The sequence below is a fragment of the Xyrauchen texanus genome, chromosome 47 (assembly GCF_025860055.1).
Source record: "Xyrauchen texanus isolate HMW12.3.18 chromosome 47, RBS_HiC_50CHRs, whole genome shotgun sequence".
NCBI lineage: Eukaryota > Metazoa > Chordata > Actinopteri > Cypriniformes > Catostomidae > Xyrauchen > Xyrauchen texanus.
In genome coordinates this window covers 8,827,857-8,899,945 of record NC_068322.1, presented here as the reverse complement: position 1 = coordinate 8,899,945, position 72,089 = coordinate 8,827,857, and the positions used below count along the sequence as shown (strand labels likewise).

Below are 72,089 nucleotides of genomic sequence, written 5' to 3'. Positions count from 1 at the left end.
AATAATAATGACATTTAAGTTTTATTATGATATTTATATAACCGAGTTCTGAAAAATAATCAGTTGTTTTAATAAAAATCCCAACCCCTGGGATATGAACCTGGCTGTTGAAGAAACACCCTATTGTTGTACAGTATCTAGACAAGATGTATTCTCTTTAATGATAGTGATCGGCACCTGAGGGCCTGATTTTCAAGTCCAGACTGATACTAGATCTTTAAAACGATGTTATTCCATCTTACACTGTCGGAATAATAATTATGTGTTGTGTATTGTTTATAGCGAAAGGTACAAGTAAAATTGAATACTGGTAAGGTGTAAAAAAAAAATTTGTTTTGGTTTTTTGTCAAGGTTGTGTGTTTATCCACACCCAGGACACTTGATAAGAAACTGCCATCTTGCTGAACCAGTTTTGGAAAGTTAAAGCAGCAACGTTTTCTTGACATTGGATAAAAAAGCTATCTAATGTTAATGAACAGGACTGAATGTTCACATTAGTCATTTGAATGAAGTTTCACACGGTTCTCAGGAATTACTTAATGTGATCGAAGTAGCCATTTAGTGGAGACCTTCCAAAACATTTACAGGGACAATACCACTGGAGTTAACTGAAGTTAAGTGTCTTGCTCAGTGCTGTTAACTCATTGCTCGCTCCTTATGGGGCTTGAAACAACAACCTTACTGATCCAATTCCAAGCTTTATGTATTACTCCATATAGTGGGCAGAGTTGAAGTTCAACAACTTGAACTCCATGATCCTCAAGCCCCAGACCTAGACCAAGTCCTAACCACAAGAACGAAATCTGGACCAAGACCTGTTAGTCTAAGAACCAAGCAATCCAATTTAATTAACTGGCATATGCCAGCAGGATCATATGTTCCACAGGTCTCAAAATGGGGAAAAAATGAATCTGGCATTTAGACATAAACCATTGAATATCTGCTTCAAACAATATGCCCCTACACTTTATCTTCGATTATCAGTACCTGCAATAAAAAGTCTTGTAATGTGTTAGTAGTGTGGGGGCATTTCAAAGATTTGAATGAGTCATGATGGACATTCTCTCTCTATTGTTGGTTCGGTGTCCATGGTGACATGATGTTATTGTTTATATTCTACCAGTACAGGGTAAAGTGTTGCACCCATCAAGGACAGTGGGAGGCCCAGTATGGCACTGTTTAAGCTTGAGATTCCTGATACTCTGATAAGTTTGAACATACACAGACTGATGCATTGTTCTAGAGAGAGAGAGAGAGAGAGAGAGAGAGATTTGATCTGAACAATCTAAAGTTTTATCTAAAGTAATCTTTCACATGCTGTTTACAATTAGAGTCCCCAATACAAAATGGGTTAAGAGCCTTGCACAAAGGCACATTTCTAATAGCGCAGGATTGTGATTTCAGTAAATTGGTCTAAAACCTGCTACTATTGACTGATTTATTTGTACATGACATATAATGTTTATATTGTAAAGCATGTCTTGTGTAGGCTGGTATGTTGTGTGTTGCCCATAATATGTCCATAATGTATATTGTATACTAAGTGTGTAGTGTACATGGTAAGTAGAGTATATAATGTATTCATGACATTTTATGCATTTGGCATAAGCTTTTATCCAAAGTTATTTACAGTGCATTCAAGGAATACATTTAATCAGTTTGTGCTCCTCTGGCAATCAAACCCATCTTCTTATCATTGCTAGCGCTATGCTCTACAGAAACCCTATTCTGTAGACCTTGTTTATTTTCTTATATCTACATAACCGCAATGTTGGTGTACCATGCATCCAAGATTTTCACTCACTGCTGCACTTGTGTATATGATGTAGTGACAAAATAGTTTGATATGATCCTAGAACCCCTTTGGTTCACAGCCCAACCTAACTATTAATTTTCTTGTTTTTACAGACTGTAACATTCCTTCAGTGTTTTCATTTAGTTTTAAGAGAGCAAAGTACAGAAGCTAATCTGAACGTAGTCTAAATATCGATTCGCACACAGGAAAAGAGTGGTAGATCTGTTATCGGCACATGACTCAGGATGAAACATCTTTCAATATTTCAAACATTGTTGCTATTTTGGGTTTGTTGCTGCTCTAAAAGAAATGTCCAATTATAGAATAACCAAAAGGTTTATTTTCATTTCAGAGATAAGAATGTCTCCTTCAATGCAATGACTTTGTAACTAGTTATGTATTTGGCCTTGTGATATTTCTAAAATGGTGTTTGTGAAATCTTGCAGATGTTGCATTGTGAATACATGGAGGTCACTTCAGTTGAGCAATCATGCTTGAAATTGAGAGCAGAAAAACCAGGTCACAGCATCCCCTGCCTGTTCACTGCAGTAGGGAGAAAAACCCTCATAGCACGCAGAGCAAAAATCCCTTCAACTGAAATTACACCTGGCCACACTTACAGGTAGGAATATTTCCCTTAGGATGCACCATTGTGGTTACTGTTATGTTGAGAGTTTAGCTGCGTGTCCTGTTCATGCAACTTGCATTATATAACTAGCTATATATTCATAGCATTAGAACAGGTATTTCAACGTAAAATAAGGTAATCTGAGGGTGGAGCGAGACTGTTTGTGCATTTTACACACAGACAATAACAATTTGAGACTGGCCTCTGGTTATGGGTCATAAAATGGATGGAAAACTAGATTATACAAGTTTAGTTATACGATATTTAGGATAAATAGACTGGATAACTATATTAGAGACAGAAAATAGCAGTTAGCAGGCCCATAACTTGTGGAAGTTTGGTCAAAACTAAGTGACTCTACAGCTGTGCAATGTTGTTTAACTTGTAGGGGTGAAACTAGAAGCAAATATGTGACTCGCCTAAAATAAAAGTGTAACCAGATGCAATTGCCATATTTTTATGTAACTGGCCCAAGCAATAATAACGAACATTAAAAAGTATTTCTTTAAAGCAAATGCAGAAAATCTACCGAACTCACTGTGTGGTACATAGACTTCCAAATAAAAGGAATTTGTCTACCTAGTCAAATACTTAAGTTGCAAATCCAAAGAAACATGAGGCTTTGTATTGAAGTTTCAAAATCAGATTTATTATTAGAAATGATTATTAAAATGCACATGCGATTTAAATCAAAAGGTGTACATGACACAACAACAACCGCCATTCACCACTACGTGGTAGTGACGTCACCACGATGCTTGTGCCAGGCTATGTGCATGTTTAGGCCACGTGAAGTGTCGAATGCACGCTGGCAGGAGGTCAAGGGACAGATCCAACAGGTGACACGGGTCGACTGACTGAGATGACTGGCTGATGCACCACCTGTGCCCCCTACTGTGCCAACTTGCTGTGCTTTAGCCACCCGGCGCTCTGCTCGTTGTTGTGAGCGTCGCACCTCTGCCCTCCGTTGTTGTTGGTAGGTGACTGCCTCCAACTGGCCAGTAGCGTCCTTCACAAGCCTCCTCCAAATAGGCCGATCTTGACACCGCTGGTACCAGTCATTGGCAAGTCCACTCAGCTCCACATCCTCCTGTACCACATCACTCCATCTCTTCTCCAGCCCGTGCCGCGCCCACTTAACCCCCTCTATCTGGCCAAACAAAAGCTGTTTAGGCATGCGGTGGCCAGGCATATGGGCTACATGACCCAGCCAAGGCAACCTTGCCTGCCGGAGGAGCTCACCGATGGGACTTTGTCCACATCTTTCAAAGATTTGTGAGCTCCTCACACAATCCAGCCTGGTTAAACCCAGGATGGATCTTAGGCAGGCCAGCCTAAATGTTTCTAACCGGCGAAGATGTTCCATTGGGGGGGTCCAGGTTTCGCAAGCATAGAGAAGGGAGGGAACTGTTTAACTACTTGGTTGCAAGCTAGAATTACTACTCTGAAACCACTAGAGTCTTTGTATAAACAAGCACTAAAAACTCTTGATAAAAAATCAGTTCGGTTTCATCACTGCTCAATATTAAAAAAATACAACTTGCTAAGCTGGGATAACTTGATCAAATATGTACATATCTGTTTGCTGTTTAAGACTATACATAGCCTGTCTTCACCACTAAAACAGTTTGTGAACATTAGAACAACTGCTCACCGATCTACAAGGGGTGGGGAAAGAGGGGACTGTATTATAGCCAGTCTGTATTTTCAGTCAAAGCTGCAAGGGAATGGAACTCCGTCCCTTCAACAATTAGACGATTACATGCTTTTGGTTCTTTTCGGTCTCATCTTAAAAAATGGTTACTGACAATTCAGCACTGTAAACATTAGTATTGTATTCTTGACAATAGACTTCTTTGTACTAATTGTTCTTGGCTATGTTGCTGTCTTCTGTTGCCATCTTTCTCTCTCTCTTCCCTTTCTCTCATGTTTACTTTGTTTTAGATAATTCACATTTATTTTGTATTTTTATTTATTTATTTATTTATTTATTTTTTCATATGATGTGTATATGTGTGATGCTCTGTCAAGGGTCTACAGATGAAAAATAGCCTTTTGGGCTAATTCTGGCACGTTTACATTTATGTTTATTAATGTGCATTGCCCCTGTAAATGAAATGAAATGAAATGAAATGAAATTAAAATGAATGACCGTGGCCGAGAATACCTGAAGCTTCGTGCGGAGTGACAAACCGGGTAGCTTCCACACAGCGTTACGCAACCGATGAAAAGATAATGCAGCTCGACTGATTCTGAGTGAGACCTCTGCTGTCAAACCGGAGCTGGTCATAAGCACACTGCCCAGGTATGGAAAACACTCCACTCTCTCCACAACTGCCCCATCACCAATTGGGAGCTGTGGTGGGTGGAGTGTCCGATGGTACATAATACCCAGGCAGGTGCTTAGTTTTGGTTGGGCTGATGGTAAGGCCCCATCTCTTAGTGGCAAGCTCCAGGTTCATCAGCAGTGCCTCCAACTCCTGAGTGAGCAGCAATCACCAGATCATCAGCATTTTGTCTTTTTGGGTGCAGACCATTCATTTAACACAATTAAAAAAAATAAATAAATGGGTAAATAAACCAGTCAATTTTACAATAAGGTTTTATGCTTTAAAATGAGGTGTTGCATTAGGTATTATGATGAACAATTACTTTTACACCATTTGTTCATTGTCCTGTTCATTTATAATATAATTTCTATTGTTCATATCCAAAGTGTTACCATTAAATCCATCTTCCAAATGACCAAAAGTGATCATAAACGGATCCCCAGGTGACATGCCAATAACATGGTGGAAATGTCTTCACAAACATGTTTGTCTCCAGAACAGCACAGATGGAAAACAGTAGCTTTCCAGACTGTTTTGGCTGCTGGTTTAATTCTGAAGGTTGCTGAGAAGGTCTCTGTCTTATTATTGGCAAGCCAGACAACTGGGAGGACATTGTTTTTGTAGGAGCTCTGAGGAGCTGTTAGATAACCTGATCTGCTGCTAGTTTTCATTTCACATTTCACTACTGTGTGGACAGATGCTGAAGTGTTTAGGCGAATTGTTTGTATACACGGGCAATGTGTGCATGTAGGAGAAGTATTGAAGGTGTTATGCAATGCTATAAAATGGTTTTAAACAGACGTTTCAATCAAAAATGTTTCCAAATTCAGATGAGTTTTAAAAGGAGATATTGGGCAGAATGTTAGTCTCAGTCACCATTCACTTTCATTGTGTGGAGAGAAAAAAAAGATGCAATTGGATTGAATGGTGAATGAGCCTAAAATTCTACCTAAAAACTTATTGTGTTCCACGAAGAAAGATACAAACAGGTTTTGGAACAACATGTTGGGGAGTAAATTATGACATTATTTTCCTCATTGGGTGAACTACCCCCTTAAAACAGTTTTGCCGTGGTAATTGTACAACAGCACCCGTTCTTTCTGTGCTGTTTGTGAGGCCATATATCTCTTTTCACAATCACTCTTTCAGCTCTCTCACTGTTTTTGTGGTGGTTCGCTCACTCTCTCTTTGTCTCGGTCTCTATTTTTCTTTGTTTGTCTTTTGTCTGGTGTCAGTGTGAGGTGAAATTGGAGATTACGAGTGACTGGCTGACTCAACAGGTGAGTAAGGTAGAATTGTGCTCCGAGCCATGGCAATGGTCCAGAGAGGTGAACCTTTCACACGCAACCCTGAAAAGCCACACTGGGTGCCAAGCAATGTAATACACCCTGCATTTACCCAATTTAACGCAAAAAACATTCAGTAATAATGGCTTTGTGAACAATTTGCATAGATTTTGTTGGGGGAGAGTTGCACGTTCACATCCATTCTGAATTGGAGTCTGAACTATTTGTTTTATAAACCTATTTGTGAACATACAGTATATGATATTACTTAGAAAAGCTCATTTCCAATTTAATATCTGATCAATTAAATCCCTTTTTAATTCACTGATGCTTTTTACCTCTCTTAAATCACCTCTACCTATCCTACTTGAGTGTCTTTGTGATATTTCACCATCCTCACACAGCTCTGATATGTTCATTGATTCAGCAACAGAAATCATGGATCTAATTTGTTTTCCCAGCACTGAAGAGGCATAATGGGTGGTTTTCTGGGAATCACTGCTGTAGGCCGAAACTTTTCAGAGCATAGCAGATGAGTCTGCAGTTCAGCTCAATGACTGCTGACCACATAGACACAAACACTCATTTTCACACAAACACATGGACACAAACACAACAGTCCACACCTTATCACATTGACAGCTCAACATAACCTCTCGCTCTCGCTCTCTCGCTCTGTGTTTGTCTTTTTTCACACTCGCACCTATACAGCGGAAATAAGCTGGATGCACAATGTTCTGGCCAACTAGAACACAGATACATACTCGTTTTGTCATACAAAAGATCTTTAATTCTTAGCAAAATAGACAGCATAATATTACTGTCATTCTGAACAGGTAGCAAATATCTTACTAGATGACCTTGCTGTTACTTTATAATCACACTTCCAAATGCATGTACCTAGCGACCTAACAAGACCATGGACAGTTGGTCCTGTGAACGGTGAAGGGGTCATGGCACCATTTTTCTTGACTGATTTGGACAGTGGGATTAATGATTGAACAGAATACTAGAAAAAGGGAAAATATTAAGAAGAGAGAGAGAGAGAGACTTAATTATACAGATACACCAGAGCCAAAACATTTGAGAGATCTGAGTAACTGCTAAGACAGCTGAGAGTCGTTCAGTCTTGTTTTTGTTCGTACTGGAGTCACGTCAGGAACACATAATTTGAGCTTCAGGACTAAGTCTTCTTTCTTTTGATGTTTTCTGAGAGATAGGGATTGAGAGCATTGACCTGAAAGAGACTTACGACCACTTGTGTAACACACCTTTCATTCCTTAAGAGTACAGGGAGCTTTGAGCGGGATACCTTTGAGGTTCCTATCTGTCTTGTTGGAAAAAAGTCCCTGACAGTGTATAACGGTGTGTCTACAGGCTCATATATCCCGGGGGTTGATTTTTATTTATTTTTTTATTAACGTTTTTGTTATATTAAGGTCACATAAATGTCTTTTTATAAAAAAAAATTTTTTTTAAAACAAAAGTTTGTAGAAATGTAAACTTTGTTTCCAATTAATACAATAAAAAAATTCAATATTTATAGTATTTTCTAAAAATGTTTTAAATATTTTTCAATGTAAAATATGGATTTATTAAAATTGTATATTTTCTTAAACTTCACACACAGTTTTGAGAGTCTAAAGGGGCACCTTCTTTCTTTCGTGGACAAAAGATAATTTTTTTAAATAGTACAGTTTTTTTTTTTTTTAAACAAAGTTTTTTCACTGCTTATTTTTCAAGAACTAATAATATTATTCTGCATGCTCTACTCAGGCCAACATTGTTAAAAAAAAAGATTTTAATGAGACTTAAAGCCCAGAAAAAATATCAAAATGTGTTTGAGCTTTTTCATCAAAGAAGACGTGTATTTAAGTAATTGTTTTATGTGAATTTATTTTGTATTTAATGTAATGTAATGAAAACATGATGTATTTTCGATTAACTTAACAGATCCGGAATTTAAAATGAGCGTCACATTGTTGACCCATGAACCTTGTCCCAGACCCATACTTTCAATCTTAAAATATGAAAATCCATTATAAAGTATTAGTAACACTGAGATTTCTCTCCATTTTCCTGGATTTTGTAGGCCTTCTGGGAACTCAGGACAGACAGATTGGAGCCGGTAGATGCTGAGGTCACAGGAGAACAATAGACCAGGGTCTTCATCACTTTCTAAAGCTCTAAATCTGTTTCAACAGGAAGCTAGAATGATTCTTACTGGAGAAATAGAACCCCCAGTGTGGTGCATGTTTGATTTGGACCTGGTTCACTCAACCACTATCTCTAACTGTCCAACAACTCCACCTAGTCCCTTGATCCCTCACCTCTCCACCCACAGGGCGAATTGTCTAAACCGCCTACTTTTGGCATTTTAGAGCCGAGAGTGTTACCGTACAATCCCAGTAAAGAATTATTGCTTTATCCTCCAAAATTTAGCACTCAGAACTGGTCAGTAAAAATAAGGGATTATGGCATGAAAAAAATCTTTCAGTGCTACTTTTACCAGATTTGAATAATTCGTTGATTCGGGCGCTAAAAACGGCAGACAGTGCATGCAATAAACAACTTTATCAGCCAGTGCAATTCGTGCTTGGCGAATTCCCCCGACACTGACAATCTGAGGCACGCCATCTCTCCGTTCTAATTTTGACTCTTTATTTTTGTCTTTCAAGAAATCGCTTCCTTCCATGACAGTATTTTAAGAAGTGATAATTAAGGAATACTCTGGAATTTGGATGGGTGGTCTGGCAACTATCAGAGTAATCACATGCAAACTTTTCTAAAGTAAACATGATGTTGCTGGAAGCTTTTTGGCCAATCTAGGGTGTTTTAAGAGCCGTGTGTGTATATATATGTGTTTTTGTGCCAGCAGTGTAGTTAAGAGGAGCAAAATGACTACAGCTGTAAATGGGAGGCACATTGCTTTCTTGTTTATGAGGTGAGGCATTCAGTCCTGACCTTACATTTACACAGTCATGAAACTGACACAAACTGTTCACATAAAATACCCCATCATGCATACACGACTGTGAGTAGATGTTGTTTGCTGTCCAGTGCCCTATTGGTGCAAATAACTATGCAGGAGCAGGGCATTACTTGAATTTATAGGGCATGCAACAAACTTAGTGGGCCATGAGGTGTCCATCCCTTTCTCCATCAGTAAGTGTGTGTGCTTAAACTGTGTTTACCAAGTTCATCAATTGGTTTTCTCCAAAAAACCTTCGACTGATTTTCACTAGCACATGCCAACACTGTCTCATTTAGCGTCTTATTTGTTTAAATGTGCCTACCAAATTACATTTAGTTCTCAAATGCCAAAGTATATTTTTTTGTAACTCTGACCAAAATTACAACAGTAGATAAGGGCCTACACATACACAAAGCCAGTACACAGTGAAATAGCTAGCAAACATTCAGGGGCAGATAGTGTGCAAGACAGTGGGCTATGTGCACTTCCTGTCATTCTAGATAGAGACTGTTAGTCAGAGTGTAAGTGTATGGGCATAGTGATTTTAGCTGTGTAACTGATGGTAGATAAAACAAAACCTTGGTACAAGACCTGAGAACAACCTCTACTAGAGCTGTATCTTTACATTTTCTTGAGTCTTCAGGCCTTTGGGAAGAAAATGAAAGCACTGTATTCTCTGGTTGCTTTTGTAATAAAAAGCATAATTCACTCGACAGAAGACACGGAATATTGTGTTTTGCTCAATTGCGTGCACAGAGTGATGAATTACCAACTAAAAATGCTATCCTTTCTCATAATGGAGCCATACCAAGTGATGTCACACTACTAAATTTAGTTTGAACAGGCACAAGTTGATTTTTCCTAACTAAAGGAAAACAAAAGGCTAATACTATATTAATAAATTACATCAGAATTTTTCAATAAATCTTATCTGATGCAAAACGTATGCGTACTGGAGAGAATAGCAGCTAAGCCTACAGGCACTACGTGGTCTGTTAATGGAATTGTATTTTATGAGTGTCCATGTTCTGTTCTTACCTATCTGAAATGAATTATCCTGAAGGAGTGGAAATCTAGATTTATAAGTTGATTTTAAATTTTTTTTTTTCAATAGATAGATAGAACTTCTATGAAAAGTATTGCTTTCTTGTGTATGTTTACATATATCTCAGTAGGATTACATTTGCAAAGCACACTGTTAATGAGCCCTCATTTGTAGTTTCATTTGTAGTTTCAAATATTGCCACACTGTTGGAAACTTCTGGAGATCCTGTAGGCCTCTATGTAAAAAAAAGGACAGTTCTTTTATGAACTTATGCAAAAGTTCTTGCAAAAACTCTAAAGATTGTCAATGGTTCCTCCAGTTTTCCAATCGTATGGGAAGGGTTTTTGTCAATTGTGGATCCATTGGATTGATATAAAAATAACTGCATTGCTCTAATTTAAAGGAGCATAAATAGATTAGCAAGCACAACTCTGTCTTCAGCAGGTCAAGCAGCCCATAAATTGTTCGGTTCCACTCCTTTACCAATCAAGTACATATATTTTGGTCATTGTTTCAGGGAGCCATTGTGCAGGCTGTTTAACCGAGAGTAGCTAGCATCTTGGCAAGCTAATATACAGATTTAATGGTAGGTGAGGTGAATTATATAATATAATAACTGTTAATTACATAACAATGGCGTCATTCATTTATTTGTACAAGTTGCAAGTACATTTGGTGTAGTCTTGTTGTGTTGTAAGAATGTGTTGCATGGAACAGCATTGCATGTTAGCTCACAGTAAAAAAACAAAAAAAAACATCTCTATGAATAAATGTAATAATCTAAAAGGCTTTAACATGGAAATGAAACCAATTTATACTGATGCCATTTGTCATATGTTGCAATCACTTTGATGAAAGGGAGAACTGAAAAATGGGAGATTCCCTGGAATTGTGACAACAGCGTCGGCCTCGCTGACAGCATTGACTCACACTTTGGCCGTAACATATCCTGTCAGGAATGAATCCTCTTACATAACCTGAAAAATTCACGAATGTTAGAACTTCCAATCTCTTTTACGGTCACCATGGTCTTTAAACAAATTTCAAATTTCTGCAATAAGTGAAAGTTAGGAACAAATGATCTCAAATACAATCCAGATGGTAGAAATCTCTAACTTTAACATCTCTCAGTCTTAGGGAACCTTCGTTGTATAATTAAGCATGGCATATTTTTCAAGTTTAGATTATGTAAGGGTGAGGCAGGTCAGTGCCCTACTGACACCAAAAATGTTATGAAATCCTTTCATTGCTGCTTGGCCTGAATGACAGAAGAGACTATCTAAAGTGTCCAGACATTTAAGGAGAAATTTAACAAGAGATCAAGTGTTATACTTTGCATGTTTGAGTAAAACTGTGCCTTATTAGCCATTTAATCTTCCTGTTTTAAATTTCAATTATTATTAATAATAGTGTTAAATTTAGCCATTTTATGTGCTTACAATAAATTACATTTGCTTACATTAAATTACAATTGGCCCTTCTCTAAGCTCCGCCAACCCTTAGTTGGGGGTGTTCACTCTGATAAGCGCTGCAGAACTCCCCTTTGTAATGAATGGGAGATTGCCATAAACGATGCAGTTTTTGGCCAAATATTCTCATAAACAGAATGGATAATATTTTTACGTGAGCTGGTATGAAAAGTGACATTGTAATTGTATATTTGTCTGAAGCATTTTGTCAAATAAATTGTTAAATTACACAGTAATTTGATTATTACAGTCACTTGAAAAGAGAAAAATATCTAATAACTTCTAATAACATTAGCGTACGAGAACAGCTGTTTTTCAACTCATTTTGATGCTGTGAACTGTTTATTTACTATCCAATTTACTATGACCTTAATCAATACATAAATGAATTAATGTTCAGTTATTAGCTTTAATTTACCTTTGAGCAAGTGTAGGTGTTATTGCAGATGTAAGGCACCCTTACTTCATAACTTTTTAACAAAATAAAGTAATCTTTAAAGAAAACCAAACAAATATGAATTTATGACTATGCTTTTTCTCAGTAGAAATTTAATCACGATGAACAAACTGAACAAATTGACTGGAATGAATGTAGTTGACTTAATAGATGTTACACAAACATTGAATTTGGACTTGCCTTAATGGCTTCCTACCTGAGGACACTGCCTGCCATGTTCAGTTAATTGATTAATCAGGCATTGTCCTTGTACTGTGACTTTTGGTTGACAACAAGATTCTCTTATGCACTTTTAGCACTTTTATCTAATGATCCAGTGCTGATTCTTCTCAAAATTGTAACTTGTTTGGAAAGAGCATCATTTCGTCATCTTTCATAAATGTCATCATGTTTTTCATGAAAATCACACCCTTCCTAGATCTTGAATGCATGATGTACACCAAAGATCTATTTCGTTAAAGGTTCGTGTCACTGTCACTACCTACAACAATTTGGGATGCTCTCTGACCTAATGGCTCTAAATTGCAAGAGTATGTCTTGTAAAATTTGTCAAACGTTACATAACCCCAGTTGTTTAAGAAATAAGCAGTGAAGGTACATTCCCTTATGTAATCACAATGATTTAGTAGTTTTTATAGTTTGGAGCCAAGAGTGCTTACACTTGTTTACAGATGCAGGGGGTACAGTGCTAAATTCAGTAAATGTTTGAATAGTTATTTCGAGAACGTATAGCTCTCTGCAGGGTAGGGCTCAACAAAAAGGATTTTTAATGTTGGCCCAATATACTGGTCGGGCCACTATTTCAGATTTCCTCCTGCCCCGCAAAAAATAATAGCAAAAGGTTTTTGCACGTGTGTGTGTGTGTGTGTGTGTGTGTGTGTGTGTGTGTGTGTGTGTGTGTGTGTGTGTCTAAACTTTTATTGCGCAGGTATCTTCTCCTGCCAAAGTCTCACCCTTAAGTCTGGTGTTGATGGAGAGTCTGGTGACGGGAGCAGGTCTGAATGTGCTGGAAGCTCCTAGTCTGCATGTCAGCGGCTCAAAGCAATTGTCGTTGGCAGCTGGAATTGAGTGATAGCTGCCCTCGGCAGACCTCTGCGTGACTGAGCAGCCCTATTTAGTGACCGAACTGCTCACCCCATCTAGGGGGAGGCCTAGAAAAGGTGGTCCAAAAACTGTCCACTCAACAATAGCTCCTGTTATGGTTCGACTCTACTCGCTTTACTTTTCTGAGCTTGCATTTCCATTGCAGTTTAGTGCCATCTCAACGTGGGTGGGATTATAGGCTGATCGTCATAGTTCCGCTGCCTCTACTGCCATGACATCATCACAAACTGACCAAAACAACAACACGACCGCTAGCTGTTAGCTACTAGCTCATTGTGCTGCATAAAGCAGTTGTTGCATGGTGATTTTACACAAGCGTAACAGTTAAATTGGCCTGGCTGTTTTAGAAGCAAGCTTCCAGTAGCTGGTCAACTAAATAAAGTGAAGCTTTCAAGCAGAGTATAGATTTAACATAACAAAACATACCATCCTCCATTGTGTATCAACGCCAGTCCAGGGCACTCTCCCTCCCATTGATCCCTGGTTTAGATGGCGTCCATTTGGTCGAACCACTTCCACTTTTCCTTGATGTTTTTTTTTTTTTTTTACTTTTCCCTACTTTTACACTGTAAAAAAAAGTTTTTCCCCACTTTCTCAATACAAGACCAACAACTAGCCACAGCTGCATAATTTCCAACAACTGGACACTAGATGAGGAAATACAAATTTGCCTCAAACAAGCATCTGCATCCTTTGGTAAGTTCAGAAAAAGAGTTTTGAAAACCTCAACCTCCATACCAAGGAGCTTATATATCATGCAGTCAGCATTTCTACCCTCCTGTATGGAGTGGTGGTGTAGTGGTCTAAGCACATAACTGGTAATCTGATAATCAGAAGGATGCTGGTTCAAGCCCCACAGCCATCACCATTGTGTCCTTGAGCAAGGCACTTAACTCCAGGTTGCTCCAGGGGGATTGTCCCTGTAAGAAGGGCTCTGTAAGTCGCTTTGGATAAAAGCATCTGCCAAATGCATAAATGTAAATGTAAATGTATGGGTGCGAAACATGGACCACATACAGTTGCCATAAGCCTTGGAGGCTTTTAACATCCAGTGCTTCCAGAAGATACTTTCAGTCACATGGAATGACAGAATTCTACATACAGAAATCGTTTAGTTTTTTTGTAATTGTCACACTAACAGCACCAGTATCGAATACATACTACACCAGCTTATATGGCTTAGACACATATGCATGCCTGATAGCTGTTTTCCCCATAGAATCCTGTATGGCCAGTTACACCATGGTCAGCACTTGCCTGGGGGGCAGAAAAAGAGATTTAAAGACCAACTCAAGGCCACACTGAAGCGGTGCAACATCAAACCATCTGCAGTAGAAGACCTGTCTGTCTGTCGTTTGCTCTGGCGATCTGAGTGCATAAAGTGGATTGAAAAAATGGAGGAAAATCGTAATCAACGCCTCCAAGAGAGATGGGAAAAGAGGCACAAATATTTCTTTACTTAAAAACCACTAAAAACAATGATAATGTAGCTATATAGCTGACAGCTATAAGTATATTCATAAACTTTGATGGACAACAATATCATACAGTCAAAAGCATTACTTTTTTTCTGACTGAAATGGGCAGCTAAATAATACTACCTGATATTAATATTATGATATTGTTAATTATGCTGATTTAAAACGTAACAATGTTCGATACATAACAGAAATCCAAATGTTTTCATTTGCAAGCCACAAAAAAACTTGCAAGTGTTCATTGGAAGTAGGATAGTAATGATAACACCGCAACTGGCCTGAAACACTCTCACACTGCCTATACTAATTATTGAGCCCTGCATGATCCTTGTTGCTGTAATGTGTACTGTTTTTAGAAACAAAATGAGATCTGAAAATATATTGTTATATTGGAGAAACTTCTATGAAAACTTCTACTCTCCCAAGCCTCATAAAATACAATCAGTGGTAAATATTAAGACCGTTTTGCACTTGTAAAATGACCATCAACATTGTTTGACTTCCTCCCAGTCAACTCTTGTACAGCAAAGAACAATTCCTAGAGTGTTGCCTCACAATACAAACCCCCTTTATGATGACCCAACTCGCTTGTAAATGCTTGTGTCCATTGATTGACCCTGGAGGGGGTTTGCTTGTCAACATTACCTCTTTATTACAGTTTATTAAGGTAAATCGGCAACAGCAGCCAGGCTCCCTGGGCAAAATGAGCGAATGTCCGGAGAATTCAGTTATCCCTAAAAGGTAGACATGAGGCAATTTCTCCATAAAACCTGAACCCCCTAAAAAGTTGCCTTGCCAAGCACAGAAAGGCCAATTTGGCTTACAGGGAGCCAGAACTATTAAAACAATGGCTCGTTGCATGCAAAATCAGTCCAGCTTATGAAGCTCTAAAAAGAACTGATCACATTCTTTGGAATAATCGTCAGTTTTTAAACAAAACGTCTGATTGATTGTGAGATGCAAACAAAGCAATCGTGTGTCATATGAATGCAGACTCTAAAGTTCGCCAGTTATCGTGCTAAGTGACTCTTGACAGGCCATTCGTTTCGAGGCCTCCCACTAAAGAGATTACCTGAGGTAAATACCATCAGCGAGGGGGTTTGCGGAGATAAATGAAGGTATTTGTTTAATAGACTTTGGTTCTTTATACAGCTGCCAAGTTCTAGAAGAAATGGAGAGGGGCTTAGGGAAGTACATGTGGATAAGACAGATTTAGAGTAAAATCAGCCAAATACAAAAAATGGGAGATGTTTTGGGCACGTCGCCCACGTGGAGATTTGTTACAAGCGTGCTTGAATGATTCATTGTTAACGAACAAAACACCAAAGCACTTCATGTAAAGTAGAACTAAGTGACTTGGTTGAATTTGTGCGTCCATCTTTTTGAGCATCTGTCTACCTGGAATTTATGGAATCAGAATTGAGGCTTCAGCTTTCTGATAATTATGTATATGTTATACATTTAGATTTTGTTACTGTTTTAGATGCAATACTGCAGCCAAATACTGTTTTCACTACTTATTCTGTGTGCTTAATCCTGTTTTGTAACAGGAGTGACAACCACTATCTATAACGATTTTAACTCCTGAAAATTTCAGGAAGTGAAAACTGCATTTACAGCACACCGTTTAAAAGCATCAGCATAAACAAAACATGTCGCCGCTTGTTGATGAAAATGTATTAAAAGATGCAGTTTCTCTGGCCACTTTCATTAATAATAGCTAATGAGTCTGAATGTATCTAGTTTACAATTTTGAGATGCTGAAACGTTGTTATGCATGACACTCTGTCATCTCAATTGAAGTAGAGAATCTAAGGATTCACTCCCAAAACTTTGTAGTGATGTTTTTAGTTTTTTTTTACTGGTGTATTTGTACTGTTTAGAACAGGAATTCAAATCCAAAAGAAAGAAAAGAAGCCTGTTTGTCAGATGCAAATCTTACACAGACCTTTATTGTTCATTTAATAGTTTTTTGCACCACATACATACAGGCAACCGCAGTACTTCTCAATAATGTACAATCCCTTCTGCCTCCTTTACAAACTTATTTTTTTACAAACTTACACATTATGAAGTGACATTCTTTAACCATCAACAATTTCTCCTCTTCAACATACTTTACATCTTTCTTTTTCAAAAACATTCACACTGGCTTTATATCAGTGTGTCAAACCTTCCCACTTCATGAAGACACCACAAAAATGAAATGACAGCAAACCAATATCTATGAATGGTTGCTCATTTCTAGTAGTGCCAATCATCAAGTCCATCTAGTCTTATCCAACTCAACTCCAAAGTTTCTTTCTTGTTTCACATCAACATTTCTCAAGCCCTCATTCAACATACGACTATTCTTCTACATGATGGTCCTTTCTACGTGAACTTCTGGTTTGACAAGCATGCACATGCACTGGGCCCACATGATAATGCAGAAAGGACTCAACAAGTAAAGCTCCATGCAAGATGCAACATTTGAATATTCATCCATTTTCATTTTTGGTAGGGTTAAAAAAAACAAAAAAACATGGCTCATGTTTCAATTTTGTATGAGTAAGAATTTTCCATTTGGACATTTGAAATCATATTGCTACTGAACGTTGCTAGTTTTCCTATTTTCTTTAGAGAAAAATAATGCCATCTGATTTAAATATAAAACGGAGCTGATAAAATGGGAATGTACTTGTAAGACTTGCCTTCCAGTAAAGCAATGAATCAGACTTTTTACAAAGTATTCAGTGCCTTGGATATTTAATTGGTTTTTTTCTCAGTGGGTGTTTGTCCCTTCTGTCATATTTCTTCAGCTACCACAGTGCTTTTAATAAAAACAAAAAAGAGCTACAGTAAATGCCTTGATGCTTTAAAAAAAGTAAAACTTTTAATTACATAAAAAATTTATATTTATAATAAAATAACAAAATATTACCAAACTAACAGTAAACAAGACTATATGTGCGATCAAAATGTATTCACACAAATCAACATTGATTGTGATGTAAAGTGTTTCTTCCATCTTTGATCCCTTGAGATCCACACATTCGCCTCACAAATACTGTCTTTCTGGTACTGGTTTAGCCCATGTGGACCAGGGAGGGATTTGGGTTGGGCCATGGTAAAGATAGCTGCCATTGTGGACAGTAACACAAAAACACTGCTGTAGAAGCACACAGTCCATACACACACATAAATACAAGTCCTCCATATGATACAACTCCATCTACACCACTGCACCCTGGGATAGCACAGTCCTCTTATGAGTCTGCCTTTTACACCATAGTCTCCTTCCTCTTGCCCAATGAGCAGAGTGAGTGCTTGTCCTTTTTGGATTTGCGGGGCAGGAAGGGGGCGGAAGATGAGGATGATGAAGAGGAAGACGAGAGGGTGGAGGTTGTTGAAGGTGTGGGGCTGGGGGGCGATTCAGAGCTGGGGGACGAGGGGGCAGACACTGCACCCTGTAGGCAGTTCTCATCTGATTCTTCCATATGCATGATGGTGGAGGCTGTGGATGAGCGGCGTTTGGTGCACACGTCTGCGGTGGTGGGGGTGGACGGGGAGTCATTCTCTGGGATTGCGGAGTCTTTCTGGGTGGACATGGCAGTGCGGAGACAGTTGAGCCACTGCTGCTTGTGGAAGATGTCACTGACCTGGAGTGTGTGGGACTGACCCTGTGCTGGGTCCTGGAAGCGCACCCGAAAGATGTTTTTGGCTATAGAAGGGAAATGAGAATGTTAAAATTGGCAAATGACTGAAAGAAACCGAAGATAAAAAATAAATAATAATTAACTCCTGCTACATTTCAAAACATAGGCCCTGTCTCAAGTGGCGATTCTGATGTGGACTTGTGGTCTCTGGGCCTTCACTTGCAAAACTAAGTGAAAATAATTTTGCAAATTGAAATTATAAAATAAAATAATGGAAAATAATGATAATCATAAAAAAATGCTTCCGAATCATCTAAAAAAACGACCACAAATGTTATACCGTATACAAACCGTATAAAATTTTAATCCTTTACAATTCGCTATCCGTTAACGCATAAAATGTAGTTAGTATACTTAAAGTACTGAAACTAAACACTAAATGTACTTTAAAAATACATAGAAAAAATAAGAATAAACAGTCATAGAGTGAAACCTAACAAAAACATAACTTAATTAAAGTGCATATTGAATGAATAAATAAATAAAACGCTGCAAAGTGGGGAGATATGTTTGCCATTTGGGACAGGACCAAAGAAGGGTGCCAGTCTTACCTTTATCTGCATTAATAAAGGCCCCTCTAAATGAACCGCCCATGCGCACATCTCCATCCTGCAGGTCTTCCATTACAAGATCCTGCACCGGAATTGGCTGGCGGTACACCTGGTAGCAATGACGATCATTCCGCATTACAGGCCGCGTCAAGACTAGAACCTCTGTGAAGAGGAACACATGCAGCTTCTGCAAGAAAAATGGAGGAAGGGGAAAAACATCTGGTTATTGACATGTTATTTGAATGTTGGCTGATTTCAGTTTTCTCCCTTAGAGCTGTGATTATTTTCACAAACATTCTCATGTCATTGTGTCATGTGTATGAGGCACAAAGGCTGCCAATTCCTTTCCTCTAATGACCAAATTTGGATATTGGGGTTTTTTGTGTTTATATTCCAGACAAAAAGACCCAAGTGACTTGCCTCTGGCGGTTTTGCCTACCATGAGGGTGTGCGCGTTAATTTTGGAGACAAACTTACCGTGCCGCTTTTATTGCGGAGTTCCCCATGGCATAACAGACTCTTGCAATGCTCTATGCATGGGTCTTTCTGTCTATCTTCCAGATATTCCAGCTTATCGACATAGTATTGGCACTCAGACTCTCCTTTCTTCATGTTTATGTCAGCCAACACAGCTTGAATGATGCTTATCTGGAGATGAACAAAAATGCCATTAGCACCAAATGCCTTCTCTAAATGGCTAACACCAAACAAACTCCTTGCTTTGAAATCCTAGACGTGAGTTCTTCTTACCGCTTGCTCAAGGCTGGCTGTGTCTGGGTGATCTGATGGTGTATGTCTGAGAATCTCTTTCAGAAGAAGTGGGTATTTGAACAGTCGTGAGCGAGGGATGTCCAGGAAGCTCCACAGGTCCAGTTTCCTGCTAAAAGGCGACTCTAGACAGCGTTGTAGGAAGTCCTGCACCCTTGGGTCTTGTTTCTTTTGGTCTAGCAAGGCTTTGGCAGCCAACTGGTTACTGCAATATCCCCTGTACGCATTTAACCTTGGCAGCTGTGGATGAGAAAGAGTCTTAAAAGAACTGTAGAACTATCTTTTATAATAGCAAGACTAAAGTGAAAGTTTATGATGCTCACCCAGTCCACAACAATCTTGCCGATCTGTCCCACTGTACCATCCTGGCCTGTAGCTTTGGCCAGCTGAGCGAGAAGATCTGATTGGATAGAGCACAAGTTAGCACTACTGGTAATCAAATACACCAGATTAAAGATGTGTGCATGCTATATTCACCTTCATGAAGAGGAATATAAGCATCTAAGTCTCCAAAGATGGCTGTCAACTCCTCCTCAGACATGATCGAAAGTTTCAACATTGGGTCATGGTACGCCTGGACACACAAAATGAGAAGATGGGTAAATAATAAGAAATAGGTACAGCTATTAATATTAAAGAGGGAGGAAGCAGGTAAGCCAATGCGTTCGAACTGAAAACATAGCCAAGAACTATCCGGCCATTAAGGTTGTACAAACATTTTTTTATTTAAATGGACAAACCTTTCGAGCAAGCTTCAGGTCTTCAATCAGGTCCTGTTCTCCTCGAGACAGCTCAAAAATTGCCTTGAGAGAAAAAATATTTAAAGGTCACATCGGAACTATTTGTAACTGTTGCTAATAAGCAAAGGAAATCATTGAGAAAATTTTAGTCCCCATTATTCTGCATTCTCTCTTTGGTGGGAAATATTTGAGGGGTTCATAGTTAGCTGTCTGATTACGAGGGCCGGTTGTGAATGAGAGTGAGAGGCTTGTGCGTCAGACTGGCCAGTCTGTGTTAGCACTGTGTGTCTGACTCTGAGACTCCAAAATGTAGTCAAATTCTCTACACTCCATCCCACTACGTGCCAAGAAACTATGCCAAATAAACCCAGCCAGACCCAGAGAGGCAGAGCGAGGGAAAATAATAACAGAGTGAGAGGAGGAACAGGGCGCTTTCTAAGCCTCAGGCCTGTTGGGTTTAATAAGTCACACAGGCCTGATTCAGTAGCGTCTGGCAGGGGGACTGGGAGAGGATTTAATAGTCTAGCTTTTTCAATTCTGTCTGGATTCCAAAGCTCCAGCTGTACTCACTTCCTGTCTCTTAATCTCCTTGGAGGAAAAGGTTCCTTTCTGGTGGACATCCAGGGTCTCGGACCAGAGTGTGCTGTTGCGGCGTTTTGGTGGTGTAGGGGCCGCTGCCTTGCTGCAGGGCTTCTGCTGGGGCACGCCCGGAGACCGTCCGTCACCCCGGAAAGAGGCCTGGAGAGTCTGGCCGAAGCGTCGGACGGCCCCATTCTTCACAGGAGAGATCAGGTTCGCCAGCGAGGTCACTCGGCCCAGCGGCCGCACACGCTTAGTACAGGGTTCCTATGAAACACATGGAAATAAACATAAAAATTTAACCACCCAACAAACCCCCTACTGACCACAATGGATTCCTTTTGAGCTTCATTAACTGCATAACTACCAAGAAAATTAAGTTAAATTTCAGAATAGACAACTCAAGTTGCCGTCTAGCACAAACGGAGGCTATTGCACAAGACATAGACTCTCCAGTATATGATTGGAGCGGGTGTGAAGGGGTCAACCGGAGGTCAGGTTGATTGGTGTTTCTTGGGCAACAGACATCCAGGCGGTAGCTCCAGCCTCTGGAGTCACCAGCTGTTATGTCCATCACACAAGAGTGACAATCTCAGAAAAAGTACATACACATGCACACACACATACACTGAAGACCCCTCTCTGAATGCGACCCTAGAGTCCAAGGGGTTCAAAAGGCATGACTGGAATGTAGGAGACTCCTCTGTCAGCTGTCTCACGCTGATGACCAACACACAAATACACACACTTGGCATAATAGCCCAACAATAGCAAACAGGCTCCGTAATCAGAGGCTGTTCAGTCTCTTAGCTGAGATAAATTCACTCTCTCAAGGGGATGTTTGAAAGTATTTGGTCGTGTGTATTTATGTGTCAAATGGACCACCACAGCGAGTTACAGATTTGACCCAGGACTTGTAAACAAGGAGACCTCTACTCCTCTCTACCCTTCTCCTCTCCCTCCTTTACTCCATTAAGAGCTGTTTATGGCTTCATGTTGAGGCAGGCCCTGTAGCCTTCGCGTGAGAGACCAGTACACCTGAACCCCCTAGAAGAGGGGGAGGCAAACACTCAAACCCTACATCCATAATGACTGGGCCTGTAGCCAAAAATATCAAAGCCAAGCAGATCTGAGAGGTTGATCCTACACTCTTGCGATCAGACTGAAAAACTTTTCTAACCAAGCAAAGAACAATGTGATCTTTGTCGTCAGCAAAAGCGATTGTATATTTCAAGTGGTCCGAACGAAAACCACTGTGTGCTTACACTTTTTAAAATGCATATTACAATTGGTTTTCCAGCACAGGATGATTTTCCAGCTGCCGAGAGTATGTAAAAAGAGATGAGGTGTTCTCATCTTGGGAGAATGAAATGGAGGAACTGTTCCACCATTGCGGACAGCTGCCTAACAGATCTGCAACTTCAGTTTAAGCAGGAACAGCAACTGGGGCTCAACTGGACATTGCCACCCAGATCTGCCAAACGGTCTTGCCCTTCCTCTGCTGTACCATATCATGCAAGTAAACACCAAGACCACATTTGAACCTTCTCCAATGGTGGCCAAAAACACAAGATGTGTCTGAAGAATGACCACAGGGGAAGCGGTCTGTTTGAAAAGCTCCAGTGTGTAGCTTAACGGAATTCAAATGACCATATTAATACAGCAGAACCTGTGAAAGCCTTTGCTGGCTTTAAGCAAATAATCACAGTTACTGCTGCCCATTGTGTTCTCCCTGCAATTTAGGAAAGCCCTGCAATAACACATACCTTATAGTTTTTTTTAATTGTAGCTATCTAGTGGAAAGAGCAACATGAAAGCAGACAGATAGGCTGATGGAGCAACTATTTCTGGCTGTGTTGATTTCACAGAACCCCCTGGGAGAATAGCATTGGGAGAACTTAGCAAGGGGAAGCCTCCCCCACAGGAACTAGAGTTTTGACTACTACTGTGTAACTTGGCTATAATTTGAGCACAAGTTTGTCCCCAGACGATCTGACAAAACCTCCCTTTAGGGGCATCATCAAAATGAAATGTTATTCTGTTTTTATTTTAAGAATGCAAAAAAATCATTTTAGGGGTAGTGTGTAGATTGGTGATAGTCTGTTGTAATTAAAAAGTAAATTGGTTTTATATACAAATAATATAAGTCAATGGCATTTCTTCATTTAGACCTTTCAGTTATTATTCATTTTCTCAAAATCCCTCTGATGGAGCCCTAACTCTGAGATCTTACCAACAGAAATAACAAGATTACCTGGCTGTCAAATAATTAAGTGGTATTAAATTCATAAATATGTATTGGGGAAGCATATTAACAATTGTTGTGGCTAAGGTATTACCCAGCAGCCTTTAGCAACAGGTTCCTTAAATATCCTGATTCATTCATAATTTGCTACTTCTGCATTAACCTTCCCGACATCTAAACCAATTCTCTGGCCACTTCCGAATCAAAGCAGAAACCACAAAGAGGAATAGCAGCCAGTTTAAGAGAAGTAAGATTAAAGCCTATTCCTGTAGCTTCATCCATTCTAAATGCTCTCAACAGGACCCAAAGAGCACACCTGGGCTATGGGCTGTGATTGCTTGAAGACTGCAGGAATGCTCTTCATCTCTACATGTTCTCACACCTCAAAACAGCCCAGAGGGGCTGCTCAGACCATTAATCTACCTCTAAAACTCTTGCTCAGGTGTGCAGCCAAACAGACAAGCTTTAAACTTCTAGACAGAATGTCAAAACACTGGAAAACGGTTAAAATGTTATCCAGTAACTCAATGAATACTTAAGACCTTTACCCTGTTTGACTTGCTGAGCGTTCACACACTAATTTCTCATCCCCACTCACACACCCTTGAAAAACACACATGTTGCTCTGATTCCTTTAAAGAGCACTGAGCATACAAGATAACAAAAAGGCAAGGTTCTGACATGGCTGACAAAGAATTCAAACAAGTTTTATCACTCAAAACAGAGAGGCAAAGAAACAACAGTGCAGAACAGTGTGATTATTTGCTTTGGAGTCTCACCTCTAGTTCTTTGCAAGTCTGATTCAAGTAGTCTATCTTCTGTAAAGTCCGTTTGATAGGTACCACACAAGGTTCATCGTAAGCCACCATTTCTTTCAATAAAATCCACTGGTTGGCTTCTGTTATTTCCAAGGGTCAGCAATAATCCACAAATGATTCTTAAATAAATGTGTGTCGTAACATAGTCTAACATAACATCTTCTGTAAACTCTTGAATGTCCGCCTGAGCGGAGCTTTCAAATATTTAACACACACTCTTGTTGTGCACTCTAACAAGCTCTAACTTTGTTCTAGGTATGCAGGGAGTACTCATATACAGAGTTTTGAAAAGGTGGAGTCAAAGTGTAAACCCACCAATGGCATGAAGCTGGAGGAGGGGATATGCAAATGACTCAAGCATACAGTCAGAGAAAACTTAGTGCCCTTATGTCTGTTGCCACAAGATCAACACAGTAAAATTTAGTCTACAAGATATCACTGAATTGTACATATGGTCAAAACAAGGCATTTTAATGCCCACAAGCATGAGAACCATTCAAAATATATATATATATATATATATATATATATATATATATATATAAAAAAGCAAGTCTGTTTCTATTTGCAATGCGGATTGGTTTATGTACTTTTTGAGTTGAATGAAGGGTGCAAAGTGCAGGCATATTTGCTTTCAGATCTGCCTAATGAAGAACTGGGTCTTTATCACCCTCTGATCAGCAGGGGAGGGGTATGATCAATCACAATAACAATCAGGGCTGAGGGGGTCACACACACACATACAAGGCTGGTGGGAATGGGAGTGTATTGGGAGGTATGGGGTCTGATGAGTCACAAAAGGTTTCACCGTTCAGAACCAGAAACTGACCAAGACCACGCCGTAAACAAATGCTACTGCTTAACAAAAGCTACTCTCTCTTTGTCTATTTTTCTCAGTGTACACAAAACTGCACAGGCAGTTTAACTTTACGTTAGCAAAATGGGCACTATGGACCCTAATTTTTTAAACTGCAACATTCCTAAGCTGTTAGCAGCACTATTACTAACTTGGGCTGTGCAAATGGAACAGCACATTGCCAGTGTGTTTAAGAGGTTAGTGTTTTTAAAAAAGGGTGAAAAGGGGTCTGGGTGCATGCTAAGCAAATGGAGACGCACAATGTGTAGGTTGTAAACTCACTTACCCTGTGTCAATACAACAGTTTAAAACAGGCCATATGCATTAGTGTGTTTGGATCAGTGTTCAGTTTAATTATTTTAGCATTCAGTTCACTTATTTTACTCTAAAATTGTATTATCCAGTACATTACAGGATTTATTTGTAATTTTTCTAAGCATATGATTCTATCTGTATTTGACATGTTGAAACAGTTTAGGAAAAATGCTCTCATTAATGTAAAATATGTCCATGAATTTCAATCCCAGGGGGCAAATAATCTCTGATCATTTTATTAGAAATTTGTTTTTTTGCCTTTGTGCATGGGCATTGATTTTTGGGCCCCCTGACAACTTTGCACTCTGGGCCCTATATTATCACTACACGTACAACATTATTATATCATAAAAAGTTATCATTAATTTAATGCTTAGAAAGTGCTTTTGGGATAAACTACTGAATGTCTCAAGGGGGATCCCACACACTTGACCATCTTTTATCATCAAGTAAGAGCGGTCATCATTTTAGCTAACCAATGAGAAGTGGCCATTTATCACGAAATCATTCAGGAAAAGATTTGAGGGTTCAGCAGGATGCCGTGTCAGTCCAGGGTCCTTGGAATCGTCCATACCCCCCCTCCACACGTTATGGCATCCGTGCCAATGTGTCATGATGCTTCAGCATGAATGATCTTAACTTGTGAATTCTGATTATCATCCATCCAGCCATTTATCATTAGCCTTTAGTCTAATTTGTTTTCTATTTTGGTGCCATCTTTGACAGAAATATGTAAAGTAGTGGTAATATGGAATTTAATCATTTATTTCCCTAATTAGCATTCATCAAAAGGGAGAATGACTGGCTGAAAATGTATTTCCGTTTGTGCAAAGGTGTGTTCAATCAATAACATGGCTTTCGTTCATTACTCATGCCATGGGGAGACACTATCTTACTGTTCTCGTGCCGTTTTTGACAAGAGGTGTGGCAGCCATATTGCATGAGAGCCTGAACCCCCTGCGGGCTAACACCTCGACACACATGACAGCTGGACAGCTGGGTGTGAAGCACAAACACAGCACTCCTACATTAGAGCTAAACACCATCACACAATAGTTACTCACTTCATGTTGGCCTTGTGTGAGCTTGCCTGACAGGGAAAATGTGAGCAAACTTGCTTTCTGATTTGATAAGCCTCTGTTGAAAATGCTTTGAGAGGAATGGTGTGGAACGGTGCAGTGTGGAACATAGTGCTGCCCCCTGGTGTATGTTGCGTTGATCCTGCAGTCAAGGTAGCTGTCATACAATGGCATAAATTAACCAGGGCTCGCAGGAAAAATGCCACAGAATGTGACAAATGGCCTAAATATTAAAGATATGAGGCCAAAACATGCCCCTGTAGTGAATTCCTCTATTAGATATTTGATATTTCTACTCAATATCACCCTCCCAAACTTTTTTTAATGCTTAGGATAAAAAATTTCTCTCATACAGGTAATAAATATCCTGAAAATCAATTCCAGGGGAAAAAAAAAAGTATATTTCTCACACTCGTATTTCATACTCTTATTTGAAATTGTATGCATTTGTGGCCGAATGCTTCAGGCTGTATCAGCTTTACTTGTAAATTTGGATTAGCAGCATAAAGAATGTCTTCTATTAGTAAGGAGTAATGCTCAAACCTCCGAAAACAAAAAAACGCAACTGGCAAGACAAAACCGTCTAGTAACCAACTTCCGCTCAAGTGCACCAGTTTACTACAATGGTGGATGAATTTGTAAATGTGCCAAGTGTTCATCCCCTGTAACAAAAATGAGATTACAAGACAAGTCTGTACAGGGTACAGTGTGTGTGGGTGTGCATCCTCACAGGAAGACAAACTTATAGTGTTTTTCTTAGGAGTCACTTTGTGTCATAGCTATCTCCATTTCATGGCCCATATCTCCATTTTCTGTCTCTATCTTCCATCATATATTATCCAGTGATATCCGTTCTATGCTAACAAACTGTTACGTACAGTATATGCAAAATAACATACAAATGGAGTTTACAGGACAAAAATAAATAAGTAATTTATAACTTAATGGGTTTCTAAAATGTTTTTGCTCTTCTTGGAAGTCATGGAAATTCAATAGTCAAAATGTAGCCACAGAAATATTTTAGACAAATTTATGTTCACAAAATACATTTCCATGATTTCTTAAGATTTTGTTAATTTCCATGATTTTTCCAGGCCTGGAAATCACCATTTCTAAAATTCCCTGACATTTTCAGGTTTTTCATGACTGTGGTTAACATGATAACAAATTTGATATGACTTAAGGCCTTAAAAGTCATGATACTATTGAGGTGGGAATGTGTATTTACTAACATTCAATTCTTTGAAAAGGCTTTTCAATTCCCTAGAAATCGCATTCGCAACACCCTCTTAACAATTATGAAACTGAAAACAGCTGCAAAAAGTAAACTTACAGGCCAATTAGCTATAACTTGTGTCTGTAAGACAATATTACTTTTTGTGAACATTACTTGTGGCACACTTAACTAGTAGAATTCTAAACCAAAAAGGAAACATGCTTGAAGTGTTTCATTGTTTCTCTCTCTGTTGTGGTACCAAAACTACAGATACCACCAACAACTGCAGGAAAAAGATAAAATCCCACACATCCCACAAGTATATTCAACACGCTGTCAACAGAGATGGTTGCCACATAACAGACCAGGTAACTAATAACACACCCCTCCAATCAGACACATTTCAGATTGTACGCTTCCCACAAATATATAGTCACTCTTTCTCACACATTTTCCCGATATATTGTAATCAAATCTAAAGTGTTTGGTCAGTCTTCCAGCTACGTAGTTTAAATTAGTCATTCCATTAGGAGGACCTCAACTGTGACCGTTTAGGAAAATATTACATCCGTACCAAGCCTGATTGAGCAACCTTTCTAAAACGTATGCAGAATCTGCTCAGAAACGGTTTCCTCCTATGTGTTTTTCTGATCACAGAGTTTAAAACTGCGGTATCTTTTTGACTAGTGAAGACCAGGTCATTTCATCAGAACAAGGCCCTAGGGGAAGTGAAGGGGGTACTTGCAAGACAGGTGATTTTACAAAGTTACCCTACCCCCAGTATGCATTCTAAGAGATGTGCTGTGAGAAAGAGGGTTAACCAACCCAGCCTTCAATATTTTAATTATAAGTTGGTTATTTATTTATTTAGTTAGTTAGATCCATCCATCCCCTTTTAAAGTTTTCAAATTAGAAGCTACACCAAGCGCAGTTAAGTAGTCTACACTAAATGTTTATGCATTCAAACAATATAGTATAAACTATTTTTTTTATTATTTGTTGCTGCTAAAGATAGACAGGAATAGACAACTTGAACCTAAGGATGGGCATTATGGAATATTGTTTAGACGAGTCCTCAAAGCCACAAAAATATAGTAATCGATTACTCGTAAATTAAAATATCACTTAAAATATCAGGTACGTTTGTGTAGAAACGTACCAAGAGCACTTCAAAATAAGTTAACTTCAGTACATTTTGCATGTGTGTTTTTTGGGAAAAAAAATAAACTAACAATATGCTTTGTTCACATTAAGCTGCATTACAATTCCCAGTGCAGTTATTTATCTCAATTTCAACTGTGAGCTTCAGAAGGAAAGTACAGTATAATTCACCATTGCGTACAGAAGGCTAATGCGCAAAGGAAAATTTATTTGCAAAATTATTCTATGTGTATATTTTAAAAGTCAATTAGTTAGTGCTGAACGAGTACTCGATTAGTCGATAACTTGTGCACATCACTATTTAAAAGCACAACATTTAAAAAAATGCAGTACAGGGATGATCATTTGTGGGTGTGTGTGTGTGTGTGTGTGTGTTGGGTGTGACAAATTGACCAGTTTTTTCCATTCCTTAAGGCATTTGTAGTGAGTCTCATCTCTTAAGCGCAAGACTGATAAAAGTCATTCTGCTGTTGTAATGTTAGCCTGTCTATCTAAGTAATGAAGAACTTGGCGTGCCCAGTGCGATCTTAACTGTAATAACATGTTGGTTACCATGGAAGTGTATTAATAATTCAAAAGTTCTCTGTAAGACGGAGAAAAATACCAAAATAAACAAGAGGAGTCGAGGTCAGTGTGGCATAAAATGACAACTACGCCACTTCTGTTAGTTTACAAAGTCACATGTCTCAATTAAGTCCATTTTTAAAGTAACTGTCCGAGGATAATTACTAGGGGTAATTACATAGAGTATACGATTTCGGAGAGATGACCTTCTGGATTATCAGTGGAAAGTTTTTGATTAAATTCCACAAGTTCATGTTTATAATGATTGGCTTCGATTTCTGCCACTAAGATTCTTGTGCAAAAATTGTTTTATGGCGGATTATTTTGAATTAGCTGACAAACAGCGGGGGCAGTTTGTTTTTTGTTCTTTCTTGAGGTTATAACGAGGCTTCAATGTTGTTTTGAAGCATGATGCGGATAGATTTACCTCCGGGAGTAGTCTGAAAGCAAGATCTCTTGATTTGTACATTGATAAGTCTGTTGTGCCAAGTCTCCTGTAGTGAAACCATTTGTTTTGCTTGTTTCCTTACCTTAAAGTCAAAGCTGCACAGGCTGACAGCATCTGCATCATCCTTCTCTCTGCGCTTGCGTTTCTGCAAAAGCAAAACAATCTTTTAGAATCTAAAGCATGAATATACATCGAATCTAAATGGGACAATTTTTTAAATAGGGCAGTACAACAAATAATACGATGATGTGTAAATTAAAAAATGTAGCAATGCAAAAATTAGTTTTAACGTTCCAAAAAAGGGTTTGTTATCTTTAATGATGTGTTCTTGACAGGAGGATTCACCCACACAGTGCACTTATCTACTCCACACTTCATACTAGTTCTTTCAGACCAGTTCTGGCTTTGAGAGGGGAACCATGGGAGACCGTGCAAATCTTCTTTTGTTGGCATTTCTACACATTTCCTTTGCATACTCTCTGCTCTTCAGGAAACCAAAGTACTGCCCCAAAAGTTGGTATTATTGCAGGTTACAATGGCCCGTAATGAGGCCCTGTCAGAATCAGGAAGGACATCATTATCCCCAAGGCCTTTTAGCACGTGTGTGTGTGTGTGTGTGTGTGTGTGTGTGTGTGTGAGAGAGAGAGAGAGAGAATCAGGGGCTGGTGGAGCATCTGCTAATGAACGTTTTTATCTGTGGAGTGTGAAGGGGTCATAAACATTTTTGCAGCACTGCGGCGGCCACAAAGAGCCCTCAGGGTCTCTATTATTGGGGTGTGTGTTCTGTACTTGGGTTTTTTCACAAGAAACCACTCCACGAATGCGGTCTCGATTTAGGTCGTTAAAGAAAGTTTAGGTGGTGGTTGAATTATAGCTTTGTGAACCTCAAAGTAGACATCTGTTCCATCATAGAACTAGGCCCTCAGTTATTTTTTTTTCCTCACATTTTTTTACAATTTCAATTAGTAAACTAGATTTATAAATTTATTTGAAAGAAATGCAAGTTATTATGGGCTAAACAATGGTCGTTGCCAGCACACTGCAATTCGGTTGCTAAGGTGTTTTGAGTGATTTTTAGTATGGTTGCTTACAGGCTCAAATCAAAAGAGCCTACCCTGTAGTCTCAATGATATTCTCTATAAATGTCAAAATTGACATTTATAAATAAAATATACCCATATGAATCAATATCAAATCAGAATTGAATCGAGAGTTTGTGAATCTAAATCAAATCGGGAAATCTGTATCAATACCCAGCCCTAGATGTATATGACATTGGATATGAGGGTGAGTAAATGATGTGAATTCTTTGGGTAAACGATCCCTTTAAGAAATTAGATTCTAACTGAAATCACAATGGTTACTAAACGGATAAGACAGGATTCGTGAATAATACAGCCCCTTTTCCCTGGCTCAGGACACTCCCTTTAAAGTTCATCTAGCTTTTTTGCCTGCCTGGTTAAATTTGTATGTCTGTTTTGAGGGTTCATACTAAAGTTGAATTCTTAGGATTAGGGTTTTGTTAATATCCCTGACTCCAAGTATGAGTAATAGACTAAATATTTCAAAAATGAACACACAAGTCCAGGGTGGCCTATAGAAGTTTGTTAATGAGGGGCATTCAAATTGTTAATGTAATTAAAAACAGTCAGCACACATTGAGTCTGATTGAAGCAATGAGTAGATTAGGCTAAATTAACAACACAGCCATTCACAGCGAACAAGTAGGCAAACAGAGTACAGCAATAACTGACGAGATATAATTTCGCAAATCCCCATTCACAGACAACTGGAGAAAAAAAATCAAGACACTGATTGGAGGGTTTAAGCTAACTGTAGTGGAAGACAGCCAGTCAACTGTCAAGCTACTGAGTAAATCACAGGTCACTCATGGTGTTAGGTTTTGAATGTTTTAATGGATAACGCAGACAAGAGCTGCTCGTGTTATCTGAGAGTGGGGAAAAGCACATCATGGTGGTTTTACAAATGGCACTGAGGTTTGCCGGTAGATTCTGATAAAATGTAAAAACAATGGGGAAATCTAGTTGTTTATTTATGTGCTGTCTGCATTGATTTAGCACCCGATTTACTAAAGGAATTATGCAAATATGAAACTGTCCTAGTTTGTGGGGGATGCAAGTTAATTAAAGATTTGGATCTGACAGTTATAGAACATACAGCACCTAAAACACAATATATTTATGAGAATAAGACTGAAGAACAGAGCAGAACCAGGAGAAGAGTGGGTCAAAGTGATCGATACAGGCTGTGTGTGTTTTGGCTGAAGATTAGCAAAATGAATGCTCTTTTGGTGGATAAACCATAAATGGAATTTACTGCAAATTTATGTCAACCATTATGGCCAGGACTGTGTTTTGCATATTTAGTTGACAGATCTGGACAAAAATCAAGTTGCATAAAGTCCTTTTTTAGACAAAGAACACTGATAAATGATCCGATTAGTGATTAGTCCCAAAAATTTTACAAAAACGTACAAAGTTAGTTTTCTATTGAATTGTTTAATTTCTGTGCCAGTAGTGGAACAAAACAAAATGCAAGTGAAACTCGAAAAATTAGAATATCGTGCAAAAGTTCATTAACTTCAGTAATTCAACTTAAAAGGTGAAACTAATATATTATATAGACTCATTACAAGCAAAGTAAGATATTTCAAGCCTTTATTTGATATAATTTTGATGATTATGGCTTACAGCTTATGAAAACCCCAAATTCAGAATCTCAGAAAATTAGAATATTGTGAAAAGGTTCAGTATTGTAGGCTCAAAGTGTCACACTCTAATCAGCTAAACACCTGCAAAGCGTTCTTGAGCCTTTAAATGGTCTCTCAGTCTGGTTCAGTTGAATTCTCAATCATGGGGAAGACTGCTGACCTGACAGTTGTGCAGAAAACCATCATTATATTACAAACATAATGATTGTTTCCAAACACTCCCCCACAAACTATGGGGATATGCTCAAGTACAAAGAAGGGACACCTATGATCGATCATGAAAACTTAAATTGTTTCCTGACTTAAAACATTTTTACACTGCTCATAGTTCAGTAACAGCTACTGTATATGCAAATGTCCCAAAATGGGGCCCTTATTTAATTTCTTTTGTTTCTTTTTTTAATATGGTAGTATTCTATAGTATATATACATATATAGGTAGTATACAGCATATAGGTATTCTGCAGTCTGATTGGTTAGAGGAATGGAAAAATATGTCAAAACCCTATACTTGTGTTCAAAAACAGCTGAATGGAGCGCAACAGAATGCAGGGGACTCGAGATGCATTTTTTAAGTTGAAATATTTTTTTTTATAAAATTATAATTTACTGCCGCAAGATGCAAAAAAATAAAATAAAATACTTGTTTTGAAAGCAGAACCACTTTGTATGCACTCAATAGGAAGTAAACCTACAATGGAAAATGTATTAACCATTACATTAAACTAGGCAAGCAGAAAGTATTTTAACTAGGGATGTCGATTTAACGTGTTAATTCAGTGTGATTAATTGTATTAAAAATAACGCGTTAAAAAAAATTTACGCAATGCCCCCAGATTGTAATAAGGAAGATTCCAGAGAAATGCAAGCTTGTAGTACCACCTGTTTAATCCAGAGGGCAGTAAGTGAAACTTCAGCTGTATGGGCAACGCACATATTATACAGTGAAGAAAACAACCCTTCAGCAGCAGCACAACACAAACATGCGTTACGTTCTTGCGTTCAAAACACTTGGAGCGCAGATTCGAACTAGGGGATCTCAAGATGTGTTCTAAGTATTAAACTATATTTAACTTGACACAGTGACCTAAAAATTTATGTTTATGATGCAACGCACCCGAGACGCTACACAAGCACAAGTCTGACACAGGTGTACATTGACGGGTCCTTAAACAAGCCCTCATAATAAATCTCGAACTGATTGACAAATTCACTTGTGAAATGGATTGCTGTGAACTGTGTGCCAATGATTGGCTTATGTTCAATAATATGGTAGTAAACAACACATTGTATTCTAAAGCCGCTTTTTGTATTGTCTTATCAATGATTAACTCTTCTGCATTTTAATTAACTGAAATATATATATAATTTTGACATTTATAGATAACTATGTATAATTATTTCATCATTATATATTGAATTATTGTTAAATGAGGGGCTTTCTCAGAAAATATATGTATATGCGATTAATTAATTAGGTGTTAAATAATTAAAACCTAATTTTAACATAAAAATAAATTAAAATTAAACCAAGATTAAGATTTAAATCTTAAAAATTTAAATATATATAAAATAATAATAATAATAATAATAATAAATTAAAGTACACAGTCCAGCAGTCTAAAGATTTTCCTGTCTCCTCTGCAACCCCAGTTTAACTCACATTGTGCTGCCAATTACAGGCGCTACACTGGAAAGCACACTGTGGTTTGAGATGTGAACACCAAACCTGGAACATAGGAACAGCTAATGGCACATTACATACTGTGCTTATACAGGCAATTTGTCATACTATCTTAATACTTTTCAAATTGAACAGGATATTGATGTGAAACCTCAGGATTCCATGCAAAATTATGTAACAAATAATTTTGTTTGGAATTCACATACTAGAAGACAATGGAACAGAAGTTTGAACATGCCAGAGATGGGCCTATTCAAGTCATCCTCGCATGTTGATGCCAAATCTGCCAAAATCAAATCTGGCAGTAACTCTAAGGTCTGCATGCAATTTCCTGCGCAACACAACTACTGTTCTGCTAGTATGTGCACCACAATCACCCTGCGACCATGCAGATGGCTTAAACTTGGGCAGAGGATATATGTCTAGTTTGAAAACAAAAGGTGGAATTCACTAAGAATAATTTTATTCATTATTTACACTAGCTTTTCGCATGATTTTAGCACCAGCTCACTAGAGGAATTATACAAATCAGTTAACGGTGCAAACAAACCAAAACTTTTCTGTTAAAAGCAATTTGCATGGCACAACTCTCGGTCTTGCCAGCCGGTTTTTAGTTATAAATTGTGGCAATGCGACAGACTATGATAATCTTGCATGATAATCTTACTTGGACTGCAATCCAGGGACCAGAATCGGCTCTCTATTATGCAGAATGTGCAACTCACCTGGCTCGTCTGGATATATGGATGTTTACAATGCTCTTCTCCATCACTAACTGCCATGATCAATAGAAAATAAACACAATAGCTCTGGACGAGATATATATATATATCTTGGTATCCATTAAGGCTGCACGCTTCATTGAATTAAGATTGAAATCACAACACTGCCTTGCTTGATTACTAAACCACAAACGGCTGCGTTTTAAGCCCAAAGTATACCCCTGTTGTTACGCTAGCATATGTGTACTGGGTGCATGACTTAAATTTCGTCATCAGTTCTTATTGTGCGTACTCTACACGGAGAAATAATCGGGTACGGAAACAGTCTGGTAAAGAAACAAATTTAGTATGGCGGTAAACAAAAATCAGTGTGTCGCGAAAACTATAGCACTCAAAAGTAGCGCAACTAACTGTTTAGTGAATTTTCCTGAAAGATTCCTATTCTTCATGTTCCATGACATTAAGGGATAAGAAGAGGGAGTAATACTCTTTCACCTCAGTGGGGCTTTTAAAGGTGAGATAATGGAGCATGAGCTAGAAGCTTAATGAGCCCCATGTGCCTGCTCGATGAGCTAATGTGTGTGTATTCATGAAAAATATTACATATCAAAGGAACTCTTTGGCACGGGATAAAGCGGCCGTCTTCTTTCACGTCTTTGCATCCCCCACCCCCATTTTCCTTAGATGAGTGATGGATTGAGTTTCGCTTGGCCTTCATAAACTGTGGAATGCTCTGGGCCTTTCTAATCAGGCTTTCTGTTTTCAATCACAATCAAGTTTACATTGATTGCAAACAACACTTAAGTAATCCACTGGGAATGGGCACTATGTTGGGTCCAGTATCATGGAATTTTAGGGGGAGAGTGGCAATCTTGGTATTTTTAGGGTGGCGGTTTTCGCATAAGCTGGAACAGAGGCACACAATGTCATGAGAGCACATATGAGAGGATTAAGATGACCTGTTTATGCCATCAGATTGCGACAGCATGATGGTCAGGTGGAAAACAAATGTCAATTGTTTCGTAAAGGACAAGGGGAAATTTAACTTACGGAGAGAGGGATCAAGGGCTTAACAAAGCTGACCTTATGGCTATAGTATTAAAGTTTTTGAAGCATGAAAAGTCATGAACCGTAACAAAGCACAGCTAATGAGGTAGCATTTACGTCATAAAAAAAGGTCAGTTATATTACCGATAGGACGATTTCTTTTTGTGACTTAATGCCCTGAGAGTGCAACAGAACACTAGAAAATGCCTTATGAGAACAGCCCCTTAGAATGTGGCTGCCAATGTAGACAGTGAAGCAGCTCGCTTTAGTGACAAAGCCATTGTGTATTTCTGTATGACTGAGAGAGTTACACATATTGACGTCATAATCTACTCACCAAAGTGAAGTCCCACTGGGGTCCAGGTGTCAAAATGGTGAAAGAACTTCCTCTTCTCAAAGATGGCCTATAGAGAGAAAGAGATAACAAAGACATATATGATTCCCAGTTCTATTTTAAAAGACTGAACTTATCTAGTAAGAAACACTTTGAAACCACTAATTAAGTCATAATTTTTATTTGTATAGCACCTTTCACAACACACATAGTTTCAAAGCAGCTTAAATACTAAGCATCCAACCAGACTCTGAGCTCTGGTTGTGCAGTAAGGATGTAGAAAGTGCAGCCAAACCCTGTATTTTCATGCTTATTCTACCAAACCAAACAGAATACATCTGTTAGATTTACATATCTATACTGGCAGCTGCTTTTATCCAAAGTGACCTACCTTCAGTGCATGCATTTTGTCAGTTTTGGAATGGAACCCATGACCTTGGGATTGCCAGCATCATTATTTACCAGTTGGGCTACAAGAACAACCCAGCCACAAGAAAACAACATTAAATGTAGAGTCCTCCTTATACACACACACCCTTTACATACCACACACAAAGCCTGGTGTAGCTCTGACTCCTTTGACGATGCATCTTCCTCTGCAAAACCAATCCAGAGAGAGAGAGATATATAGACAGAGCGTCACTTAGCCCCGATCGCTCTAACTCACACCAAGGCACTGGTTTCTGCTTTGTCTTTCACCCATGTGCCTCTCCTTCAGTCTCTATCCATCATGTCCTCTTTAACTCACATGCTTACAAATGTACTGCCCCTATTTGTTGGCTGGATCCTTATTTGGGAACTGGTAACAACTGTCTTTTCCAGATGGTGTTTGCAGAGATACCTAGGATCCTTTTGAAGAGCGGATTCTTTTTTCAGCCATGCTCTTACGTCGGCTCCGCCAAATCTTGTTTAGAAAGCCTTTGAAAATTTCTCACATTAATTTATCTTTTAATCTATCTGTGATTGCATCATCATTAGAAACCACATACAAATCTAAATTGATCCCATTTCCTTAATAGTGCCTTTTACTGAGGAGTGGCTTCCGTCTGGCCACTCTACCATACAGGCCTGAGTAATGGAGTGCTGCAGAGATGGTTGTTCTTCTGGAAGGTTCTCCTCTCTCCACAGAGAGGCTGTGAATACTTATTTACATGTGATTTTTTTTTTTTCTTCATTTTTTATTTGTAATAAATTTGCAAAGATTTCAAACAAACATTTTTCATGTTGTCATTATGGGCTATTGTTTGTAGAATTTTTAGGAAAATAATGAATTTTAATCAATTTTGGAATAAGGCTGTACCATAACAAAATATGGAAAAAGTGAAGCGCTGTGAATACTTTCTGGATGCAATGTATGTATGTATGTATGTGTGTGTGTGTGTGTGTGTCTGTATGTATGTATGTCTGTATGTATGTATGTATGTATGTATGTATGTGTGTGTGTGTGTGTGTGTGTGTGTGTGTGTATATATATATATATATATATATATATATATATATATATATATATATATATATATATATATATACACACACAGGTGAAACTCGAAAAATTAGAATATCGTGCAAAAGTTCATTAATTTCAGTAATTCAACTTAAAAGGTGAAACTAATATATTATATAGACTCATTACAAGCAAAGTAAGATATTTCAAGCCTTTATTTGATATAATTTTGATGATTATGGCTTACAGCTTATGAAAACCCCAAATTCAGAATCTCAGAAAATTAGAATATTACATGAAATCAATAAAAAAAAAGGATTTTAAATACAGAAATGTCGGCCCTCTGAAAAGTATAATCATGCATATGTACTCAGTACTTGGTTTTGGCCCCTTTGCATTAATTACTGCCTCAATGCGGCGTGGCATGGATGCTATCAGTCTGTGGCACTGCTGAGGTGTTATGGAAGACCAAGATGCTTCAATAGCTGCCTTCAGCTCTTCTGCATTGTTTGGTCTCATGTCTCTCATCTTTCTCTAGTAATGCCCCATAGATTCTCTATGGGGTTCAGGTCAGGCGAGTTTGCTGGCCAATCAAGCACAGTAATACCATGGTCATTGAACCAGGTTTTGGTACTTTTGGCAGTGTGGGCAGGTACCAAGTCCTGCTGGAAAATGAAGTCAGCATCTCCATAAAGCTTGTCTGCTGAAGGAAGCATGAAGTGCTCTAAAATGTCCCGGTAGACGGCTGCGTTGACTCTGGACTTAATAAAGCACAGTGGACCAACACCAGCCGATGACATGGCTCCCCAAACCAACACAGACTGTGGAAACTTCACACTGGACTTCAAGCATCTTGGATTGTGTGCCTCTCCATTCTTCTTCCAGACTCTGGGACCTTGGTTTCCAAATGAGATGCAAAATTTGCTCTCATCAGAAAAGAGGACTTTGGACCACTGAGCAACAGACCAGTTCTTTTTTTCTTTAGCCCAGGTAAGACGCTTGACATTTGAAGCCCATGTCCAGGACCCGTCTCTGTGTGGTGGCTCTTGATGCAGTAACTTCAGCCTCAGTCCACTCCTTGTGAAGCTCCCCACACATTTGAATGGCCTTTTCCTGACAATCCTCTCCAGGCTACGGTCATCCCTGCTGCTTGTGCACCTTTTTCTTCCACACTTTTCCCTTCCACTTAACTTTCTATTAATGTGCTTTGATACAGCACTTTGAGAACATCCAACTTCTTTTGCAATTACCTTTTGAGGCTTTCCCTCCTTGTGGAGGGTGTCAATGATGGTTTTCTGCACAACTGTCAGGTCAGCAGTCTTCCCCATGATTGTGAATTCAACTGAACCAGACTGAGAGACCATTTAAAGACTCAGGAACCCTTTGCAGGTGTTTAGCTGATTAGAGTGTGACACTTTGAGCCTACAATACTGAACCTTTTCACAATATTCTAATTTTCTGAGATTCTGAATTTGGGGTTTTCGTAAGCTGTAAGCCATAATCATCAAAATTATATCAAATAAAGGCTTGAAATATCTTACTTTGCTTGTAATGAGTCTATATAATATATTAGTTTCACCTTTTAAGTTGAATTACTGAAATTAATGAACTTTTGCACGATATTCTAATTTTTCGAGTTTCACCTGTGTATATATATATATATATATATATATATATATATATATATATATATATATATATATATACACACACACACACACACACAGATCTGCCACAACTGTCATGACTGCTATGTTGCTCGGACCTGCACACAAGAATTTCACCTACTGTTGCACTTGTGTACATGGTAGTGTGACAATAAAGTGATTTGATTTGATTAAAACCACTGGCAGGTGAAGTGAATAACATTTTATCATCTCATTACAATGGCACCTGTCAAGGGGTGGGATATATTAGGCAGCAAGTGAACATTTAGTTCTTGAACTTTAAGTGTTTGAAGCAAGAAAAATGGGCAAGCGTAAGGATCTGAGCAACTTTGTCAAGGGCCAAATTGTGATGGCTAGACGACTGGGTCAGAGCATCTCCAAAACGGCAGGTCCAGGCCCGTACCACCTACCTAAAGATTATTGCAGACCACATACACCCCTTCATGGCAACAGAATTCCCTGATGGCAGTGGCTTTTTTTCAGCAGGATAATGCACCCTACCACACTACAACAATAGTTTAGGAATGGTTTGACGAACATGACAGAGTTCAAGGTGTTGACTTGGCATCCAAATTCCCCAGATCTCAGTCCGATTGAGCATCTATGGGATGTGCTGGACTGACAAGTCCGATCCATGGAGGCCGCACCTCGCAACTTACAGGACTTAAAGAATCTGCTGCTAACGTCTTGGTGCCAGATACCACAGTACATCTTCAGAGGTTGTGTGGAGTCCATGCTTCGATGGGTCAGAGCTGTTTTGGTGGCACAAGTGGGACCTACACTATATTAGCCAGGTGGCTTTAATGTTGTGGTTGAACGGTGTGTATATATATACAGCTCTGGAAAGAATTTAGGCTATTCATTTTCCTCTTGATCACCTTTCAGAGATTTTCAATGGGGTTCAGGTCTGGAGATTGGGCTGGCCATGACAGGGTCTTGATCCGGTGGTCCTCCATCCACACTTTGATTGATCTGGCTGTGTGGCATGGAGCATTGTCCTGCTGGAAAAACCAATCCTCAGAGTTGGGGAACATTGACAGAAAAAGTTTATCCTGGAAGTAAACTTGCTTCCTTCTGTTCTGACAATGTTCCCCAACTCTGAGGATTGTTTTTTCAAGCATGCCATGGTTCAAATTACTGAGATCAATATTCATGTGAACATTAACTGAAGCTCCTGACCTGTATCTGCATGATTTTATGCACTGCTGCCACACGATTGGCTAATTAGATAATCGCATGGATGATGGTTGGTGCTAGACGGGCTGGTTTGAGTATTTCTGTAACAGCTGGGATTTTCACACACAGTCTCCAGAATTTACTCTGAATGGTGCCAAAAACAAAAAAACATCCAGTGAGCAGCAGTTCTGTGGACCGAAATGCCCTGTTGATGAGAGAGGTCAACAGAGAATAGCCAGACTGGTTCGAACTGACAAAGTCTACTGTAACTCAGATAATCAATCTGTACAACTGTGGTAAGAAGAATAGCTTGAGGGTTGACAAAATAAATAAATTATTGAATATTCCCCAATATATTGTCGTTGCTATTAATTTAATTTACATTTAAGAGTTTATTTGTGTGGGTCAACACAAATGGTTTTCTGCAGAGGTCTTTTCGTCACTGTGACTTCTCTCTCTTTCACACTCATCCGTTTATTATTCCGTCACTTGGGAATGAGTGCAGGTGGTATGTAGTGGAGGGCACGAAAGAAGGAATGCACACAGTGGTATGTGTGTGTTCGTATGTGGTCCGAGACTGACTGTGGGTCAAATAATGGGTAATTAGAGTTAAATAAATATACAGAGAAAGAATGTACGTGGGAAGTGAAAGAAGGTAAGTGGGAGGATTCTCAAAGTCTATTTCAAATGTGAGTCATTTAAAAAAATTGTGTGCAAGAATGCTGCAGGCAAATTATAGGCCTACAGATCTAAAGAACAATACAATGTAATGAAATGCGGTGAAATTGTGGGAAGAACACTTAAGACGCTAGGCTGCCATTGTTGGTGTGACCTTATACCAGCATGTGCAAAGTATAGAATGTATATCAGTTTCAACTGGAAAACAAAAATAAAAGGCCATACTGTGGGTGGTCTCAACAGCTAAAGACAACAATGGCCTAAATATCTAGGTTTAATGACACTGCCAATACCATTATGGTCTCATCCCACCCTGATGGGAAATGGACCTCACTCAGAGTAGATGGCAGATTTAATTTAATACGGATGAAAACAAGCCTGGCTGTTCCCCAATTGCATACTTTCAACTTTGCCCTAAAAGTATGTACTTCGCTGTTGATGTGGAAAGTGAATACTTTTGGGGGTAAAAAATAGTGCACTTATGTCCTTTTGAAAATCTAATTTCCAATGTTTGTAGAACAGCATTCTTCCACCTGAGAATTATTGCTAAATTACAACACATGCTCTCTGTTGCTGATGCCGAAAAATTAATTCATGCGTTCATGACCTCAAGACTAGATTATTGTAATGCATTACTGGGAGGATGTCCAGCAAGTTCAATAAATATACTTCAATTGGTTAAAAATGCAGCTGCCAGAGTGCTGACGAGAACCAAGAAATATGATCATATTAGCCCAATTTTATCATCTTTACATTGGCTACCTGTTAAATTTTGTATTAATTAAATTATTTTAACTACATACAAAGCTTTAAATAGTCTAGCTCCACCGAACCTTGGATTTAGGATGGACCTTACCAAACCTGAAGGTTGAACTGTGACGCACCTCATTGATCTCTGCCTGCATCACCTTTGTCTATTGATGGATACTCTTGAAATGGAATACATAGACTATCAATGAATTGCCAACAAAAGCCTTCATCAGCCAACTAACAAAGGACAAAGCATCTATGTGAATTTCTGCAGTTAATCCAGGATGAACTTCAAAGACATTAGTCATTAATCTTACAGTTCATACAAAACATTTTTTTCAAAAAACTTTTTTATATTCTATGTATTCCATTTCAAGAGTGTAATCCATTAATAGACAAAGGTGATGCAGGCAGAGATCAATAAGGTGCATCGCAGTTCAACCTGCAGGTCATTTCGGTGAGGTTCATGGGGTCCATCCTAAATCCAAGGTTCAGGCAGTGGCATATGAAGTATCCCATGTCTTACAGTTGTAGTCGGCATCAGTTCATCCTCTGAAGTCAAAAGACTGAACTGCCACTTAATGCTTACTTAATTTACACATTTTAAACCATAACTTGCACTGCACACAAATAACTAATATTGGCATTATATTCATGTTATTACCCAGAAGGGAACTGACCCCCACAGTGAGTCTGGTTTCTCCCAATGTTATTTTTCTCCATTAATCATCATCTTATGGAGTTTTGTGTTCCTTGCCACAGTCACCATCGGCTTGCTCACCAGGGTTATAAATAAGATTATTATTTCATAATTTAATTTCTATATACATTTTACAATAATATTTAATCAAACTACACAATGATCACTGTAAGACATTATAGATATTACATTTTAATTTATCTCAACTTTAGCTGGCTTACAACTGTTGAGTGAGTTTAAAATTAAACTAGTTGTTGTCAACTAAATCCACAAGGATTATTGTCCAAAACCTGTTTGGCTGCACTGAACAAAAACAAGACGTTAAAAAAGGATTTCACCTCTTTCTTTTTTTTTTTTACTTTTCCATAACACATCACTATGTCAATTTATGGCGGGCTATATTTGGGTTGAGTTTTCCCTGCCTTTCTTTTAGGCTGGTTTTCTTTATAAAACCGGAGATGAATGGGGACACATAGTCCTGCAGCTCCAATCTGGCAACAGAGGGCACAAGGCTTGTTGCTAAAAAAAGTAAATGGGCCATTTTTGCCAAAGTAAACATGGTTGTTGTTGTTTTAGTCTGTGATAAAAGCACATTTTGATGATCACCATCTGCCTGGCTTCTTTCTCAGGGCTTATTTTGAGATATTTGTTGGATAGATTTGGCATATAGATGAGGTACTTTTGATACAAATTATCAAATGTCCTCAACACATCAAGGAATGTTATTAGTGCAATGTTTATGTACCAGGATTTCACAGAAAATTGTAATCATTCCATCAAAAAGAACTGATTATAAAAGGAATCATATTCAAATCTTACACGTGATAGATCATATAGGATACAAGCAGTGCAGATGTGAGTCTTTATGATAAATTGGGTAATCTGTGCTGTTTGTAGGGACATGTTCCATTTGAAACAATCAACTTCTTTAACACAGCATGCCCTCTGCTACACAAGATAAGACAGCGCTTGAGGTCACTAATGTCTTGGGACAGGCAGCATAGAAACTCCACAGGTGCCATCCAGTCATCTACCCTCCTGCCGAATTTACTTTCAAAACAAACACATTACTTGCTAATCAAGATGTTTGCGCCAACTAAAGGCAGGCATGTTAGAGCACACTTTATATACATTCAGGGCTAGGTCCCAGGGCCAGAGTGACAATTTCAGGCCAGTGCGGAGTTGTCACTACATCTTGCATTCACTGATCATGTATATGTGTTTTAATGTTTTGCATATTTAAACATTTTGATTTTTTTGGATGTATTACACTTTGTTGTTGCAAACTGATCTGTTTTAAATCGTTTTATCTAGTCAAATCAGTGCACTGTATGCCATTATTTCACAGTAAAAGCATATGAATTTCTAACTGTCATGATTATAGATAAAAATATTATTTATTTTATCTAGCTAAAAATAGCTATTCAATTTATACGTGGCTAGTGAAAATATTGTCAAGGAGGGACAAGAAAAAATCTTCTACTCTCAAAAAATATATATAATTTTATATATATGTATGTGTAAGTGTGTTTTATAAAAATTTATATTTCTGAGCCCCAACATTACTCGTGGCGTGGTGTTCATGCTGTTCTTGTTTTGTACGGCAGTAGCGCCACCGTGTGGTATGATAAAGTATTGCATATGTGCTCTCCTGCTGTCATAGAGACAGAGCGTATTTAGGCCATGCCCACACCGGGGAAACAATCCAACCGTCTCCATTGACTTTGCATTGCGAGAGGCTGCCTCCTTGTCATTTATGACTTATAACAAAAAGCAAAACAATGTCTAAAAGCTGCTGTGTGACTAGGTGTACAGCAAACAAGCTAAATAACCCAGAAATAAATTTGCAATGCAAAGTCAATGGAGACGGTTGGATTGCCCCCGTGGGCGTGGTCTTCAGATTATGACGCGTTGCGCTCTGTCTCTTGCCTTTGTTTTCATGCGTAGACATACTGCGGAAGTTTGTGTTGAGTTTGTAAAGAGCTTCTTACATTACAAACGAAGTCCTTAATTGTAACCATAGTGATATGGTAAACCCCCCACATATAGAACAATTTAATGCATAAAATACCCTTCTATTACCAGGGTTAAATTCATAATTTTAAACCCAACGGGAAGGATATTCTGCAAAGAGTTATGCAGACCACAACTGTAATTTTTTTTAAACGAACAACAATAACAATACCAGAAAGCGTTTATGACACAATCTTCCTCACCGTTTGAAATTGCGATCCGGGGACGCGTCCAAATCCGCCAACGACGACTTTCTTTTATTTCTCTTCGGTCTTTCATTCGTCGTCTCTGGCATCTGGACTTGACATTCTTCGTTTTCCTCCATTGAAAACAGTGGACTTTTGCAAAATGTACAAACAAAACGTAATTTTTTTTAAGCTTGTTATTATCGGGGGGAATAGAAATGGGGGAAGTGAGCGGGACGGAGTTTGAATATGGCGGAAATCTGGAATCCCGGCCAATCAGGAGTGAGCAGGGGGCACGGTTGCTAGGATATGGGAGGGATTTTGGTGACGAAACACTGACAGCGTCACTGCCCACTCTGTCTAATAATTCATCTTACTGTATGGCAGTTTTGACCATAGACATATAATGGTTTTGACTATCAGAAAAGTAACATATTATATTACATCACATAATACAATAATGCAAAGCAAACTTGTGTAGTTATTTTTTTAAACATATTTTTAGTAAAGACAAAATGCAAATCATACATAGGGCCTGCGTAAAAAATAAATAAAAACATAAATAAAAAGGCACTAGGTCAAAAGACACTGTGTCCAGTTTTTAAAAGGCAAAAAAAAAAAAAGTCAATAGTTCAATCAACCCAAAATGTTGATGTTAGGGCACATGTAAAGAAAAAAGGGTCTAAACTGACTTAAATTTAAATAATTCCCAAATTAAGAGATTATGTCATTAGGATGTATTTTATGTAAGATTTGAAGGTGCACTTCTAACTTTATTGGGAATAAATAATTTGTATGGTAGAAGATGCCTTTTCCCCAATTAATAACATTAGTCTATTATTAAACAATTCAAGAACACTTGCAAATATTTACTGTCCATGCACATAGCCATGTCATTATTTTACAAAACATAGCAAAGTTGGCAAAATAAAGATTTAATGTAGACAGATCACAAATAGAGGACGTTATACCGTTGAAATTATTATTTTATGTTGTATGTGTGAAGCTCAGCAGACCTTCATAAAGTGGAGCTGTTGGTTTTGAAGTATTGTGGATGGTCAGTCTGGAGGCTGATTGACCTCATTAGTGCTCAAACCACTGAAAAGGGAATTATTTTACTTGTTTACTTCAAACAAAGGATGGCTGTGCTTTATGGTTACTCAGATGTGTCAGTTTGAATGCCCCTTCTTCAACTGTCTAAATATGAGTCTACACGTAAACTAAAAGTTTCACTGTTTATTTATGAAGATTACCAAAAATAACCATTATAAATTGAGACATTTGTGCAGCTGCATTGTTGTTATTATTTTTTATGTTAAGTGTATTATATAGAATTATTCCTTATATAATAAGGAATAACCGTATAATTGTTTCTTAACTTAAATTATTAGTAGCATATTTATAAGCACCATAACACTTTTCAATCCCATGGCATTCCTCCAAATTAATACGACATGGAAAAACTAAAGTGGACTTTAGTTGACTAAATCAGTCCCTTCTCATTTGTATACAATATCATGGGGAAAAATTATAGATGATGCTTTGGAGTAATATTATAGCTTTATTCAGTATTTTTGAATGCTTAAAGGTGCACTCAATAACTTTTGTCTTTGTGTCATCTTGGACTTACACTGACACCTAGCGGCTTGGAGGCAGCATCATTCAAAATCAATAGTTTTCAGTTTCAGATGCCAGTGTAGAAATGTGGTATTCACAGTCAGTCATGATAACTTTATTCATCAGTGAAAGTGTCAAATAACAGGATGGTAACTGAGATTAAACAAGTAAAATTCAGCTGGTCATGTGATTTTAATATGGCAGTCCCCATGTGTGGACCCTCTCCATGTAGATTTAAACAGCTTCTGGTTACTGATATGACTGGAGTCTTCATTTTAATGATTTCCTACATATATTGCAAAATTACAATTAATGTCTTTAGGAGTTAACTTTTTGTAGAGAAAAATGACTGAGTCCCCCTTTAAATTATTAATGTCCAATATGGCATAGATCAACCTGATGTAGGCCTTTTTAATAGCCACTGCCATGGATGATCTGCATTACTAAATTGTTTAGCTGTTTGATTAGCAAGTTCATTGCCATTATAAAATTTGAATGGTCTGAATAGTTTTCATTTAGAGCCTTTGGTTCAGCTATGTGAGATGCGTGTTGATATGTTTTAGTATTCACGCCTACATTTCATAACACCAAGGTGCATTGGTTGTTAATAATTTCCTAAGTGTACACAAGTTTATGATGGAGAGACATGGATTATAGATTTTTTTTATGCTCTCTTTTATTACAGTTACAGTGAGGCATTTACAATGGAAGTGAATAAGGCCCATTTTTTTAATTGTTTCAAAAGTCATCACAGCAAAATAATTAAAGTAAATCAAGATTGGAGCTTTGATACAGCTTTTCCTTAGTTACATGTTCAAACAAAATAATTTCCACTGATTCAAATGCCACATATTTAGCTGTTTTTGTTTATATTCAACAATTAACAACATATTAACTATCCACTACAAACTATGAAGCTTCCAAATTAGAGTTTATCATGTAATGCATTCTTTTAACCAACAGAGGACAGTATTTAACAACAGAGACCAAGTCAGCCTTGGAGTATATATTCTCTTTTGGGGAGTTGATTAGAACCTCCTCATTTATTTGGAGGCAATATATAGTTAGGATGCTTAAAAATAGCAATCAAACTCACTCATATTCAGCAGAAGATATTAAGTTGTTTTATTAAAATTTGTAGTCACATAAACACAGTTTCCTCTTCAAAGACCTGAAGCTGAGCACATACACAGTACAGTACATATATACGAAAAGGGCACTGATGGTTCTTTGAGCACAATAGGATGCTGAAGAATTGATCCCCAATCATTATAACCGATTTCATATGGTGCTAGATGACAGAACGGACTCTAAGCACCAATGGAAATCAGTCATCCTTTGGTGGGGATAGTTGGGGACAGGACCAGCCAAAGAGGGAGAAAGAGCAAGGGAGTATACAGTCTCTCTTTACTAGCTCTCTCAAGCAATGTTAATAGTTCAAATGAGGGAAGGTAAAACAACGCAAACGCACCTCAAATAAACAAAAAAGTGAATGTGTTTCAAAATCAAAACACAGAAAACTCAAACATTCACACAATAATACAGTCCATCAACTATGTGGATAGTATCGTCCTGTTACATTATACCCATGACTCATGTCTTCATGTATCAACCTACTTTCTGTGCATTTGTGTGCTGTCCTCTGTCTTTACTTGCTGTATGTGACTGTGCTGCATTTAGAACTAGCACATAAACATGATGTGACGCATCACATTTGTCCATACTTCCATAATTCTGCATCACTCCAGGGTGTGATGGCATCATTCAAACACTCAAACACATGATGACATCAAAAAGCTAACTTTACCAGAGCAATGTTTTGATGGTAAGCAGATAAACCTTGCTACAGCAACATTTTCTCTATGAGACTGGGCTGGCTCGTTCATTATGCGTTCAGTTGACTTTCAGAATGCCTGATTCAGTTTAACAAGTTTTTAAGGCAAGTACATGAGTGGAATCAGGTCCTCATATGCTGCAACATCCAGTCTCCAATTTGAGAGATATCTATTCACACACCTCTAAAAAAAACAAATCCAACCACTAAGACAAAGTCTTTTAACTTTTTTTGGAATAGTCCTTTGCTGTGAAACGTAATCCAGCTGGAATTTCCTCCCCAAGAACACTGATTTCAAATGGTGCTAGACTCTGAACACATCTAAACCACCATATGAAACCAGCATCTGGAGGAAGCATCCAGAAGTGACTTATGGAAGCGGCCCCATCAGCAGTCCTCATGTCAGTGGCTAGGTTGATTATTCACACAACAGGAAAGGCAAAAGGTTGAAATAGCAGTGGGCAAAACAAATGGCAAGTCCATGGCATTGGGGTTTTGTATAGTGATGTCCACTTACCTCCACAGATACCAGACTCTGTTTTCAAAGCTATGGTTGATTGGTAGGGGTGAATGGAAATACAAAGAAGTTACCAAATCTTATTACATAACAGACAATGTACTTTAAAATATTGTGTGTTTATCTGTGTAAAATAGACCCTGATTGCCTAGAAAGAATCCCTGCATCAATTGCGGCAGTGGGAGGATGACGTCAACCCTTGTTCAAAGGAGAACTGTCTGGAGATGGAAAACATGAGTCACTACGAACTCGCTAAACAATGTCATCATTCAAAGTAGATTTTCTAACACGAACGAATTTGGTCACTCACCTGTACCTGGGCCACTGGGGGTCCTTGAGGCTAGTCAACTCACATACTTACCACCAACACAGCTAAGCACTGATGTGGTGTTGTATCATGCCCACTTGCATATAATCGCATTTAGTCATGATGCGCTATTATAACTGCTGTAATTTCTTAGGGCAAACCTCCCTCATGTGGTATGCTTTCAGCTCTGTGATAATGTACCACACCTCTCCATCGATCCTCCCCTTTTACTTCATGTAACCCAAAGGCTGATCTCAGTAGTGATGTCATCCATAAGAGGGAGGCCTCACAAACAGTGTGGATTAATGGTAAAGTTAGTTTGGCCATACCAGAAATGTCTTTCCAAACCCACATGACATTTTCGTCTGTGTAACACAACAGGAGTTATTCTGAAGAATGTCCACGTTGCTCTGGATGCTGCCGAGCTCCAATGACGACAAAGAAGTACCGTAAAAGTCATAAAAGTAGTACATATGACTTGCATGCTGTATTCAAAGTCTTCTAAATCCATATGTTAGCTTTCAGTGAGGAACAGGCAAAATGCAAACCATTATTCACTGAAAATCTTCTCATTTGTACTGAAGTATATTCAAGCAAGTACATTGTCATTGGTTCGAATCATATGGCAACCAAGATGTTTGGCATCATTGACATCAAACCTGAAACGATGCATACTTCGTTCAATATTTGAGTATATGCAAAGACAAATTAAATTTTTGAGCTATGGCGGAGGGCAAGATTTTCAGAAAATAATGGCTTAAATTTTGGTTTGTTTGGCAAACAAAGCTATCGTCTGGCATCGGAAGACTTGTATTGTGAAGAAGTCATATGGACGACTTTTATGGCCTATGGATGACTTTTTATTCTGTCATATCAAGAGCTCGACAGTCCCATTCCACATTTTGTTTCATTTTATGTAAAAGAGCAGTGTGAACTAAACGCTCCTTTTGCGTTCCACGTAAGGAAGACAATCATACAGGTTGATTTGAATGAGAGTGAGTAAATTATGACAATTTTCCTTTTGGGTGAACTATTAATTTCAAAGCATATAAGGGGCTTATGGCTATATTTGTTGAATATGTTGCTGAGTCTTTGTGCTATAGAGTCATTTTATGAGTAATTTTTCCACTTGACATAATTTCCCTATAATTTCTTACTAAGATCAATCAAGATGGCCTGCTGCAGTATTCAGTACACCACTGTCATTCTTTTACCAGCTTGTGTAAGGTCTGCTCTGAATGCTGAAAGCCCATGTAGATCCGGCTTACCATGTGTTATTACACACCTTATTATCTGCTTCTCGCACCTTGGTACACAATCCCACCACGTACAAGCTGGAGAGGAGAGAGTGCCGTGAGCAGGTGTCTAATTTAATGGTCACCCAGTGCTGACTGTTGTATAAGGAGAAAAATGCAGCCTTGATTTTCACACCAAGTGACCGTTAACGTTAACTGTTAATCCTTGAAGGCTAGCTTTGGCAAGTACTGTATAAGGTGTTTGATTTGTCAGTTCAATTAGATATAGAACATAAACTTATTGGAGCACACAACAATGAATTAGAGCAGATGTTCCCAACCTGGGGTCTGTCAGAGTTCACAATAACTAAACTTGGCACAGTCCTTGAGCCTGTTCTGACACAGGATGCTATATCTTTTCTAACTACTTTCAAACTAGGCTTTGTCAAGACAAAATTAAATCTTGTCTTGACAAACCCTACCGTTCTAGATTTGGAATGTCATGCATAAAATGTTCCTCCTTAACCAATGGGGAGAGTTGGCTAAGGTTTAGGAGGAATAGTTCAGCCAAAAATCATTTTGGAGCTTTACAGCCCATGACCCCTTTCACTTTCATTATATCGAAAAGGGAGGCAAGAGAATTCTTCAAAACCTTTTGTGTTCCACAGAAAAACGTAAGTCATTCTGGTTTGGAACATGGGGATGATTAAACAATTACAGAATACATTTTTGGATAAACTATCCCTTTAAGGACGTTTTTCTGAATGAGAGAGAAAAAAGATCAGTCATATGCAAAAGCATCCCTGAACTATTTCCCCTATCAGGCTGACTGTAATCATTGGTAATGCAAATGCAAACTCCACTTACCAGATCCGATTTCACAACCAGGCACTGGACATTTCAGCAATTCTGAAAATGAACAGAAGAGGCCAGTATTTTAGTTTTAAATCTCATTCAGCCACTGCACTGAGACACATGAAGACACAAACAACCAGCTCTAAAAGGGCAAAGCTGGAGGGACTCCTGCCTACTCTGTGAATACACAGACATCAGTTCTGCTCTCTGGTGTGTGTGCGAAAATCCCATCACAGAGGTGTTGTTCTTTGCGCCCTATCACTCCATTTCCTGCTTTATTCAATTCCAGGAAGTGACACGCAGAGGACAGAAACTCATGCACACACATACAAATATACACAAAAATGAATGGACCGCATGATTGCATGTCACAGTGATTACATCACCTCCTCCCTCCCGCTGCCTACTCGGCCTGATTTTTAAAGAGAGTATTTATGTAACAACCTGCTTTGAGCACTCGCTCATCTCTGCTGCTCACTTAACCTATCTCTTGTGTTTTCTTTTCTTTTTCTTTTAATGCTATCGGTTAAATTTTCCTGGCCAAGCCAGGCTGCCGAGATATTAGAGTAGGTAAATGTTTTGCAGTGTGGGCGAATAGAAACATTCACCTATCCTTTTTGGCAACGTGGCTTGAGTATTGTAATGACGTGGCCCAGCAGCGATTATTCTGTCCAGCCACGTGAGTGTTTTTTTGCCTCTCTGTCTGTTAGAGGCAGCGTGATGCTTCTTTATTGTGATAATAGTATTAACTCTCAAAATTGGATACAATAACTGTACACAATGTAAAAAGCGCAGTTGGTACTCGGAGGAGCTTTGGCTTAAATTCAATATGAAATAATTTGAAGAAACATTAAAAGAAACCCTAAACCAAGTCTGTAGTATATCAGTTTGTTTGCTTCGCCTGTTTTTAAACTGGTTTCTTGAACATTGCCTCCAATTGCCACTCCAACTAGGATTCGTATGACTACAGCCAATGACATCGCTGGACACATGACAATTACTTGCTTCTGTCACACACAACAGCTTCCTATCATGTTTACACACTCTTCTGATTGGTTAAGATTAGATAAGGGGTTTGGGTAAGGGCATAGTATTAATAAGAATGTCCTTGGGGAGTTCAGCAAGTATTGAAGCTAACTACTATCCCTGGAGTTGCGAGTTTGAATCCAGGGCATGCTGAGTGACCCCAGCCAGGTTTCCTAAGCAACCAAATTGGCCCGGTTGCTAGGGAGGGTAGAGTCACATGGGGTAACCTCCTTGTGGTATCTATAATGTGTGGTTCTCGCTTTCGATGGGGCACATGGCGAGTTTTGTGTGGATGCCGTAGAGAATAGCATAGGCCTCCACACACACGCTATGACTGCCCAGTAACGTGCTCAACAAGCCACGTGATAAGATGCTTGGATTGACGGTCTCAGATGTGGAGGAGAAAAGGGGAGGGGGAAAAAAGCATGTCCTTAATGCCTCGTGCTGCGTCGACTTCTGATTAGACATCCAGGAATTTGCACGTGATGAGGTCTTACCAGTTTATGCAAACAACATTCGAGAGACCATACGAAAATGGCAACTTGTAAATTATGTACGAATTTTCATGAAATAGGGTTGGGAAGATCAGAAGAATCTGCCCACCACTGAACAAAACTTATTCTCATATATAAATATATAAAGCACACACACACATACAATGGCAGTGTAGTTATTTCTCCATCAAACATTTAAAACTCAACTCTGCATGCAGCCCTACAGGACAGTGACTCACCACATCTGCAGCTCATAGAAACTCATTTAACACTTCTATCAGACACACTGAGCCCACCATAAATAAAGTGCTACACTTCACTGCTGTGACACTGTTCAATACTGTTCTCGTAACACATACCGTCATTCGGCAACAAATGTTGTCCTTTCACATTACGCCAGCCTCTATTTCCCTATTCATTCCATCCCGGGAGGTGATATACCACTTTTTAAAATAAATGTATGTGACGTGGTGTTATAAGTGAAAGAGCATAAAGAAGGAGGGGGGAAATGGATGAATGCACAGATGAATATTTTAACCGATGAGTCAAATATGAATCATAAGAGGCAAGGTGTTTTATCTTAATCCTGTCAAACTGTGATGAAGTTCAGTTATGACACTCATACACAAAATCACTTATAACCCTTTACTGATATACCCTTTACTTTTCAGCTATATGTCCTATTATTAATGATATATGTCCAGTTATTTGTATGTCTATATATACTCTTACCTTGTTTTATATTCTGTGTCTCAGTGTTCTGTGTGCACTTGTTTCTCCTATCACCAAAAAATAATTCCTTGTGTACATGAGAACACTTGACAATAAAGCTCATTCTGATTCTGATCCCAGAGCAGTGCCTGGCTAACTTGGATAAGCGCAAAGCAAGATGGGTAGGAGAAGACTGCGTACTGAATACGCCGGCTCAGACGTCTGCGTCTTTCACACATATTCTGCACTGATTTAAACATGGTAAAATTTGTGAAACACTAGTACGATGCTCTAAAGATATACTTTGTAACTGAAGCTTCCCAAGCTACTTATGAAATAGTAAAACTAGTCAAGCTACACTTTTAAAAAAGTATAGTCAGCTGCAATATAAGTTACAAACAAAAGTAGCTAACTACATTTATTACATAATTTTCTTTTAATATTATACAGAATTAAATAGTATCAACTGATAGTTACACGTTTAATTAGGGTGACATTACACAAATTAGGGTGAACATATGCAGTAAATATATATTATATATAAATAAAACTAAAAACACAAAGCAGAGATTCAAATGAATTAATGTTAATGTTAAAATTCAGTCTCCTATTCCAGCTTAATATACAGTACAGAGAAAACTATAACTAAGCAATATGTAGGTTGATTCACCTCAAAAGTGTTAACACTGTAGCATAATCAAAACAATGCATTTTTAGCATCCAGACCAGCCTGAAACAGCAACACTAGCAGAACCAACGGTGTGAATTTGGAACAGGACACTACTTTTGGGAAATTACACACTTTAAATAATTAGCCTATTAATAAACAAACATGCAAGGAGTGGGTTATGTGTAGAAACGTTGTGAATGATAAGCGTTTCAATTCTGAGGGTGCAGATTCCATGTGAGTCTAATTAGACATCAAATCTAAATAGATCAATTGGGTCAAGTCACCATTCATGCTAATTTAATTACCTACATCCTGGTTATTTAAAGGCATTAAACATCCTCTGTGCTAAAACCAGGAAGGCCTTACCTAGTACAATCTGTAGAGGCACACTTTAGTGTGGTCTCTACACAAAAAGAGAGGCATAACACAATGCTGTGAGGATAGTTCACTTTGAAGTCCCCAGCATGCATCCTACAAAATCAAAGAAAGAACAGGTGTGTTTTTGAGTTCGTTTTGGTGGTTCGAAAGCTCGTCGGGGCAAACTTGTAAGAAAACTTCTAATCAGCTGCAAAACACCTTACTGCCATACGATTTGCCCACTTCATCGGTAGGTGTGACCTGGAGCTCCACCTATTCCCATTCAGTCAGTTAAGATGAGTCAGCATGAACACCAGTGTGCAGGTTTATTAGCGAGTTGGTGCAAATTTACCTACATCTGTACGATCGTTCATGTAGACACATTTACCAAGACCATGTCATGCATCTTTTTTTTGTTTAATTAGTCTACAAAAGGAATCAAATGTACTCAAATACTCTAAAGTGCCCACTCACTCTTTTGTTTTATGCTGCTTCACTCATGTGCCTTCTGCAGCCTAAAGCCATTCACACATCTGCCCAAAGTTAAATATGCCTCACTTATCATCATAAATTACAATAACGGAGTGTAATCGATGCATATAATGGCTGCATATAGCCTATTAGTGCATTAGCTCCATGAATTCAGAATGTAAACATTACAAATTATGCTTTAAATTATAATTGAGTAGTTAAAACAGCTACTTTTACTAAAGCTTTTTTATTTTTTGTGTGATTTCTACTCCTAGAATGAGGCCTGAAGTCAATGATAACACATTTTAATGTCATATTGGTTGTTTTACAAGTAGTCTTGAGCATAGTCATATTTAAATGCTCCTCTAAACACCTCCCACAGCATCGCAGCCAGTGTCTGAATGTTCGAAAACAGTATGTCATTGACCAGCTGTTTTGAAATTCTACTTAACTCTGAACAAAGAAGAACTTCTCCGTAAGTGTGTTGGGGCCTTAACACAGCCGTATGTGTGTGTGTGTGAGGGAGAGAGAGACTCAGAAGTTAAAACAGATCAGTCATGGTGTTAATTACTTGAGTTCATGCATAGGCCACAGAGAGTGATGTTGATGACAGCACGTAGCGCATTCTCTCTTGCTTCCCGCTGTATTGAGAAGTCATTCTGAAGAAGAGGGTCACATTATATATAAATTATGGCTGAAAAGTGCTGCTTCTGTGTAAGTGTGAGATCTATTAAAGAACCTGCAGAACACATTAAAAATCTACTTTATTTAAAAAAAAAAAAAAGTCTGAGGCCACTAGTGAAAATGCCTCTATTTTGCATTACTAATATATTCTCAAATCCTGAAAATTGTCATATTTTGAATGTGCTCTTAGACTTTTAGATCCCATGGTCAACAGAAGCATTATATGTATGTACATACATTAGCAAACGTGCCCCCACACAGAGCTACACATAACAGCATATGTCTTTTATAATAACATAAATATTTTGGTCCCTCTTTATCCCCTTGCCATTATCCACAGCACTTTTGGCAGTGTATCGATCTAGGTGTGAAAGTTTGTCCAGAATTCTTGGAAGATTTCAGGAATTTCAGACAATTTCAGACGTTTGCTTTTGATCTATTTACAGGAAGAGGCTGAACTTTGGCCCACTTGAGCACAGGCAGTGTGACATAGCCATAGCAGAATGTTCTTTTCTGGACAAAGACAGATAAACAATCTTAACAACCCTATCAGAAGAATAGGCTAAACTTAGAGCCTGAGTAAATGCCTTACGAAAACACGACAGAAAGAGAGGAAAAGAAGGCAGAGGGATTGAGGGAATGAGGGAAAGTGACAGAGATAAGAAGTGTTTCCAGGAACATTTATTTTTAAAAACAGAGGGTTTTCAAATGGTGGGTTGCAACCAAAAAATGGGTCACACATTTTTGTTTTTTTGATAGGGTGGAGGACAGCAGGGGTAAACGATACAAAATGCAAATAATATAATGCAACTAACCATTGAATAGCAAAATAATTGGGCATATCAACCTTTAAAAAAAAGGAGGAAATGCTTCCCATACCTTTCGGTGTTGTCATAAAAGGCAGTGCGTCCAGTCACTTTAGTAACATAGTTAATACAACATTTGATTTGACTCAATGTTTGTTTCATGAGTCAAGATAAATCACACTTCTTCTGTTTAAGCATTCACAAAATTGTCAATTTTACAGGCCATTTTGTGTATTGTTGGGCCCAATAGTTCATGGCAATGAATAATATCAATACATTTCATGTTTGAATTCAAAGGCATTTCTGTTACTTTTTAACAAAAAACTTTTTTGGTAAAATCTGGGCAAAACCAGTTGAGAAACACTGTTTTAAAGGACCAGTTGGTCTATCCTCTGAAGGCTTTATTAATATACAGTATGACGTGAGTGTGTTGAAAGAAGCAATGTGATGCTAATCTGAGTCATACTAAACACTGTGTATGAGGGCCTTTTTTATCGTTGTCCACAATAATGTGACAACTGTGTGTGTGTATTTCGGTATATCGCTTCAACAGAACCTTCAAGTAATAGTTAATCCAAAAATGAAAATGCTCTCATAATGATTTCACCCTTATGCCATCCCAGATGTGTGTGACTTCCTTCAGCAGAATTCAAGTTAAGCTCTTTAAGTCCATACAATGCAAGTGAATGAGGACAAAAACTTTGAAGCAAATAAAGGAAGCATACAAGCAATCTATATGACTTAAGAGATTCAATACATGTCTTGTGAATCGATTTAATCGATTTTGGATGAGAACAGACCAGACTTTTGGCAAACCGATTTGATTGCTTCAGAAGTCATGGATTTAACCACTGGAGTTGTATGGATTACTTTTATGCTGCCTTTATATTCTCTTTGGAGCTTCTAGGTTTTGGTCACCATTCACTTGCATTGTTTGGACCTACAGAGCTGAAATATTCTTCTAAATATTTTAGTTTTTGTTCAGCAGATGACAACAAGTCATACACATCTGGAATGGTATGAGGGTGAGTAAATGATGAGAGAATTTTAATTTGTAGGTGAACTATCCCTTTAAATGTGCAGCAACTGACAAATAACAAGTGATTTTACCAAGTAGCTTGTCAAAAGGAGGGAAATTACATTGATCTGTGACAACAAAATCCAAGGGAGTCCCAAACTAAATGAGCAGTTCTGAGAAGCGCTCCTGGGAAACCCAGTCTGTGTTCATTTATAATCGCCTTGCCAACAGAAACACCACTATGCAGTACATTACTTCTATATTTCCTCACCGCAGTGGTCAGCACAGTACACATGTCCATTCTGATAACCTCTAAATACCTGCTGTCTGCTCGTAAAGAACACACTGACTCATAAGCAGAGCAAAATTATTTAAAGTAAACTTATCACTGGGACAATTGCACTAGTGCAACCTTTACTCGCATGTGATCTTTACTTTACATGTGATTCAAAAATATGCAATATGACTTCTTTCTCTTTTCTGGAACTCAAAAGGAGATTTTAAGCAGAATGTTTACACTGCTCTTTTCCGTCCAACAAAAATGAATGGGGATATTTGTGTTTGCGTTTATTTGAATATGGCACATGAGGACACATTAAGACATGTTTGACATTCGTCAATGATATAAGATTTGAGAGCTATGGCGAAAGGGGAGATTTTCAGAAAATTATTTAAATATTGGTCTGTTCCTCACAAAAAGCTATCGTATGGCTACAATGGAATTGGAATATGGCGCACAAGTCATATATGGTATTTTTATGGTGCTTTTTGATCAGTTCAACTCCAGTTTTCCGAGAAATGACACATTCCTGTTTACAAGGGAATAGCTTCTTGGAAGTGGCATTTCACCTAATATTACTGTACTGTATGAATAATAGAATTAGTAGCATGAGTCTTCACTGACTCGTGTCTAGCCACCAGCTAATGCCTGTCTGACTCAACAACCCCCCCTACCCCGATCCAACCCTTAAGGATATCTGCATTACACTTACTCCCCTCTCCCCCGGCAAGTACACAGTGCACATTTGTTCTCCATTTCACTGCACTTGTGCTAAAGTACTGTTCCTCTGACTCATGCCACAAACAGGCTTTAAATCAGATAAACTGTCAGAACGCCCATCTCAGCGGCGATTAACAGTAAGGAAGAAAATAATTCTACTGCAGTCAGCTGCATATTGTTCACACAATCTTTGCTTTGATGGCTTCTCAGCGGCACAGCCTTGGCATTCCAGCTAACCGCAGGAGCGAGTCATAAAGCAGAGACCCCTTAACAGAGGGCCTGGGGCCAAAACTACTTCCCAAAAGTGGAAGTGCTTTAGAAAAAAACATAAGTTTTACAGTAAACGTGACTCTTGTTCCCAGAAAGTTAGTGTGAGGCCTGGGTGACGTTATAGTCCAGCACACACAACAGATATAATGTACTGAGAGTTATATTGTGTGATCAAGGGAGAATGTGTGTGGAAACCCAGGCAAATCAATTAATAGGCCATAATGATAATTCCCCATTTGTTGTTTTAAACCCATATGATTTCTTTCTATCAAGGACAAACATAGTTTCCACATATTCAATCTAAGTGTGTCAAGACGCATTGAGACAAGTTTATCGTCAGTGACACCAAACGCCTGGATCGGTGTCGGTCCGACGAACTCGATCTAAATCCGATACCATGTGTTAGTCTTTTTTGTTACTCTCAAGCTCCAAAAATGACATAAAGAACCATAAAGACACCATTAAAGTTGTCCATGTGACTCATTCATTTCATTCAAAGCCACTTGAAGACATGCAAAAGCTTTGTGAATCTCAAAAGGCTGTGTTTAATAAGTTAATATACAGTATACATGTGCAGTGCGTTAGTGAATGGCACGGATCTGTTGACAAACATACATAGTAGGAGCATGCCGTTGATGTGCTTGTGGTTCTCAAAATGGTGTGCAATATGTGAGCACCACACACATACAAAATCTCAAATGTAAAGTAGAAGCTCAATTGTTCAGTTCACTTAAAACATGCATTGAGACCGGCACTGGAGGAACATTTTACCAGATTCTGAATAAGAAGCAAATTGAACTACAGTGAACTAGCCTACATACAGACACTTACAGGACTTCCTGGAGTGTTTCGACTGTCAAAATAAAAGCCATAGGGTTTTCAATTTAAAGGTGCACAACTGAAATATATTACTATTGTATTATACAATACTGAAAGTCAATTTTCCCTTTATATTTAGTGTATTGTTATTTAACACGTTAAAATATGGTTTTCTTTGACTCACACATTTCTCAAGGGCTACAGCCTCTTCATAAGCAAAAACTGCTTGTGCATTTATGTTGTCAGTTTGATCATAAATGTTTTGAGATCGCTGCTCAGTTTCACCGATAACCAGCTCTGAATCAAGCATGGTGGTAGGTGTGTCCACTGCAAAATCACTTTCAGGTCTGCCTCTGTTCTGCCCACTTTTTACAATCCAATCAACAACCGATGGATTAACTCAAATCCCTGGCCTACATTTTCTTCTTGTTTGATGAGCTGTTTCACTCTGAAATACATCACAATATGGAATTAAAGTCAGTCTTCAGTTTCATGCCGACTTTAAAGGTTTGTGTTTCTTTATATATAAAAGAGTATCCCCAATTAGTATCACAGAGTGTGGTATAGCTATTCTAAGCGATTATGAAAAAACAACACTGGGGGCAACAAGTTTGGGAAAATGTACAGATTTTGCTCTTATGGAAAGAAATTGGTACTTTTATTCACCAAAGTGGCATTCAACTGATCACAATGTATAATCAGGACATTAATAATGTGAATAATTACTATGACAGTTTGAAAAAAAAAATTGTAATACTTAAACTACTACAAAGAGTTCTCATCAAAAAATCCTCCACGTGCAGCAATGACAGCTTTGCAGATTCTTGACATTCTAGCTGTCAGTTTGTCCAGATACTCATGTGACATTTCACCCCACACTTCCTGAAGCACTTGCCATAGATGTGTCTGTCTTGTCAGGCACTTCTCACACACCTTACAGTCTAGCTGATCCCACAAAATCTCAATGGGTTTAAGATCCATAACACTCTTTTCCAATTATCTGTTGTCCAATGTTTGTGTTTCTTTGCACACTCTAACCATTTCTTTTTGTTTTTCTGTTTAAAAAGTGCCTTTTTCTTTGCAATTCTTCCCATAAGGCCTGCACCCCTGAGTCTTCTCTTTACTGTTGTACATGAAACTGGTGTTGAGTGGGTAGAATTCAATGAAGCTGTCAGTTGAGGACATGTGAGGCATCTATTTCTCAAACTAGATACTCTGATGTACTTATCCTCTTGTTAGTTGTACATCTGACCTTCCAAACCTCTTTCTGTCCTTGTTAGAGACTGTTGTTATTTGTCTTTAAAGACTGTAGTGTACACCTTTGTATGAAATCTTCATTTTTTTGGCAATTTCAAGCAATGTATAGCCTTCATTCCTCAAAACAATGATTGACTGATGAGTTTCTAGAGAAAGCTGTTTCTTTTTTTGCTATTTTTGACCTAATATTGACCTTAAGACATGCCAGTCTATTGCATACTCTGGCAACTAAAAAACATAAAGGCAATGTTAAGCTTCAGTTAACAAACCAAATAGCATTCGACTGTGTTTGATATAATGGCAAGTGATTTTCTATTACTGATTTTTTTTTTTATATGATTTTTCTATTATTATATTATTCAAGGATAAGGTGTTAGAGTGATGGCTGCTGGAAATGGGGTCTGTCTAGATTTGATCAAAAATTACTCTTTTTCAAATAGTGATGGTGCTGTCAGTAATGTCCTGACAATACTTTGTAATTAGCCGAATGCCACTTTGTGAATTAAAATACTAATTTCCTTCTGAAACTGCAAAATTAGTACATTATTAAAAATGTTGGCCACCAGTGTGTGTATGTATGTATATGTATATATGTATATATATATGTGTATATATACATATATACATATACACATATATACGTATACATATACACACACACACATACATATATATATATATATATATATATATATATATATATAAATTTTCATATATGGCCATATGTCATATTTCTGTATGGTAACTACTATTATTTTACTTTTATGGTTATTTTTTGTCCTTTTTGGAACTTGACAGCCCCTGGTCAATACTGCATAAGCTTTTACTATAAGGGAAAGAGCAGTGTTAACATACTTACAGACATCTTATGGGTTTGGAATGACATAAAGGTGAAAAAATGACAGGGTTTTATTTTTTGCTTCTTGAGTGTTCCTTTAAACTCTTAAATATGCAAGTGTGTGTGTGAAACTATTTAGTGGTTAATAACTCATATGGTTCAATAACTGCAATCGTTCTGTTACTTATCCAAATCCATATTAACCATAAAGATGGTTCAAACCTAAGTACACTGAGAATGTGACAGTTCTTAAGTTAGAAACTCTCATTAAAGACTGCTTGAAAGTCCAAAGCAGCTCTGACATGACTGTGCTGCTGGGTATTTTAGTGAATTAGGTTACCACCTACCTTATGTTACATTATGACTGTCTGACAACCTCCCATGCTAGTATGAAACAAAATCTTCCAGTGATACATAATATTTGACACATATAAAATAAAATGACCACCTACATTGTTTCCTTCTGGATAATTGCAACCTGTCTTTAATTTATTAGGGTGATGACTCTGAGTTTTCAAATAGTTTTCCCTGCTTTCTCCTTTTCTAAGTGATTACTTTCAGCACCAAGTCCCACTATGACATCTTGCTTCAACGTCTTTACAGCCGTATGTTCTTACAGAATCAATAGCGCTACAAAACAAGTACATTTTTCAATATCTTTTCCCTGCAATAAATTAATAATGTGAGGTTGTTTAATGATTATAAATGCAAAGTATATCTGTGGTCGAGTTATAAAATGGAAAAAAGAAAAAAAAAACACCCAATTTATTCAATACTGCATTGACAATCTGAGCAGAGAGAGAGGGAGAACTGTAATTAGGGTGGAAGAATTTATCTTGCATTCATAAGAAATCCTTGGCATCATGCCAACCATGGACCATAATGCACTTCATTGTCCACTGGCAAACCAAACCCACTCTTGTCTCAGCTACCCACTGACCTCCACAGAAGGATTTGCTTCACAAACTTGACAAGACAAGCGATAAAAGCCATTAATTTTGATGCTTTTATTTCTTTGGTGTTACATTGGGTAGCCCCTCCCACATTGAAATCTCACTGGTACAAAATCCCACTCCACATAACATCGTAACACACAACAGTGCCCGTCCATTTTTTCAGCCGTCTTGGTTCCATCAGTATTTTTTTCCATTAATTTTTCCAGTGTACGGCTTGCTGGTTTGGAAGGTCAAACAAACAGCGCAATTTGGAAGCTACCTACCAATGGCTTCATTGCACCAAAGCCTGGAGCCTAAACCTGCGGCATATCATACATACCAGAAAACCACATAAACACACAGGCAGTCAAATGTTGTGTTTGGCCCCACCATTGGCCACTTAAGCAGTGATGTAATCATATCTTGTCACTTTCTCCCTGCTCAAGTAGAAGAGGCTAATTAAGATCCAACAGTTACTCAACAACTCCACATCGCAAAACATGTTTTCCCAGGTCTTCCCTGGGGCATGATTTGTCTGCACAACGGCGCGGACACACTTTCACTGCAGTTTGCCCAAAAGCACATGGGAGAGAAGGTGTGGCACATTGTTCTGTTCAAACTTTGTCAAACACTGATCATTCCTTTAATTTTCTCTGTCTATATCACAGTTTTATGCCCTTTTATGCCGAAAGTTTTATTCGCCTTCATATGGGATTGGCATGATGTTTAACCTTCAACGTTTCCGCTGTCACACAAAAAATCATACAGCTCTCTCTACGTCAATGCCCTGAGACGTGGCACTGCAGTGGAATGGTTCACAGCTGCCCAGATTGAGTTACCTTCCTTTTGACGTATTTGGAGCTCTCAGTTTCTCTCTCTCTCTCTCTCTCTCTCTCTCTCTCTCTCTCTCTCTCTCACACATACACTTCCTCATTTTTCACTGCAACACATAATATAGTTGTTCCAGAGCTTAGCGAGTTACATTTCAAGACAGCATTTTAAGGCATCATTGGTGCATTCCCAACAATATGGTTGTCCCAAAATTATCTTAAGTTCTGAGATACCTCTATTTGGTCAATATCAATGAAAACAAGTTAATTTACTTAATTAATGGTTTTACCCATTTTTCTGGGTGCTATTTATTTTTATGCCTGCTATCACATCATTAGTTTAGCAACATGCTAACATCAAACACTATCAAGTCTCCCATGCATTCCATGTGAGGAGACTTGACTGACAATTGATAACGTTTGGTTTTTAGCATGTTGCTAAGCTAATGATGTGAGATTTTAACAGTCATAGCACCCATAAATATTGGGTAAAATATATTTGTTTTTTGTTGATTTACGATTCACTGTTTGTCTATCATATAGAGTAGCTACCCATGTACCCAAATCAGTTACTTGCGAGGTTTCATAGAAGTTAGGATGATTCCTTGGAACGTAGCTCCCTATGTGGGCAGCAGACAGCAAGGCAACTCCTTGATGGAAAGAGCTAATTCTTTCCATTCTCCAACAATTTTAAAACATTGCATTTTTAAATTGACTATTTTACCTAACAATAGTGTGCGTTTTGTATTTTTCTTCTTGTAAGAGTGTTGCATTGCTTTCTTAGCAATATGCTAACATCAAACTCTGTGAATTGCATTGCTAACAAATCATTCACTTAATGAGTATTTTTGCCTTTTTTTCTGTAAAAAAAAGTGCCATTTGTGTGTCATTCCTTAAATAGAGCATTCCAAATCAGTAGCTTGTGAGCTTTTATTTAAATAAGGATACTGCCTTAAAATGTAGCTCTCTATGTAGGCAGCAAGAAAGCTCATTATTTCAGTCATGCACCTTTAACTTTATTTCTTTCTATTCTCCCACACATACAATCTTTCGATGTACTTATACCAACACTCTTACAGCAACATATGGTTCCTATCGGTAATAGCAGTTTAGGATTACAGTTTACCTTAACTTGCATTATGTATCTATGCTTGTCCACAGCAAAGGCCACTTTGACTGCTCTTCCTGGACCGCAGAGCTGCATTTCATGATGTACAGTTATCCGTCCAAGCCTTCATCCGCACCTGCCCCGGGACCACCATTACAGCACCACTGGAAAAGAGGTAAAGAGAATGTGCATGTTGATCTCGCTCTAAAACAGAGGGTGTGTCATTATAAGCCCTTCCAATCACACACACACAAATGAAAAAGGATGCACACACCCTTGAGAAAGAAATTCAGAAAACTGGTGCTCCTAGTAAGAGTGAAACCCAACTCGAGTCCTGTTTCTGGCACTGGTGCACGTTTCATACTGTCATATACACCCACACAAACACACACACCATGCAAAATTGAAGAGTTCACTGCATCAACTTTACTATGAAGTATGTAGCCAAGAAGAGGGCTACGTTTGTGTGTGAATGGGAGATTTTTGTCAACAGTTGGGCAAAAACCGCTCACACCTTTTTACGCCTTAGCTTCGGTCTGACAAGACCCTCATTTCAGTTCCTATTCTCTCAGATGACCATTCAAAAGACAAATCACAAAAAAGACCTCTTTAAAATCCCAACTGTTTCTCCTAGATTGGAGAGCAAATAGACACATTTGCTTAAATCTCTTCTTTAGTTTTACTCATGAGAAAATGATCCCAATAATCTCACAAGGGTCTCTTTGATTATCTTAACAGTGTCTCAAACTGTGTATAGAGTTGCCTGGATACCAAAGTACAGTATGCAATCAAAAGTCAGAGATGCTGTACTCAGTATGAACTAAAACACTTGGTTTCCTGGTCTTATCTATAGTTTAAACTGGTCTTAGTTGGTTTAAGCTGGTCTTCATGCCTAACCAGCTGAAAAGTGTCCAAAAGCCCACAGCAACCAGCCAACAGACCAGCCTGACCAGATGGAAGAGCAACCTCAGACCAATACATTTTCCTCTGGGAAATCCACCCTTTTATGCCTTAAAGTCATTTAGTATTGAACGCTGAGAAACATGGCAGTGCTTAAATGTCGACCCAGTCACACACTCCATTGACACTCAAACACTGAGTAGCTGTATGTGTGGCAGCCAGGCCTGTTACCGTGGAGACTGGGAAGGAGAGGAAGTCTGCTTCACTCCTCAATCCTGAGTTTTCCATCTAACTGTGCTTAAACCCTTGTGCTCTTCTAACTTTCAACAGGTATTTAAGGGATAGTTCACCCTAAAATGTAAAATCTTTCACAATTTACTCACCCTTATGCTGTTCCAAACCCCTAATACATTTAATCTTCCTTGGAATATAAAAGGCAGTATGTTAGCCTCAGTCACCATTTACTTTCATTGTATGGAAGAAAAAAAAGTGCAATGAAAGTGAAAGGAGACTGGGGCTAACATCACTTTTTGTGTTCATATGGGGTTGGAACAACATGCGGGTGAGTAAATGATGACAAAATATTCATTTTTGAGTGAACTATCCCTTTATGCGCATTACGTGAAGTGTAAGAAAAGCACTATATAAGTGTAAAATTCTAAATCTAAATTCTTTAACCACAGTATTCTATGAACAGTGGAAAATCTCTAACCCGCGAATATTTCAGGGGCTGTGACATCACCTGTCTGTGTCAGTGTGAGCCTCATTAGAGCCAGCACTGATTATGGTACATAGTAATATTGAAAGATGAGTTAACATGGTGTTAATAAGTGTGAACTTTTCAAATACCCCTTCCATGAATCAGCACCAGTGGATAGAATAAGGCCTTCAAGAATGCAAACGCACACAAACTTATAGAATGGAAATATGCAAACACACACACACTCTTTCAACTATGCAGTCACACTAGCATACACACACAGAGTTTAAAAATAAATAGAGCACTGTATGTTGAAGTATTCCTTTTGAAAAAAACTAAAAAACAGATTAACTAACATAACCAACAGCTGGTTGAGCTAGTTAAGGATATAGCTAGTTAGGTGACTGTTCACCCAAAAATGAAAATTAGGTAATTGTTTCATTACCCTCATGTTGAACCAAACCTGTATGACTTACTTTCTACCAAGGACAACAAAAAGACATGTTCAGTTGAATGTTCAGTCTCAGTCACCATTCACGTTTATAAAAAAACAAAAACTAAAAAAAACAAGAAACAGGTGAATGGTGACTAAGGCTAACATTTTGCCTTTTGTGTTCCACAGAAGAGGTATGGTTAAGGAACAACCTGAAGGTGAGTAAATGATGACAGAAATGTCATTTTTGGGTGAACTATCACTTTTACGAATCCTTGCGGAGACACCAGCATCCCGTGCTGGGGACAGGCAATGCTAGTCTTTCAACAGGGATAGCTGCAGAACAATCTGCACACGCAAATAAAGCATATGTGGGTGGGTAATAAAGATGGTAACTGAGGTGATAAAGATTAACAGGTGGGCAGGAAATTGGTCCAGGTGTGTCACGGCTACACCCATTTCTTCAGCTGCATTCCCCAACAGCCGAAGTGTGGGTGGACAGTACAGACAGAAAAACAGACTGATGCAATGAATAAAGTTAAATTGTCTGCATGATGGAAAGACAAACAGAAATAAATAGACCGACAGAGATGAAAAAATGATTCAGCAGTTTTGGCGGAATCATTCCAAGCCGGAAATTGCACCGTACAGTGCTTGGAAGTTTACAGGCTATGGGAGTGTACACCATTCATCATTCTTAAATTAGACTTTATAAACTACGACCTGTTTACGATGGTTATGGTTAACTATGCTGACTTGAAGTATACTATAAAATTACATTATATAGACATATTATTTATATCAAAAGTTGCATGCTGTAGGTTACAAACATCTACACATTGAGTGTTTTCCCCTCACCTAATACAGCATGGCACTAGCAGTGCTAAAATCATAGATTTGATTCCCTTGGAGCACAATATTGTAAAATGTACACCTTTGATGCACTAAAAGTTATTTCGGATAAAAGTGCCAGCCACAGGAATCAATTTAAATTGGATTTAAAATGTTCCATTTATCCAGTAGTTGTAAATGCAGGAGAGCTACTTACTCAAATGCCAGTACACCTGTGTGCTGAAGGCTTTCATGTCCTAGAAAAACCCCTTGTTGACACCAGCCAGGGCAACACAGAAACTCTTTCACATCTCAGTAAAATTCACAGGTTCACAATCATAGATTAATGATTTACAGACAAATGCAACACTCACTGTCACGCCGAAATCTCCTGACTTCATAGACCACCGTTCCTGACTTTTTCAACAAGTCCCGAGGATACAATTCTGAGCAAAGGAAACTTGTTGTACTACTTTCCCCAACAGAGTGATCCAGAGCAGCTTTTCCTCTTACTTTTCACTAAATGTGTGTGTGTGTGTGTGTGTGTGTGTGTGTGTGTGTGTGTGTTTTGCCCAGTCATACACAACACATCCAGACAAGTGACTCCTGCCAAGTGAGTCTGCAGGCAAGCCAATCTCTCTCTCTCTCTCTCTCTCTCTCTCTCTCTCTCTCTCGCTCTCCCCCCTTTTTCTTGGACTCTCTTTCAGTAAATGCTTCATGTGTCATCATCTATCAGGCACTGATTCATCCTTAACTGTGCTGTTAATGTGACCACTAGGGTGTGCTGTTTCGCACAGTTCAGGCCATTTCGAAAACAAGTTGCATCAGGAGTGCTGAGAGGGGAAGAGCCAATGGAAGTGGATGAGCTCAATCAAAAAAAAAAAAAAAAAACTTGTCACCGCAACAGATGTTTTGAAGAAAACTTGTGGGTTTTTTTCACACTGCATGCAGCTTGTAATCATCTGGAAATTGCAAGGGAGAATTTTGCCCAAACTAGTTGTAAGATAAACACCACTGCTTCAGTAAAACCAAATGAGCTGTAGTTCAGAAGAAAACACGCATGAGTTCTCATAAAAAATTTTATATTTGAAAATGCCGCAGACAATACCGAAATTTCACAAGACAAATGCTACACATTAAAAATTATAAACTTTATGAAAACCTAAACTAATATTGGATTGTTAGTTTTCTTAGATTTAGTGATTCACTAAATAGGGAGCAAGTGAGCAAGGGGACATCCTATAGCTTTCTATGCAGCTAAGTGCATTCACTCCTAAAAATCCAAACTAAAGTTCAGTTTCAGGCTGCAGATGATGTTTGGACCACTCAATATGTTTGGCAGACATGGGACAATGATAATCAGTACATAGAATTATAATTTTATAATGCTAAATTTTATTTTAACATGGTTGGCGGTGGCTGGATGATGCTGGCCATTACTTTGAATAAGAATTGTTTATTCAGCTGTAATGTATATAACATCCCAAACACATGAATAAAAACACTCCTGGAAACAATAGTCTATCTATAGCTTGGTATTATTAAAAATGTCACAACTTAGCCCCCCTGTGTACATTTTTAGGAAAACTATTTGCTTTAGCATTATTATTATTGTTATTATATATTATTTTTTTGCTTGTTTATTAGGTGCTACTAGTTACAAATCAAAAAGGGGAATGGAAAATGCAAACAGCAGTCTCGCTCGGGTCTCAGGAGGTTACGTTATAGGAGAAAGTATTTCAACATAAAAAGTGATTGGCAAAATATACACGTTTTCATTTGAAAATGAATTAATTAAGCCACATTTACGCATCTCATCAACACTAGAATGGTGTTTTTCTCCATCGAAAATGGAGTGTTGCGAAAATATTTTCTATAAAAGAGGCCCTATTATGATTTTTGGGATTTTACCTTTCCTTTAGTGTGTAACATAGCTCTTTGTTCATGTAAAAGGTCTGCAAAGTTACAAAGCACAAAAAGGGAGTTATTCAAGAACTTCATGAAACGGCTGGATTGTAGTCCAGCCATTTCTTCTGTAATGTATCTACGTCACTATGTAACCAGCCGCGGGCCGTGCATTTTAAGTCTAGGCCTTCAGTGCGATTCAAGCCATTAAGAAAACGCAGTTTCACAATGAATAAGATGATACATTACGTGGCTGTCAACTAGTAATACCAACTGACATTTTAAAAACACGTCCACACACGATAGCCAGGACGTCTCCCGAACAGACATTAAAAAATCTTAATTTTTCATATGAATCTACCAAGGAGGTCTATAATACCTGGAAAATATATATCTAATTTAAATGTTGCTTGCAATAAATTGTAAGTTTTGTCAGGGTACACGTTTATCCTACGTTCCATTCAAGTTGCATGTGGGATATTCATACTTATACACCATAAAAGCATTCCATTCCCCGATATTCAGAACTGCAACACTCCCATTAGCTTAGCAGGGGTTTGACTGTTCTATTTACAAGCTGTAATGTTACAGCTGCTATCGGTAGCCCACAACTAACTTGCTTACTAACTCTCTAATACACCCCATAATGTCCAACCGGGAGTAAGCCTCTGTTCTCCGTTCTTATCTCGGGCGAAAAACGTTCGGCTACACTCATTCCATGAAAAGATGACTAACTTACTTGCACTACATGTCTTTTACTTGAAGCTTTGTTAGGTTCACAATGATCAACAGTGTACTTGTAAGAAAGCTACTAAATTAAAATTTACCACTGTGAAACGTCCTGCTCAAGTCGTGCTTGCGAAGGTGGTTCGGGTCGACCAGCATAATTTCATTGATTATCGGACTCGGGCTAGAGCTGGTACAGCAAAAACTGACACCACAGTTACCATAGTTACAGTAGTGTTTTCAGCTGCTCAAATTACATTTCTGGCACACGCTCTATGCGGTTGACCAATCACAACAGAATAAGCCAGCTGACCAATCAGAGCAGACTAGGCTTTTCAGAAAGGGGGGCTTTAAAGAGACAGGTGAATCAGAGCATTTCAACCAGAGTATGAAGAGAGGGGAAAAGCAATGTACAGTATGAGAAAAATGATGTGTTTTATGAACATTAAAGCATGTAAAACCTAGACCACCAAAATAAAATTATAAACCTGTAAATTAGCATAATATGGGCTCTTTAATAGCTGTGCACATGGAGTCCATGTCTCTCACTTTCTATCTGACTATTTTGATATTCAGGGGAATCCCACATGTGCACATGCTCATTACCGCCACCAAATGGATCCACTCACTTCAGTGCATAGGAATTCAGAGGCAGACCTCACGAGATGTACACACAAGGGAAGGAGTCAACACCGAGATCACAGGCTTGGACGGTCGACGCATACTACGGTCATTTTGCACAGCTCACAAGAATGCACTTCCTTCACTGACTCTTCACCTAGTACTGCATCCCTTCTCAAGCAAGAGAGTCACTTGATCCTTCACTTTCACTCACCCTAATTTGTCAATCACTACCCACATCCCACCAGCAGCTCTCTCTGTAGGAATCTGCCAAAAATGGCCACTTACTCCCATCCTCCTGCTGTTTTTACCAACCCTCATCTCAGCACGCTTTTATCACAACAAAATCTCCCACTGGAATGAGCATAAAAGTCATCTGCTGATCCCAAATCATTTTCTCATTTACTGTAGTCAGTGGTATCGAACTCAAATGGAAATGTCCTTTTTGAAAAGCCATTCCCCCTGAAATTGATTTGAAATCCTATAGAATTCATTTGACCTGTTTTATTAAAAAATATACTGTTGTCCAAAGCCCTTCACTTAATGTAACTTACCATTTAAAGTCTGTTGGAATCGTAAGGCCTGTGTATACTTTGTTTTTTGCAGAAAAGGACTGTTCTCGTGTTGAAAATATCAACTCAGACTGTGCTGATGGTGAAATTTGAATGAAGCATACTGTGCACTGAGCAATCAAGAACGCAGGCAAACGAAGCATTCTTTGGCATTTTGGACAGTTTGTCTTCTACTATGTGACTTGATCTTTGTTGATGTCTGACTTAGTAGGTAAACCTGATACTATAGAACGGAAAATTGGTTAAGTGGAAAAGTGTAAATATTGGTTTAAAGTTCAGTCAAATCAATTATCGGTCTATGTCTGTTATGGGCTGTTTACACAGAACATGTTTTGCCTTTTGTCTATGCTTTATTTATTTTTATTAATTGGCTATAAATACATGTCAAGTTAAAAACAGTTCAATGTTGAGAAACACACCCCCTTATAATTTAACAGCATATTTGCAAAAAACAACATATCTTTATTTAGGACATAGCGAACGCATCAATGATCAGCCCAGCTATAATTTTCGCAAACTTCTCCTTCTCAAGGTGATGTGATACAGCAGGATCCAGATCAATAGAAAAAAAGAGTCTGTTGGTACTTTTCCATCAGCTTTTGGTAATCTCTCAACTACTGTTCATCAGAGGTAAAGTTCAGTGTGGAAGGTTTGGTGTGGGACAGAATCCCTTTATGATTGGGTTTCACAATGCGTACCATCACGCAAAAACTCGCCCACACATCCATATCCACAAACACACAATCACACACACACATTCCAAACGTTCCCCAGGCCAGGTTAACAAAGGAGCCTTTGCACAGATGCATGTAAGAGGGGCATTTATCATCACTGTTGGCAGAGGTACGGTTTGAATCACCCACGCCAACAAACAACACAGTGACACTTGACCCAATAGATGATCAATATTAAGCTCTGGATATCAGCCTTGACAAACACATTGCATTCACGCATAATTAACCTTGCCAAGCATGCTTTTTAACTAACTACTCTTAACCTTTATTAAA

General features: G+C 38.4%; 1 protein-coding gene across 2 annotated transcripts; it reads right to left on the bottom strand.

Annotated features, from left to right (window-relative positions):
• Window positions 1-16,497: 16,497 nt before the first annotated feature.
• Window positions 16,498-44,902, bottom strand: LOC127639165 (neuroepithelial cell-transforming gene 1 protein-like). 2 transcript variants are annotated; one of them, XM_052121044.1, is made up of 11 exons: window positions 44,754-44,902; window positions 36,126-36,192; window positions 29,687-29,749; window positions 20,894-21,169; window positions 20,324-20,386; window positions 20,061-20,157; window positions 19,907-19,983; window positions 19,566-19,823; window positions 19,293-19,463; window positions 18,816-19,002; window positions 16,498-18,269 (listed from the first exon to the last, which is right to left on the bottom strand). In XM_052121044.1, the coding sequence occupies exons 1-11, from the start codon at window positions 44,873-44,875 to the stop codon at window positions 17,830-17,832; spliced, it is 1,821 nt and encodes a 606-aa protein (XP_051977004.1). In that variant the 5' UTR covers window positions 44,876-44,902; the 3' UTR covers window positions 16,498-17,829. The 2 variants fall into 2 exon arrangements, with proteins under 2 accessions (XP_051977004.1, XP_051977005.1); XM_052121045.1 differs by lacking the exons at window positions 29,687-29,749; window positions 36,126-36,192; window positions 44,754-44,902 and adding an exon at window positions 23,927-24,201.
• Between the last annotated feature and the right edge of the window lie 27,187 nt (window positions 44,903-72,089).

Bases quoted from the DNA above. Each gene is read 5' to 3' on its own strand.
- LOC127639165 (XM_052121044.1), bottom strand. From the start codon at position 44,875: ATGGAGGAAAACGAAGAATGTCAAGTCCAGATGCCAGAGACGACGAAT. The intron at 19,984-20,060 runs GTGAATATAGCA...CTATCCAATCAG, and splicing joins TTATATTCCTCTTCATGAAG to ATCTTCTCGCTCAGCTGGCC. The intron at 19,464-19,565 runs GTAAGAAGAACT...GTTCATCTCCAG, and splicing joins CAGCCAGCCTTGAGCAAGCG to ATAAGCATCATTCAAGCTGT.